The sequence below is a fragment of the Neltuma alba genome, unplaced genomic scaffold, assembly GCF_004799145.2.
Source record: "Neltuma alba isolate B1F8T4 unplaced genomic scaffold, ASM479914v2 tig00010505_pilon, whole genome shotgun sequence".
Taxonomy (NCBI): domain Eukaryota; kingdom Viridiplantae; phylum Streptophyta; class Magnoliopsida; order Fabales; family Fabaceae; genus Neltuma; species Neltuma alba.
This window is the reverse complement of record NW_021635382.1, coordinates 87,111-159,199: the sequence shown is the minus strand read 5'-3', so window position 1 is coordinate 159,199 and position 72,089 is coordinate 87,111.

The following is a 72,089-nucleotide window of genomic DNA, read 5'->3' as shown; positions in this document are numbered from 1 at the left end:
TGCCTTGCCTCGGCTGCTTCCCTTTCCCTGATTAGATAGGGCATTTTGCTCCATCTTGAGCAACATCAATTCTAACTTGGAGGACCAATTCCCATTTTCTCTAGGAAGATTCCTGGCCAAGAACTTATCCCTTGGAAAGGGTGCCTCTCGACCTAAACCCCACGTGACTAAGTATCTCTTAACATCATCGGGAACATGCCAATCTCATAATACTAGTTTCCCGCATGGCTATCTGTCTTATTCTCACATCTTTCTCTTCTTTTTAAACCCTAAGAATTCTACTAGGGTTATCTACCTTGACTTTACTATCTTCAAGTTCCTATTTATCTATTTAAGGACTTGAGATAGGTACTCTATCATAGTGCTCCAACTCTAACGAGGCTTTAAGAGTTTGTCCAGCTTAGGTGACCACTATACCCTCTTAGCGGTGTACAGACTCAACCCCTAATTATCTTGTTCAACTCATCATTACTCTTCCTCTTGAGGGGGAATCTGATAGCTTTTAAATAGTGGCTACTACTCTCTCTTTGAGCTCTATCAGTCTTACTCTCAGGGACCTCATAATCCATCAATTCGTGCCAAGATACCACCTCAGCATCTGAGAGTCACTATCTCTATTCGTCATGACCAGAATTCTTATTCGCCACCACTTTCTTTGGTTCATCATAACGAAACATACTTTCTCTTACTTCTGCTAGTTTTACTTAGCTTTGTTCATCGTAACCTCAACTGCTGCCTGAAGGACTTCCATGTCCTAGCCTCACTGTAATCCCCAACTAAGTCAACTACTTCCTTTCAAGCAATGAAGGAAGGGTCTGGCTCACAACTCTAGGCCATTAGCACCTTTGCTTTCCCTTATCCTCAGGGATTACCAGTGGCAGAAATTAATCTTTAGCTCTTCTGACCTTTTTATATCTATTTAGGAATCAAAGATAACTACTTTGATCGTGCTGCCTTAACCTTGTATCAAGGCTACAGTAATTGTATCTAACTTAGGTTGCCACTTGACCCTTTCTCTTCTAGGGTTTAGACTCATACCTCTATCTGACTTATGAGCCATTATCCCTTTCTCTTTAGAGGGAAGTCTCTTTATCTTTACACAGTGGCTACCTTCCTCTGCGTATAACTCCTTATCATTATTTTATCTGTACCTTTCTAACAGAGGACCCCAACTTCATTTAAAGATCCTTATTACTTATTTTCCCTAGAGCATTCACCTCCAATCCATAACCTTAGTTGGACCTTAGCTAGTATTCCACTACTAGCTCTAACCTGAACTGGGCTTTTCTAAATTCTTGTAGATAGTTCTCTTCTTCCTATGCCAGAACCTCTGCTCTGATACCAAAAATGTCACACCTTACTTATATAATACCTTAGCATTCATTTAGAACCATTCCAGACCACTTTGGATAGTCTTAAGCTTAAAAATTTCAATTTGGACGTTAATTTTCAGAAAATTACTGTTCACTGTCCAGTTTTCAGATTACAGGTCCAACTTTGAAAAACCATAACTAATTCTAGAAAAATCGTATGGAGGTGTTCCAAAATTCTACAGAAAGCTCTTTCAATGCTCTTTAAGGGAAAAATATTCAACTGAACTCATCCTCACTGAAAACGTACAGTTTATTGGATTAAGATTACTATTTGTTTGGAAAAATCTGGACTTTCCAGATTCTGCGCCTTAACTTTGAAAATTCATATCTCTTCGTATACACATCCAAATGAGGTGATTTACCACTCATTTTGAAGCTTGGGATGTGCACTATAGGTCTGCCAAATCTCATGATTTAACTCATTCATTTGATAGGTCAAACTGAAGCTCAAAACTAACTGCTTCAGGACCTACGTTTTATCCTTTAATATCTCCTTACTTTAATTCTTTTTATTTCTTTGACATACATAGCATGGGCTTAATCTTTCTCATTCATACTCATATACTTTCATTCATGCCACAAACATCCTAAGCATATACATTGAAGTAATGGCATTCATAACATAATTTACAGCATAGGAGAATTATACATTGAATAATAATATCAATCATTAGCATTAATAATTCTCCACTTCTTCTCCTTGCTTCTCATGCCATTAGTGCCCATCATTGATTGACCTAAATGGTTGGTTAGGGAGGGGGTGAGATTCGGGGGAATCTCAGTAGCAAACAATACCATATTAATCATGCTAAATGGATGCTCATGCACTACACGCAACTTGTTTATTCTCTTGTTAATTAGTGACATACTAGCATGCTCAAAGCTAACTTCTTGATGCATGGCCATGGAGACATAATCTACTCATCATGAATAGCAATTACAGCAGCTAAAACATGTCACAATAACATTCAATAACATGTACACGGCAACACACAAGCATACAACATCAAGCAATGACAATAGGTAAGTTCACTACCTTGCACCTCAAGCTTTCCTCTTACTTTTCCTTTGACTCCCTTGACTTTCCAACCATGTGGGCATTCGGTCAACATCATCAAACATCCTCTTGGATGTTCCAAAGGTCCTAAACATAGTCATAATGATCATACAATCTATTAGGACCACTAGATTATATAAAGTTCAAAGCTAGCTCTCTTGAACCTCAACCCTTTCTCTTAGTCTTAGGTTTTCTTTCTAGCTTTTCTAACATAAATCTCATCATTTCCCATCCTTATGATCCATTTCTTGTCAATTAGGACCACTTTAGATGGCTTTAGATTCAAGAATATCAAATCTGGAAATTTTGGTTCACGGGTACTGTTCACGCAATATCTCCAGAATTTTTGCTCAACTTTGAAAATTCATAATTAAATCTAGAAAAATCCAAGTCTCACTAAAAGCTAATTAAGTTAAATTTAAAATAAAAATAGTTTCAGGAACCAATTCTACGCATAACAGTACCATAATTGTACGGAACTCGACAATCTCCCAAAAGTTCAACACTGTTTCTAGATTTCAAACCCTAACTTTGAAAAATCACCATAAATCGTACACATATCCAAATGAAGTGTTCTACCCATGGATTTAAAGCTCACAGAGTGTAATTTAAGCATGAAAAATTTCAGAATTAGATACATATAGTAACTAATTCGAAATAGGTATCAAATCAGATGTTACAGCCACCACATACCTTGATCTTGAAGCTTGAACTTTGTTCCTTCTTCTTGGCCTTCACCCCTATGTTTTTCTCTCTAAATTTTGGCAGAGTTTCCCCTCTTAAACTTATGTTGGCTGAAAATATGAAGGGGAAGAGGCTCTATTTATAGCCAAAAAAGTTGGCATGAATGGACCAAAATGCCCTTGGTGGCTAATAGAAAGGATAAGGGTGATTTTGGAACTTCAAGTTGACTTTTACATCATCATTGCATCATCTTATTACATCATGCTTACCTCAACCTTCTAGAAGATGCCAAGTGTCATGAAAGTGGTGGAGGAGATGGGAGATTAGATCCTAGTCGTTGGATCAAACTTGTTTCATAAGCTTCCTCCGAATTTACTTGGCCCACGTTTCTCCGGCTTTCTTTATGGCCTTTCGGAGCTCAGAAAATTGTTCTGTCTGCTTTATAAATTCTCTTTAATTTTAGAGAATATCTATAATTTTCTTAGGCCATAACACTTCCTTTAAACCTTGCATAAAAATTCATTTACCAAAATGTCCTTTTATCGGCAAAACCGGCTCTTTAATTTATTAAAGCCACTCCACTGGCCTTTTGGTTGCGGGACTAATTTTATAAATTAGTACAACCTTTCAACCATTTAACCTCATTTTTGTATACATTTTTGAGGTCTCTTGCTATTTTAAATAATTACCTCACATGGTATACTTTTTACCGGTAATAACCTCATAAATTCCGTTGAAGCTGCCTCAGGGGTATTTTCATCTTTTCTCTTCATAGAAGAGTCTTAGAATATTATTTTCCATTTTCTAGGATTTTCTTGGAATTCTCTGCGTACTCTTCCATTTTTACCCCTGTTGGTCATAACTTTCTGAATTTACAGTTTAGTCCTTTCTTGGACTTAGCTTCATATAATCTTCTCTTTGAGGCTTCTAGCTTAACCTTTGGCCTGTACCTAGTCTCTTTTCTCGTTTTGGGCCTTCGAGACTTTACTGGAGCCTCTAACCTTAATTATACCCGAGCCCCTGAAAACTTTTACTTTGCAGTGTAGTCCCTGAAACTGCTTTAACTTCCTTTTTCATCTTTGGGACTTCTGCTCACAGGGGTCTGGTAACCTATTTAATTTAGGCTATTTCTGGAACTTCTAGGCCTAAAAGTCTAGATGTTACAAAAAAACCACTAAGCTTGGACATAGTCTTTATGATCACTCGGTCAAAAGTGACTTTTGACTAGGTCAAAGCTGAGTGTTTCTCATGTAGGAATCCATGATGATCTCAGGTCAAAGGGCACATTGACATGGTTTGTATATGAGAGAAGCTTATGACTTAACCTATGCAGCTCTCTCATAGCGGGTCGGTCCAACACCTTGTACTCTTACATGTGCCTATGACTTTAATTTATATCTCTATATATCTTCAAAGTCATACTGGTCTTATTTCATCTCTGCTCTCACATAGATGACCGACCAGGGACATTTAGGATAAATCATGAGTTATCGAAGGATAGTCATCACAGTAAACATGCAAATAATATGATAACATAATTAATAAATTCATAAATCAACAATGTTCATAACATAATGATTGGCCCCTAGGGCACAATTTCCAACAATTATCACAGATTTTAAAATTAATTCCGTCCCCAGAAAGTAACGAGGTTAGTTTTAATTAAATTTAAAGCTTATTTATACCCTATCCAAGGAAAGTCAAAACAGCCGTCTAAGGTTTGACTTTTGACTTAAGAAAAATTAGAGGAATTTCCTGTGACGAAAGGGAAAGAATGAAACCCAGAGACAGATCGACGGAGTTATGAGCCAGTAGAAAAGAATTCGGTAAAAATCGACTCCGATTAAATGTTATTTAATTAATTACGTCACTAGGGAGAGAGGGATGGGATATTCCTTTCTCTATAAGTATACCATGAGAAGATTAAGTTAGGAGTCAATGAAAGGTACATTGGCAATGCTTAGAAACCCAAAAGGAAGCCGGACTAACAATGTCGGGTCCCATAAGGGTCAAAACGGGAAATTTATGAAAAATTCTCAACAATTTCCTAAAAATGAAAAAAAGATAAATGAGGGGTTTTTGAGTCATATATAATGTTTTGGAAGTCAAAATAGCTCAAAATAAATTATTGTGACTTTTTCCAAAAATAGTGAAAATTGAGGAAATATAATTATTTTAATTATATAAGGGGCTCAATAATTCAAGGAAAAATATGGGTAAGTTACTTGGGAATATATGTGAATTTATAAAATTGTTCCCAAGTACTGGAAGTGAAGGAAATAATTTATGGGGAATTTACTTCTGAAATCCTATCGGTAAAAGCCTGATTTCGGAGAAAATGTGAAATAAATAGTTAGAGGTTATGAAAAATCTCCAAAATTTCTAGATCATACTTTTATATTAAATGTGGATATGTTATGGAAAGAAATGAATTGTTGGAGGCCCTGAGCTATTTTCCCTAATAAAGGCCTAAAAGGAGAAAATTGAGTAAAGGATTGTGGTTGGGATTGAACTAGATTAATCCCATTACTTCCTAACTAGATTTGGGGCACTTAGTTAGTCTAAAGAATCAGAGAATTCTGTGCTCCCTATGCCTATGCACATGGTCAAGTTGGTTGTATAAGGTTTAATCATGACTTTGCAAAATATCTTAAGTAAGCTTGTGAAATAAGCTTGCATATGTGGCTGATTGTTTCCCTTCCACTTGGTCTAAAATTTTGAAGATATTTTGGGCATAAAAATGCTGACTAAGAGGAGAGAGGAAGGGCAGCACATGTGGCAAATTTCTTGGCAAGAAAGAAAAGAAATCAAGGGCCAAGATTAAGCCACCCAAAACTGAAATCAATGGCCAAAATTCATCCAGGTTTTTAATAAATATCTCTTCTCCTCACACTTGCAACATTTTCGGCCAAGGGAGAGAAAGGGGAGAGGAGACTGAACAGTAATGAGGAAGAAGAAAAAGAAGAAGGACAAGAGGTCCCAAGTAAATCCAAGCTCTAATTCAAGGTATGTTTATGGATTTGAATGTAGTTTCCATCCCCCTTGCTATTTGTGAGCTTAGTAAGTGATTTGGTTAGATTTTCATGGTTGAAACCCTATGAGGGAGGTGTTGCACGAAATTGAAAGGTAGGGGAAAGATGAAATTGATGTTAGGAACATGTTTAAGAGCTTGAAAACAACAAGAATCAAGTGGTTCTGTGTTGATTTTGCAAGAAATCCAACTTTCCCTTAATTTATGATTTTGTTCGGCCTTGATTGTTCTAAATGGTTAGGATTGGATTTTAATTGTTTTGAGCTTGGAGATGGATTCTACATGTAAAATTATGTGGGAATTGCATGTGAAAATAATTTTAGGAAGGTTGGAATTGAAACTCAAAAGTTAGAGTTCAAGTATGTTCAAGAAAGAATCAAGTAGAGATAAGTTGATGACTTGATTCTAATAATTGTTTTGCATAATGTATTGATGTGTTTAGGACCTTGAAACATCTAAGAGGATGTTTAATGGTGTTGACCAAAATCCCATAGGGTTGGAAAGACAAGGGAATCAAAGGAAAAGCAAGAGGAAAGTTATGTTACAAGGTAGCAAACTTACCTATATTGTGTGCTTGATATGTATGCTTGCATGATGTGGTTGTGTTGCCATGATGTGACTAAGCCATGAGAAATGTTTGCAAGTTTATGGTATGCTTCACCTTGGCAATATGTTATGAAAGCATGAAATGCTTTAGCTTACTTTCCATGGTATTCATATGTTAATGTTTGGGACATTATAACATGTCATGCATTTGCATTATGTCTTGCATGCTTATGGGTAGTATTTGCTACTGAGATTCTCTCGAATCTCACCCTCCCTTAACAACCCTAATAGGTGCTACAAGCTTGAAGGAAAAATCAAGAAGTGGAAGTGCAAGATAAAGGGAAGAAACCAAGTGTGTCTTATGTTTCTATAACATGCTATGTTATGTAACTATTATGTTAGTTGATGTTATAATCATGTCACGTACATTTGATGATGTTTAAAATGTTTATGGTATGTAAGATGACATGAGATTATGTATGAAAATAGTATATGCAATGACAACATGGGAAATGCAAGAAATGAGTTTACTTGAAAATGTTGAATTAAGTTAGGGAGTTAGAGAGTCCCTAAATGAGATAGAGCGAATGAAAAAATTTTTCCATGAAATGTGGTGAGTATTTAGAGCACATCCTAAGATTTAAAACAAGTGGTAGGTCACATGAAATGGATGTGTATGCTAAGAGTTATGGCTGTTCAAAGTTGAGGCAGGACTTTTGGAAAACACTGTTTTGACCAAATGAACAGTAATCTTTGATGAATAAACTGTATGAATTGGAAAGGTATAAGTCCATATTGTTATTTTTCCTTGTAGAGAATTGAAAGAGCTTTCTTTGAAAATTGGAACCACTCTATTTCGATTTTTCTAAAATTAGTTATGATTTTTCAAATTTGGCCCCCAAATTCTAGAATGCACAATAAATCGTGACCGTACAAGTCAAACATTAAAACTTGATTTTCTAATCTTAAGGTCAATGAATGTGGTTCTGAATGCTTCCGTGTAATGCGCTAAAGTGTCTAAAAGTAAGGTGTGACATAGTCACATATATGTTTCCTTGTAACTCTCTTGATTCTCTCTTATCTTGCATGGTCATGTTTTGATATTGAGTTGATTTTGGGTTGCAATGAACCGATTGCATGATCATTCTTAAATTAAACATTAGGAGAGCTTAACAATGTTTTCATTAATGAAGTTCATTGATTTAAACATTGGACTCAATGAGTCATTGAGGTTGTTATTCTAGAAAACCTAATGATTTCATGAAACTCCCAATATCTTAAGTAAACTATGATTGCCATTAAAACCATTTTCAAGAGGTTTCCTATCATCTATTTTCATTCCATTATTACCTTATCAAAAATACCAAAAATACAGTAGCTTAGGTTTATTTCTATTGCATATAGTTTACATTTCAATTTAATCTTAAAACCCAAAACCCTATTTCATTCCATTACATGGCATTTAGTCTAGTTTAGGTCATTAATAAAGGCTCTGAAAAGTGAACACGACCCGGATTGCACTGCTATACTACATCTCTTGGATCTAGTTATAAATTTCTTGCATTTGACCCTAAGGCATAACGACACGGTCAAATCAATGGCATCATTGCCGGGGAGCCATTAAGTGGTTCCTTAGGCTAGTTAATTGTCAACTTTAGTTGATTAGGTTTTTTGAGTCTCTTAGGTTACATTTTTGCATTGCATAAAAATTTTGAGATATATAAACAAAGATCTTGATTTTTATTTTTATTTTTCCATACAGTTTCACACATTTCAGCATTCTTTGCATTTTTGAGTTTATGCTCCTTCGTGTTTTTACTGTATTGTTCTAGTTTTCTCGCTGTCTGTGACACTTCGCCATAGCCAACTCCTTGTTTTGCCATGGCCAACTTATCATATTTTAGTGAGAATCCCTCTCGGGACACCTTCACTGAGGCCAACTTTGTGTTTCACTGCGGCGTAACATGTTGTACCAGATCGCATTCTCCCCTACTGGACAGCTTTGTCGCAGCAAGCCCTTCCTTTCGCTGCAGTAAAGGGTCCTCTGTTTAAAAAAAAAAATTAGGCTTCTTGCCCCTTTTTCTTTTTAGGTTAGACTTAAAAACTCTTTGGCAATTGATTGTTTAGCTTTCTTATGGCTTGGTTTAATAATAATTTAGATCCATCTTATCACTATTCCTTTTTTGTAGGTGACAACATTGTGATGGGTGATGATTTCTCTCAAGGATTTAATGCTATACAACAAGAATTGGATCTTCTTCAGGCACACTTTGATTATGAAGAACATGGTAGGACTTATTAAGGATATGATAACCCCAGTCCTCATCATAACTATGTCTATGAGTGGATGAATGACCCTCCATATTCCTCTTGCCATACCTCTTTATTCTATTCACACCTAAATCAATATCCACCACCAGTGCCACACTAAGACTTATCACCTCTACCATACAATCCACACTTTGAACACTTTCCTTCACATCATCCATATCATGAGCCAAACATTCCATCACATGAACCCTACCACCAATACACTTCGTTATCTTACCAACCATTTCACGAGCCATTACTATTATTCCATCCACGTTCTGCTTCATACCTTGAACCATTCTCACTATATAATCCCTCCATTGAACGACCTTCTTTGCCAAATGAATGCTACTACCAACCTTCATCCCAATCCATGTACCAACCACTTCCCTAATTTCATGAACATCAATTCAGTGAACCTAACCCATTTCTCACTATTCTGAAGAATAACCAGATATGATTTTTAAAGGAGGCGTATGGTCGCTTGAATTCATACTACCATGGATTACTTGAAGTTGCACAAATATCTAGAATTTCTAAGGAATCAGAGGAAGAGTTAGAAGAATGTCAAAGTGCATTGGGAAATTTCTTAAGTGATATAGTGCAAATTGAGTCTGAGATTAGGAAAGATGAATCAAAGTGTCCAGATTCACTCGTACAAGAGGCCCAGATACAACAAGAACATCTACAAACTCACAAGGATTTGTGCCCTACATCAGGTAGTATTGCTTCTCTTATTGAGGATATTAACCCTTGTGCTATAACTACTATTCCTGTTGAAATTATTGATGATGTGAGTGATGATGAGGTGGATGAGGAAATTATAGTTGAATCCCCTCATATGTTTTAAAATGAAAATTCTCACTTAAACACTTCTAATAGTAGTTGTTTAGTTGATGATGTTACTTGCACTGTCACAGATTCTTTGTGTGAAGAACATGCTTCTCTTTCTAGTGCTAGATTAGATAGTGAAATTGATTTTCTCAATTGTTTGTCCTTTATATCAAGGATTCTTTCTAGTTCTGCCTGGTAGGTTAGATTTTCATGCAACTCCACCTCCTCAAGTTCTAGAATGTGAGACGGATCAGGGTGACACTTCTTTAGCTTGGACACATGGAACACATCATGCATATTGGACAAGTGTGGGGTAAGGTAATCCGATAGGCTACTTCTCTAACTTTCTCCAAAATTTCAAAGGGACCAAGGAATCTAGGAGATAACTTCTTTGCTTTAATAGACCTCCTAATGCTGGGATGACCCTTAAAAACACATGGTCACCCACACAAAACTCCAACAGTCGCCTCCTCCTATTGGCATAATTCTTCTACTGACTCTGAGCTGTCAGTAACTTCTGCTTAACAATCTTAATTTTCTCCATGGTCGAATCCACTAAGTCCGGTCCTAAAACCGTTCTTTCACTTAGTTCCGTCCAGTATAGAGGTGATCGACACTTCTGACCATAGAGTGCTTCATAAGGGGGCATCTGGATACTGGCATGGTAACTGTTATTGTAGGCAGACTCAACCAAGGGTAGGTGATCCATCCAACTTACCTTGAATTTGATGGCATAAGCCCTCAACATATCCTCTAGTGTTTGAATTGTTCACTCAATCTGTCCATCAGTTTACGGGTGATATCCTGTACTAAATTTCAACTTAGTACCCAAAGCCGCATTTACTACTTTTCAAAAGTTAGACGTAAAGCGTGGATCTTGGTCGAAGACTATACTCAATGAAACCCCATGAAGTCTAACAATTTCATTCATGTGCAACTTGGCTATCTTTTCCAAATCATAGTTAACCTTGTACAATGAAAAGTGAGCAGATTTCATTAATCTGTCCACCACCACCCAAATTGTAACACCTTATGTTTATACCAATTAACTTGCCTTGCGGAAGCATTTGGAATCACTTTTAAAGACTACAAGTTATGAAAAATCAAGTTTGAAAATTTTCTTTTACGGATTACTATTCATTGTAACCCAAAAGTGTGGCAAACTTCAAAAATTCATAACTAATTGTAGAAAAATCAAAATTGAGTGATTCTAAGTTCTATGGAAAGCTCTTTAGATAAAATATTGAGAGAAAATAGTTTTCAAACTGATTGCCTTAATATTCGAGCCCAATTTTTCTTGGAAAAGTTACTGTTCATATGGTCATTTTTCCATTTTTCACTTATTTTAGCCCAATTTTGGAAGGGCATAACTTCTTGTGTCTTTATCAGATTTAGGTGAACCAACTCTCATCTTAAAGAGAAAAATCCCATCTATTTGCTCACCAAATCTTATGGTTATACTCACTCAATTGCTTAATTTGACTTTGGTCAAAGTTTAGGTCCATAATATTGACTTTTATCCCCCTTGGAAGGATAAATTGTCTTTCTTGACCAAGTACTTGCATACTAATTCTCCTACCATATAATCATGCATATTGGACAACACTAGCATGCTTTCACATATTAACACATAAGCTAGCATATATTTATAACTTAAAACCTTAAAGCATACTCTTAATTACATTCATCCAACATAAGGTTTTTCTTCATTCTTCTTCTTCTTCTTGAGGCAAACTTAACTCTCCACTATAGCCACTTCTTTTCCTTTGCTCTTGGAGGTTGAAGGCCGTAGGGTTTGTTTAAATATTGGGGTAAGATTCTTGGGGAATCTTAGTAGCACATTGCATACATTACTATGGTTACACATCACAATGTAATTCAAGCTACATGCATACATACATACATACTTGAGTATTATGTACTTGTCATGAAAAAACATAACATCATAACATAACATATCATCTCAACCTTGCATAAACCAAGGTATACATGCATGGAGGCATCATGGCATAACATCATAACACATAGCAATGAACATACAATGTATAGTAACTCTAACAAGCAATGGAATGCAAAAACTACCTTGTTGGCTTTCCTTCCTCTTGAACTCTTTTCTCTTGACTAGATCTTTGCCCCTTTGTTGTGTATAGCCTATTAGGCAACCAATGACATAACATTAAGCATTACTTCAACTCCATAACATAACCCCTTAAACCCCTTTTTTCTTGACTTTTAGGGTTTATTTTTCTAGCTTTGATTCTTGAACTTTCTTGGGCCTTTCCTACATAATTTTCCATTTAGAATCCATTTATCATATTAGTTTTATGAAAATCCAATCCCTTCCTATTGAACTTGACTTGGCCGAACCATAGGGATAAATAGGTTCAAAATTTTCACTTCAATTTTTAATGCTTCCAATATCCCTTTCTTGGTATATACCTACACTAAATCATCATTTAAACTCATTGGAAGCATCAAATTGAATTGAAACATATTCCCTCCTACATTTCTCAATTTGGCCGAACTATATATATAATTATAGGGAAAAGGATTCTCAACAAAACTAACATGTAATCACTTAATCTTTAACCTTTAACCATGCTTAATCTTAACCATACTTCATCTAAACCATTCCCTATCATTTTGATAAAATTTGGGCAGCACTTCCCCTTAGGAAAATGACTTTCCATCATCATTAAAATAGCACAAAACCCACATATCATTATTATACTTGAAATAGGAGAGTTGTAGAAGCTTACCTTGCTTCCAAATGACTTTCTCTCACTAGAAATCTTCTCTTTCTCTCTCTAAACGAAAATTTCCAAGAGGTTTCCTACTTGAAAGGCTTCACACAAAATGAATATGTGGGAGGGGGTATTTATAGGTTTCCTTTTTCATTAATTCCACATTTGCCCTTCTTGTATAAGACTTAATCTTAGCCCTCCAATTTTTACCTCTTTTCACATGTACAAATCTTAGGCTATGTGGCTTAATATGTTGACACTTGGATGGTGAGTCATTAGGGCTTATGTCATCTTTCTTATCCATTAAGATTAATTAGGCTTTAACCAAGGTTAACTCTCTTAATTCCTTGATTAACTTGGCTAATTACCCTTCTAGAAACTTTTGACTTTTCAAAGATAGATGGTTAAATCCTAGCCATCCAATGAACCATGTTTTCCACATGTCATGATCCTACGGAAGATAACTTAACCATAATCATTTTACTTATCGCTAATTAAATTTTAATCTAACTTGATTTAGTATTTTCTTTTCCTTTTTCTTTTTATTTTCTTTTTCCCTTTCTTGGCCAATTTGGGCGTGACATGTGTTCTTGACATTCTGTCAGAAATTTTACCACCCTGGTTGTCCTGACAGTCTACTGAATCGTAATATAATATTGGTTTATTTTATTTGATAGCCGAAAAATTCTAGTATCTCAGAATTATTATATCAGATCACCATTAATTATATCTCAGTAAAGGAAACTTCGTTGATTAATTTCATAATTTTTCTGCCCATATAACTCTTTAAATTGTCGTTTCCGTAAAAACGGACAATCTATCGATATCAATTTAGCTTTAAATTCAATTAAAGCTAACCTCCTCATCATTTATGGTTGGAAATAATTTTATAAATCTCCATAATTCCTAAATGAATTTCCTTTAATTTTTCATAATTTTCTGAGATCTCTAGGTATTTTTAATAATTGATATTGGCCAATAAAATGTACATATATGGCGCCACCTTAAAGGAGCAGAGGGGAAAAAATAGTCAACACTATTGACCAATTAGTCAACCTTATTGAGTCACATAGGAGAAATTTTGCTCTACCGGGTAGATAGGGAACTGTCTAACACTTACCAGTATTGCATTCTAATTTTTCTACTGCCCATAAAATATCTTCTGGTGACTCATATGATGACTTATCATGAAACGTCTTGTCACATCCAATAATATGACAATTGGGAATAAGGGTATTCCTAAATATTTAAAGGCCAAAAATGATGAGGAGAAATAGAAGAGTTTTGGTGGAAAATAATTATTATAGTTTTCCAAGCCAATTATGAAAAGTTTAACTAATTAAGGAAAATTGGTCAAGAATAATTATGGAAAAATATTTCCAAGTCTTAGAAAATTAAGAAAAGATAAGGATAATGTTCCTTGAGAATTATATGGGATTATAAAATTGGTTTTATGACCAAACTGCCCCTAGAGAGATTACAAAGGAATTTAAGGGCAATTTAAGCCAATTTAAGGTCGTTATTTGGAAAATTCCAAATAAATATATTTAAGGGGAATAAAATTCTAAGAAAATTTCTATGATATCCCAAGGAATTATAAGAGATTATGAAATTAAAAGAAGGCCCTCAAGTATCCAAGATTTTTTCCAATTCCTCAGAAAAGTGGAAAAATCACTAAAGAGAAGGAAATTAGTTTTCCATTTTATTTAATTATTGGAAAATTTAATTTGAGATGAAGAGGGCAATTTGGAAAGATAAAAATGAGGAGAATAATTTATTGATATGAAAGAAGATAATTACAGGGGCCAAAGTACTGTAATTATAGAAAAGACGTTAAATCCAGAGTAAAGGTGCACCATAAAGCAAGACTAGAGTCTTGCAATTCAAACGGTTCACACTTAGCCATGTGTCAAGCCTCTAATGGATGGTAATTAAAGCTTTCCAAGCGTCAAGCTATCAATGGAGAGGATCTTGACTTTGGAATTTAATTACATTATGATTTAAGTTAATTAAGAGAGAAGATTAAGACTAAGTAGGCTCTTGACACTTGGCTCCTCATTAATGATGGTTGGTGGGATATTTTGGTGCATTGAATGAGCTTCTCCTCCCCCTAAATCTGATCCATATTTCGTGCAAGGCATGAAGACAGGGAAAAAGAGAGAGTTCAAAGGAAAACTAAGAGAAAGGCATCAACTTTAAGTATACAAGTGAGATACAAGGTAAGTTTTTGGTTCTAAGTTGTTCCTTGCCTTGTTTGTTTGAGTTGTATGGTTGAAATTTCTAGTTCTCTTCCTCTTTGAGTGCTGGCCAAAATGCTTCTTGTGTAGGGGAGGGAGTTTGGTTGTTAGATCTTACTAGAACACTTCAAAGCATGTTAGATCCTAGTGATTACAAGAGTTTGTAGGTTGATTTTGAAGTGTTTTCTTTGCTATGTTGCTTGAGATCTATTTCAGCCAAAGCAAGATCTGAATCCTAGGATGTGTTTTTCAAATTTTTGAGGCTTCCATTGTGTTCAAAATGAAAAATGGTGTAGGGTAAACCTAAAGAACAAAAGTTGGAAGCCATAGAATCAAAGTTGTAATTTTTGGAAAGCGAACCATAGTGGTTCGGCCAAGCTGAAACTAAAAGAGGGAATTTTCTTTTGCTAAATCCAAGTAGATATTTGGAATCTACATAAAAAATCATGTAGGATTGAGTCAAGAGGGAATTTTTAGGGTTTATGGAAACCAACTCTAAAAATTCAAGAACAAAGATGAAAGCTTTAAGGGGCTTAGGAGTTACTTGAGTTATGCAATTGATTTTATAAGGAATGGTTGATGATTCTTGCTACCCTTTTTGTGGATTGCCATGTTAGAGTTTGGTACTTGTGGAACCAAGAAGGAACAACAAGAAAAACAAAAAGCATTGGATCAAGGTAGTGGGATCTAATTAGCCGTTAATGTTAACTTTGCATTGTTATTTATGGCATGTATGCTTGCTATTATATTGTTGAACTATGATGTTGTGATATGGTTGCTCCTTGCATTTGTTGCCATGGCCTTGCATGTTGAGGTTGCCTATTTATAAAAGATTAGTTCTCCTATGATAGCTAATGTTGAAATGCTTTATAATGATGCATGTTAATGTTTGGTTGATTGATCTTGCTACTGGGATTTCTTAAAATCTCATCCTCCAAATATAATCTAACATTTTAGGGCTTGAAACTCCTATGAGCAAGCTGCAGATTGGAGACTAAAGTATGGTGTCTTGCCATAAAATTTCGTGGACCCTTTTTGGTTATGTATATATTAAGCTAACAGTGCTGTAAGCACACTGACACTGCCATGTTCGTGGAACTTTTTGATTATACTCTCGAATGCATTTAATCACAAACTTTGGTATGATGAAAGATAACATCCTGAGCTTCAATTTGATAGCTAATACATTAAAAATGGCTAAGTATACGAATTTTAATGATTTTTCAAAGTTAAAGGACAGAATCTGGAAAAAAGGGTTCTTGGCAAATGAACAGTGTTTCATTTCACAAAAACCTGATGCTTTTTCATAAGGAATCGGATTATGAGATTATTTTTCTTTGAAAGAGGACTTAAAGAGCTTTAAATAGAATTTTAAACCACCCCATTTGGATTTTTATGAAATAAATTATGAATTTTTAAATTTGGGCTAGAAAAAATAGATTTTTACCCGATGAACAGTAAAAATCCGAAATTTAGCGTTTTTAAGGTGAAAATTGAGCCCAAGACCATCCAATGTGGTCTAAAGTGGTTTTAAATGAAACCTAAGTTGATATAATAGTAAGGTGTGACACATCTTACCTTTAATCCCTCAGAGTACGCATTTGTAAGCGTTATGGTTCAAGCAAATCATGACACAAGCCCGCGGATTTAAAATTTCAATATAATTACTTAGGTTACTATTTACTGTTTAACTTCCAGATTACAGGTCCAGCTTTAAAAATTCATAACTAATTCTATAAAAATTGTATTAGGGTTTTCTAAAATTCTACAGAAAGCTATTTCGATTCTCTTTAAGTGAAAAATATTCAATTGAACTTATCTTTTCCTAATTCATACAGTTTAATCTATAAATATTACTGTTCATTTCATAAAATCTGGAACTTCCAGATTCTATGGCTCAACTTTGGAAATTCGTATCTCCTTGTGTACACATCCAATTAAGGTGATCTACCTCTTATTTTAAAGTCTGGGATGTGTACTATGAGCTTTCCAAATCTTGTAACTTAACTCATTCGTTTGATAGGTCAAACTAGAGCTACAAGTCCACTGCTCCAAGACCTTTGTTTTATCCCTTAACATCTCTTTACTTTAATTTTTTTATTTATTTGGCATACATAACATGGACTTACTCTTTCCCATTCATGCTCATACACTTTCATTCATGCCATAAATATTATTATTAAATACATGGCATCATAGGCATCCATAACATAAATTACATAATAGGAGAATTACACATTGAATAATAATATGATTCATTAACATGAACAATTCTCCACGTTCTTCTCCTTGCTTCTCATGCCATTATTGCCCATTAATGATTGACCTAAATGGTTGGTTAGGGAGGGGTGAGATTCGGAGAAATCTCAATAGCAAACAATACCATATTAATCATGCTAGATGGATGTTAATGCACTACATGTAACTCGTTTATTCTTTTATTAATTAGTGACATATTAGCATGCTCAAAGCTAACTTCTTGATGCATGGCCATGGAGACATAATCTACTCATCATGAATAGCAATTACACAGCTAAAACATGTCACAATAACATTCAATAACATGTACACGACAACACACAAGCATACAACATCAAGCAATGACAATAGGTAAGTTCACTACCTTGCATCTCAAGCTTTCCTCTTTTCCTTTGACTCCCTTGACTTTCCAACCATGTGGGCATTCGGTCAACATCACCAAACATCCTCTTGGATGTTCCAAGGTCCTAAACATAGTCATAATGATCATATAATCTATTAGAACCACTAGATTACATAAAGTTCAAGATTAGCTTTCTTGAACCTCAATCCTTTCTCTTGCCTTTAGGGTTTTCTTTCTAACTTCTCTAAGATAAATCTTATCATTTTCCATCCTTAAAATCCATTTATTGTCAATTAGGACCACTTTAGATGGCCTTAGATTCAAGAAGATCAAATATGAAAATTTTGCTTCGCGGGTACTGTTCACGCAAAAATTCCAGAATTTTTGCTCAACTTTAAAAATTCATAATTAATTCTATAAAAATAAAAATTGAGTGGTTCCAAGTCTCACTGAAAGCTCCCTAAGTTAAATTTAAATGAAAAATAGTTTTAGAAGCCAATTCCATGTTGAACAATACCGAAATTGTATGGAACTCGACACTCTTCCAAAGGTTAAACACTGTTTCCAGATTTCAAATCCTAAATTTGAAAAATCACCATAAATCGTACACATATCCAAATAAAGTGTTCTATCCATGGATTTAAAGCTCACATAGTTTACTTTAATCATGCCAAATTTTAGAATCAGATACAAAGATTAACTTATTCGAAATAGGCATCAAATCAGATGCTATAACCATCACATACCTTGATCTTGAAGCTTGAACCTTGTTCCTTCTTCTTGGCCTTCACCCCTACGTTTTTCTCTAAATTTTGGCAGAGTTTTCTCTCTACAAATAGCTTCCAAAATGCTCTTCCAAGGTAGGGAGCCAAAACTTTGGCTTGAATGGGCCAAAATGCCCTTGGTGGCTAATAGAATGGGTAATGGCAATTTTGGAACTTTAAGTTGACTTTTACATCATCATTGCATCATGTTCTTGCATCATCCTTACCTCATTCTTCTAGAAGATGCCAAGTGTCACAAATATGGTGGAGGAGAAGGGAGATTAAATCCAAGCCATTGGATCAAAACTTGTTCCCTAAGTCTCCTCTTATTTTACTTGGCCAATGTTTCTCTAACTTTCTTTACGGCCTTCCGAAGCTCAGAAAATTCTTCTGTCTACTCCATAATTTCTCTTTTATTCTAGATAATATCTATGAATTTTCTTAGGCCATAACACTTCCTTTAAGCCTTGCATAAAATTCATTTACTAAAATACCCTTTTATCGGCATAATCGACTTTTTAATTTATTAAAGCCACTCCACTGGTCTTTTGGTTACGGGACTAATTTTATAAATTAGTACAACCTTTCAACCATTTAATCTCATTTTTCTATACATTTTTGAGGTATTTTTCTATTTGAAATAATTACCTCAAACGATATACTTTTTACTGGCCATAACCTCATAAATTCTATTTAAGCTTCCTCAGGGGTATTTTTGTCTTTTCTCTTTACAGGAGAGCCTTAGAATATTATTTTCCATTTTTTGGGATTTTCTCAGAATTCTTTATATACTCTTCCATTTTTACCCCTGTTGGTCATAACTTTCTGAATTTACGGTTTAGTCCTTGCTTGGACTTAGCTTCATATAATCCTCTCTTTGAGGTTTCTAACTTAACCTTTGGCCTGTATCTAGTCTCTTTTCTCTCTCTAGGCCTTTGAGACTTTACTGGAGCCTCTAACTTGATTATACTTGAGCCCCTGAAAACTTTTACTTTGCAGTTTAGTCCCTAAAACTGCTTTAACTTCCTTTCTCATTTTTGGGACTTCTGCTTAAAAGGGGTCTAGTAGCCTATCCAATTCAGGCTATTTCTGGTACTTCTAGGCCCAAAAGTTGAGATGTTACACATCACCCTCATAAATAAAGCACATGGGAAAGAAGAAGAGAATTCAAGTTGAACTTGTTTTCCTCAAAATATCTGAGATATTTTCTAACTTTGTCTCATAATTAAGGGATATTAATTATTTAACATTTGACTAGAGCATTTTATCCAATCCTGAACTCCAAAAATTCATCTATTTATACCATAAAATTCATTTAATTCTGTAGAAAATCTATGAATTTTCTCATATTATAACTCAGACCATAAGTATTTCTTTTTAAATTTCCCATCACAAACCCATAAACTACAGTTCTTGCCTAAAAAAATATTAAAGCCATTCTGCTGGCCTTCAAGGGTTGAGACTAATTTTATAAATTCTATAGCCTCTTAGATCATACATCCCCATTTTATCATAACTTTCTGAGGTTTCCTTATGACTCAAACAATTAAATCTACCTCTACATCTCAAACTGAGCCATAAACTTATAAATTCCTTTTAACTCAACTCAAGGGCATTTTGTAACATCCAAACTTTTGGGCCTAGAAGTACCAGAAATAGCCTCGATTGAATAGGCTACTAGACCCCTTTTAAGCAGAAGTCCCAAAGATGAGAAAGGAAGGCAAAACAGTTTCAGGGACTAAACTGCAAAGTAAAAGTTTTATGGGGCTAAAGTGTAATCAAAGTTAGAGGCTCCAGTAAAGTGTCGAAGGCCCAGAGAGAGAAAAGAGATTAGATATAGGCCAAAGGTCAAGCTAGAAGCCTCAAAGAGAGGATTATATGAAGCTAAGTCCAAGCAGGGACTAAATCATAAATTCAGAAAATTATGACCAATAGGGATAAAAAAGGGAAGAGTACACAGAGAATTCCAAGAAAATCTCAAAAAATGGGAAATAATATTATAAGGCTCTTCTATGAAGAGAAAAGACGAAAATACCCCTAAGGTAGCTTCAATGGAATTTATGTGGTTATTACCGGTAAAAAGTATACCATTTGAGGTAATTATTTAAAATAGCAAGAGACCTCAAAAATGTATACAAAAATGAGGTTAAATGGTTGAAAGGTTGTACTAATTTATAAAATTAGTCCCACAACCAAAACGCCAGTGGAGTGGCTTTAATAAATTAAAGAGTCGGTTTTGCTAATAAAAGGGTATTTTGGTAAATGAATTTTTATGCAAGGCTTAAAGGAAGTGTTATGGCCTAAGAAAATTTATAGATATTCTCTAGAATTAAAGGGAATTTATGGAGCAGACAGAAGAATTTTCTGAGTTCTGAAAGGCCATAAAGGAAGCCGGAGAAACATGGGCCAAGTAAATTCGGAAGAATTAAGTTTGATCCAACGGCTAGGATCTAATTGTTGGAAATTGTGCCCTAGGGGCCAATCATTGTGTTATGAACATTGTTGATTTATGAATTTATTAATTATGTTATCATATTATTTACATGTTTACTGTGATGACTATCCTTGGATAACTCATGATTTATCCTAAATGTCCCTGGTCGGTCATCTATGTGGGAGCAGAGATGAAATAAGACTAGTATGACCTTAAAGATATATAGAGATATAAATTAAAGTCATAGGCACATGTAAGAGTACAAGGTGTTGAACCGATCTGCTATGAGAGAGCTGCATGGGTTAAGTCATAAGCTTTTCTCATATACAAACCATGTCACTGTGCCCTTTGACCTGAGATCATCATGGATTCCTACATGAGAAATGCTCAGCTTTGACCTAGTCAAAAGTCACTTTTGACCGAGTGATCATAAAGACTATGTTCAGGCTTAGTGGTTTTTCATGTGGAGGAATGTGAATGGTCAAGATGGAATTTGTCCCTCACATTCGTAGAGAGATATTACTGGGCCTCTCGATGAGTGAGTCTGAGAAATGTATGGCCATACTATAATGGAAAGGTAGTTCCATTTCTATACTCAGACTACTCAGGGATTGAGAAAGTAACGGTCATGAATAGGAGGATGACGTTTTCCATGCCTCATCCATGACCAAAATGTCGTGTGACAAAAGGGACGTGATATGGTTGTATGAAAGGTTACATCGTTCAACGATCCTCATATGATTTGGGTGGTCGTGATGTCTTGCTAGAGATCACTTACGACTTGTGAGTCATTATAGTTAATGGCCCACTGCCAACTTCATATGGGCCTACTGGGTCACACACAAAATAGCCCAACACGAGTTATGATGTCCATATTCATTGAATCTAAGATATGTCCAGATTTAATGAATAATATAGGGTGGACGTGTATATATATATAAATTTGTATATATATATACACACATATTATATAAATATAAGAGATATTAATTGTTAGATTTAATTTATAAGGATAAATTAGATCTATATATAAATTAATTCCGTCATATCTTTATTTTGAATTAAATAAATAGGTGAATTAAATCTGTGAGATGGATTTAATATAAACCATATTTATTTAATTGTTCTCTTATCTGATTAGGCAATATTTGATATTGTATTAATTTCTGAATTAATTTAGGATTAATTTCGAAATTAAATATCATTCATAATACCTATAGCATCCTATATATTTGATATTAGGAGTTAGGGTTTTGGGTGTGAGAGTGAAAAGCACTTGCAGATAAGAGACGGCCAAAAATAGAGAAGGGAGGACGGATTCTTCGAAAAACCCTAGACGGACAAAGGCGCTAGCACGTCGTTCGTGGTTGGAAAGCTGTTCGTGTGGATACCGGTAGAGGAAGCCGACCAGAGTTGTCGACTTCGAGTGATAAAAGAGACGAGCAGAGGGATCCTGAACGGCGGAATCCCCGAGCCGCCAAGAAACCGAACATCGAAGGTAATGCTTCTTACTACTTGACTTAAACACAATCAGTAGATCCGAGCAAGGGATTGAAAATATTAAAATTTATCTTTCGTTGCGCGTCTTTCAATTCCCTTCACTAATCTCCCATCTCCTCCACCACTTTCATGACACTTGGCATCTTCTAGAAGGTTGAGATAAGCATGATGCAAGAAGATGATGTAATGATGATGTAAAAGTCAACTTGAATTTCCAAAATTGCCCTTACCCTTTCTATTAGCCACCAAGGGTATTTTGGTCCATTCAAGCCAAATTTTTGGCTATAAATAGGCACTCCCTCCCCTTCATATTTCAGCCAAGCAAGGATCTATAGGGGAAACTATGCCGCTCTTGCATCTAGAGAGAGAAAGAGCTACTTCTAGTGAGAGAAAGTCCACCTAAGTTCAAGCTTTAAGATCAAGGTATGCGATGGTTATAGCATCTGATTTGATGCCTGTTTCGAATTAGTTACTGTGTGTATCTGATTGTGAAATTTTTCATGCTTAAAGTACACTCTGTGATCTTTAAATCCATAGGTAGAACACTTCATTTGGATATGTGTACGATTTATGGTGATTTTTCAAAGTTAGGGTTTGAAATCTGGAAATAGTGTTGAACCTTTGAAAGAATGTTGAGTTCCGTACAATTTCGGTACTGTTCAGAATAGAATTGGTTCCTAAAAATATTTTTCGTGTAAATTCAACTTAAGGAGCTTTCAGTGAGATTTGGAACCACTCAATTTTCATTTTTTTAGAATTAATTATGAATTTTCAAATTTGAGCAAAAATTCTGGAATTTCTGCGTGAACAGTACCCGCGAAGCATAATTTCCAGATTTGATCTTCTTGAATCTAAGGCCATCTAAAGTGGTCCTAATTGACCAAAAATGGATCTTAAGGATAGAAAATGATGAGATTTATGTTAGAGAAGCTAGAAAGAAAACCCTAAAAGCAAGAGAAAGGATTGAGGTTCAAGAGAGCTAGTCTTGAACTTTATGTAATTTAGTGGTCCTAATGGATTGTATGATCATTATGGTTATATTTAGGACCTTTGGAACATCCAAGAGGATGTTTGGTGATGTTGACTGAATGCCCACATGGTTGGAAAGTCAAGGGAGTCAAAGGAAATGTAAGAGGAAAGCTTGAGGTGCAAGGTAGTGAACTTACCTATTGTTATTGCTTGATGTTGTATGCTTGTGTGTTGCCGTGTACACATTATTGAATGTTATTGTAACATGTTTTAGTTGCTGTAATTGCTATTCATGATGAGTAGATTATGTCTCTATGGCCATGCATCAAGAAGTTAGCTTTGAGCATGCTAATATGTCACTAATTAACAAGAGAATAAACAAGTTACGTGTAGTGCATTAGCATCCATCTAGCATGATTATGTGGTATTGTTTGCTACTGAGATTCTCCCAAATCTCACCCCCTCCCTAATCAACCATTTAGGTCAATCATCAATGGACAATAATGGCATGAGAGCAAGGAGAAGAAAGTGGAGAATTGTTGATGTTAATGAATGATATTATCATTTAATATGTAATTCTCCTATTATGTAATTATTGTTATAGATGTCAATGATGCCATGTATTTAATTATAATGCATATGGCATGTATAGAAATGTATGATCATGAATTGGAAAGAGAAATCCCATGTTATGTATGCCAAAGAAATAAAAAGAATTAAAGTAAAGAGATGTTAAGGGATAAAACGTATGTTCTAGAGCAGTGACTTTGTAACTCTAGTTTGACCTACCAAACGAAAGAGTCAAATCACATGATTTGGCAAACTCATAATACACATCCCAAGCTTTAAAATGAGAAGTAGATCACCTTAATTGGATGTGTACACAAGGAGATACAAATTTCCAAAGTTGAAACACAGAATCTGGAAGTTCCAGATTTTTGAAATGAATAGTAATATCTATTGATTTAACTGTAGAAATTGGGAAAGGATAAGTTCAATTGGATATTTTTCCCTTAAAACGGATCGAAATAGCTTTCAGTAGAATTTTAGATCACCTCAATACAATTTGTATGGAATTAGTTATGAATTTTTGAAGTTGGACCTATAATCTGAAAATTTAACAGTGAATAGTAACCCGAGTAATTATGTTAAAATTTTAAATCCGCGGGCTTGTGCCATGATCTGCTTGAACCGTAACGCTTACGAATATGTGCTCTAAGGGGTTAAAGGTAGGACGTTTTACATTTTCATCATTTCTCCTCATATACAGGCCTTAAAATGTCATTTTCCATTTTCTAGAATTTTCTAGAATTTTTGGGTATTACTTCTATTTTTACCTATTCCTGGCCCGAAACTTTCCAAAAATTACGGTTTTGTCCCTGATCAAGTAAACCTCATAAATCACCCTATTATGGCCTCTATCATAACCTTTGGTTTGAACTAACCTCTTTTCCCATTTCTGGGCCTTGAGACTTCATTGGAGCCTCTAACTTTCTTTACATTTTAGTCCCTAGAACTTTCTTTATTTACAGTTTAGTCCCTGAAACCCTTCAACATTCCTTTTACATTTCTGGAACTCCTACTCATAGGGATTTAGTAGCTTACCTATCTTAGGCTAATCTGTGTATTCTTAGGCCTAAAACTTAGGGTGTGACACAAATGGTGTTATAACCTTTAGGTATCCTCAGTAAACCCACAATGAAGTCTGTGGAGATGCTGTTTCACTTCCATTAAGGGATCTCTAACCCTTGCAATAGACCTCCAGGCCTTTGATGCTCTATCTTGACTTTTTAACAAGTCAAACATCAGAGTACAAAATAAGTCACCTACTTCTTCATGTTTGGCCACCAATACTACTGCTTCAAGTTATGGTACATCTTGGTTGCACCAAGCTGGATGGCGTGATGGCTTCGGTGAGCCTTCTCTAGGATAGTTCTCTTAATCTCCTCATGATGGGGAACACAAATCATGTTCTTATACTTTAGGATGCCAATATCTCCAAGTTCATAGTCCTGCATGTTGCACCTTACTTCTAGGATGGCTTAAATTCATTTTACTGTTTGAAAAATTACTGTTCATGTGTTAAGTTCCAGATTTCTGTTCCAACTTCAAAAAATCATAACTTAATCTAGAAAATTTCAAATAGAGTGGTTTAAAATTTTGTGGAAAGCTCTTTGAAAGCTCTTTCATAGAAAAATAATCTTATAAACCAATTCCTTTTGAGAAAGTGCCAGATTTTTATGGAAGTCACCACTGTTACTTTGGTAAAAATCCTTTTTCTAGATGTTGAACCTTAATTTTGAAAAATCACACAATTATCTATTTTCAACTTGCTACCTATTAAATTGAAGCTCAGGATGTGATCTTTAAGCATACCAAATTTTGTGATAAAATTCATTTAAGAACTTAATCAAAACATAGCTCTAATTTGACAACCTACGTAGGGTTACAACATCCATATGACATAATTATTCATAACCAAAAGTCAAATGATTTTTATGGTTTAACACCATAATCAACCTTGAATCTACAGCTTCCCTTTGGATGATTTAGGCCCTAAAATGTTGGATTATGTTTGGGAGGGTGAGATTTCAATGAAATCCCTGTAGCAAGAATAATCAACCATAACATCAACATGCATCATCATTGAAGCATTACAACATTAGCTATTTTTGATGCAGCCCTGTCGTTAGGCTCTCAAAACAATAACTAAGCTAACTGTATTATAGGGCAACTAACCTAGGTGTCGATGTCTTTGAGGAGCCGGTTGCCAACTACTAACTAACTAGGTGTTAATTACAAATTAACCAAGCAAAATGATAGAATTGAATTAACCATTCTAAACTAAAGAAAGATAACTATTATTTATGATTTTTGATTTAATTGTGGAGTGGATGATGGATGTAGTGAATCTCCTTGATAACTGACTTAGCTACACTACCTTGTTTCACTTGTGTTAAGTTCAATTGCATCTCACTAAGCTAACACTCTTAGTACCTAATTAACATTGTTAAACCTAACTTGTTAATTAGATAAGGTGCTTTAAGGCTTAGCTTATATTGGATTCACAGAGGCTCTTCAACTCTTAATCAAACCTAGACACCTAGCACATTCAATTGAAAGTTTCAAGAACATGAACAATCAATCACAGTAGACAGAAGGACTATAAGGCAATTGAATATTTATTGAAGGTAAATCCAATACAAGTAATCAGAATCCAAATTAGGCATACCAGCACCAATTCTCAATATATACATCAATTGAACCACAATTAAGATACATATAGAGTAGAAACTGAAATTAAACACAATTAAGCTTTCCTTAGGCTCTAAAAGCTCAGAATAGCTTTATCAATCATCAAGGAGTAGACGAATTCAGCTTCTCATGACTGGAAAACAGCTATACTGAGCTCCTGGATCTCTATTGGTCATTGATTGCTGAACTGATGGTAGAAATGGCTCAGATCAGGGAAGAGGAGAAGATTAATCAGTGAGATAGGATGGAATGGGGTTAGAAATGGTGTGGAATGGTGGATGGGATGAAGATAGAGGTGGAGAGGACGGAGAGAACGAGATCTGGACGAAACTGGAGTGAAAAATGGATCTGAAACTCCCCCTCTGCTAAATATGCATGATCTAGTTTAAATATGGAAATTTCACGTTTTCGTTGCAACGAATGAATATGTTAGTCATGATGAAGGATAAAACGACACTATATGAATAAGTGACTCTGTTTCCTTCATAACGATAGTTTGTTGCAGTGAATTCCATATTTGGTTGCGACTAAATGAGGCAGAATGGTCCTTGGATGTTGATAAAGCTACCTGCAATGCATGTTAACCAAGGGATCAAAAGCACACACACAAGATCACACAAAACATACAAAAACACATATAAAATCTCATAATTCCAATCATCAACTCCTATGCAAAATGAAGACCAATTATACCCAAAATATGCAATTATGAACTGCAAAAGCATAGGTTTAGGACTAGAGATGTATGCAAATAATGGGACTTATCAACTCCCCCACACTTAGCTTTTGCACTCCTGGGCAAAATCGAATCTAAACATAATGCAAAAGAGAAAGATGAAAGAGAAGGAATAAGCAAGCTCAAGAATTCAAGTAGCACTGCAATCGATAGTGACTCTTCAATTAGAACCAATCCATGGAACATTCTAATACAAAGAAGTCAATTACTGATATGCAATTTAATACAAGTGAATATATATAGAAGACCACACAAGGGGGTTAATGTATCACTCAACTCACAAGTGTTTAGGGTTCTTTCACTCAATCCACTTGTTCAAATGCTCTACTATATGCTTGAAAAAGTTCTACCTCTCCACCACTCAAATACATAAGCACTCAAGAATTAAGAGGACTTTTGTGGCTTGTAATGTAAAGGGTAGGAAGGTAATGCACAAGAATGCATATGAAGTGAAGGATAAAGTGTGGATCAATGGCTAGAATTTAAAAGCATTAACAATGCTCAATTGAGGGTTTAATTTCTTAATTTTGAACTCTAGAGTTGCAAGGGTAGTTTTATTCCTTCTTTCTTTTCTTTATTTGCTTTCTTCATTTCTTTTCTCTTTTTCTATATATTTTTTTTCTTTCTTTCTTTTCATATTTCCTTTTTCTTTTCTTTATTTTTCTTTCTTTTCTTTTCTCTTTGCAACCATGCTCAAGTATGCACTTTCTCATACCAATATATCAATTGAATCCATCATAATGCTAGTGAATTCTAAAGGAATGAATGAAATGACGTATGCATCCTTATAGGAAAGAGGTTATATAAATGGAAATGAAATGAATGGAAGATTGAACTAAAAGGGCTTAAATGGGTAGCAAAGGGTAAATCATGTAAGGGTTGGCCATTTGGTCTAAGTAGCTAATTTGAATGAATGCCTCAATCATGTTCAACAGATGCAAATGTTACATATAATTTTGATTAAGAACTAGGACAAGTTCTAGAGAGAGAAAGAGACAAGCGAATACACACAAGAAATAAAAATAAAGGCCCAAAGAGTCCTTCCAACTAGGATTTGTCTTCCATATTCACTCACTTAGGCTAAAAAGCACACCATGCTTAATCTTAATGCACTAAAACATTTCACTTCATGATATCAATTTCCAAATCAAAATCAATCACAAATGCAATATTAAACTCTTAAAACACACTTTAAACCTTCAAAAAGTTTTTAAAAACTGAGGTTTTTACAAAAGACATAGAAAACACACAAAGCAAACAAAACACAACATTCACCCCCCACACTTAATCCTTGCATTGTCCTCAATGCAAATCCAAAAAAAAAAAGATAAGCAAGGGAAAAGGGAAAGGAAAGGATGGACAAAACTAGTACAACACACAAACCAAGAAATTTAAACACATAAACTACTTTTTACTACTAGTTATGCCCCTCCCCTCACACTTGTTCTACAACATTCAATTAAATAAGGACGAGAACAAGGTAATGAAAGCGACAACCTTACTATCATGGTGGTTTATAACTAGAGATGAAAATTAGGAGGAAATCCAACTTTTTCCTCCTTTGCAGTGGTTCAGGCTTAATTGGAAGAGAATCCAATAAGTATGAAACCTGGTAAACATAAGGACTCAACCAATTGTCCTGTAAAAAGTTAACCAAACAAACAGCAGTACCTACTCCAAGTATGCCATATGAATCAAAGTATTTAAATCCATGGAAAGAATTAGTACAAGTGCAGTGACTAAATGAAGCATGCAATATGAGAAGACTAGAGTCGAGCACTTTCGATAACAGGTGCTTCTCACACAACCAATAAAATCAATTAAATGATTTATCGGCTCATAGCATGCAACAGTAGGTATATCATAATGGACTTGGTTATCATCAATGATGTCTTCAAGATCAAATATTACTTTATCATTTAAAACACCAACCAATTCGACATAATCACCATCTACATCAGATCCAACTATATCTAAAGATAGGTCACATGATAGGAGTTGAGAGTGAGAATCATGAATATGCTTGACATCACTTAGCAAATGCACATGTTCATCAAAAGATACAAAATCATGTTGAAGCAATTCAAAAGAATCCAAGTGTATATGGCTAGCAACATGAAATGCATTGTCAATAGAAGGCATGTTCATGGGATCATCAATAAGCGGTACATCAAACTTAGGAAAGCATGAATTAATCTCAAGACTAGTGACCAGTTTCAAAGCATTATCTTCATCTTTACTCTTATGTGAAGTAGAAGATGCAGAATCCAATCTAAAATTAGAGTGCAACACATCACTTTCACATGTAGGAGGGAGATAAGAAAATAAAGATGAAGAAATTACCTTGTGATCATGTATGTCATGCAAAGCATTAGATCTTTGAGCTTGAAGTCTTGCTATGTTGCTTACAAGTCTACCCATGGCCTCTTTGTAACCTTCTAACTCCTCTTCTAATTCCTTTGAATGTCCACATACTTTAATTTCTTCAAGAAGTTTCAGGTAATATGGCTTCAATCTTTCAATAGCCTCTCTTAGCATTTGAATTTGTTCATCCTTAGAAATTAAAAAAGCTGAGATATAATCCAAATCACAAGAATGATCTTCACAATTCATGATGAGATAAGGAATGGATATATCTCAATAAAGATGTGCAACCAAAGAATTCATAACAGAATCAAATGAAGTTAAGTGCAAAGGAAAAAAATTTCAATAGAAACATGATTACGTCGCGACGAAAATCATAGGTGCCGCGGTGAAAAACTTCACAGAATCAAAATTTTTGTACCAGAATGATGTTCATTGTGATGAACTATGATAGAATCACAATTCTCATTACTGGAAATAGGTTTTCCATGATGGATATAGTAGTTTGCCATGACAAAGTATGACAGATTTGACGATAGCAGAAACAGAACAATGCAATTCCAAGGAGTTGAGATGCCAAAATGCACAAATGGATGTTTGAACTCTCAAAACACCTTCCAACACTCTTTTACACTAAAAATAACTTGTGTAGATGGGAAACCAATTCAAAATCTTAGTATATGCAATGAATGACAGTCCAAAAGCTCAAGATCTTCTAAAACAGTTTTGAAGTTCAGGATCAAGTTCAGAATTGGCAAGTGAAGTTCACAGTAGACCAAACTTCACTTTTGACGCCCCAATGCCAAAATGCACTAGGAATAACAGTAACAAACAGCAACACAATGCAACAATAAAACTTTTATTTGGTTTTTTTTATTGAAAATTTTGATAAAAGGAAACAAAAACAAAACAACCCTGGTCAAAAGCACTGGACACCTAATTACCTAGGAGCTTTTGGCTTAGCTTCCCGGCAATGGTGCCATTTTTGATGTGGCCCTATTGTTAGGCTCTCAAAACAATAACTAAGCTAACTGCATTATAGGGCAACTAACCTATGTGTCGATTGTAACATCCAAAGTTTTAGGCCTAGAAGTACCAGTAATAGCCTGAATTAGATAGGCTATCAGACCCCTGTGAGCAGAAGTCCCAAAGACGAGAAAGGAAGTTAAAGCAGTTTCAGGGACTAAACTGCAAAGAAAAAGTTTTCAGGGGCTCGAGTATAATTAAGGTTAGAGGCTCCAGTAAAGTCTCGAAGGCCCAAAAAGAGAAAAGAGGCTAGATACCGGCCAATGGGTAAGTTAGAAACCTCAAAGAGATGGTTCTATGAGGTTAGGCTTAAGCAGGGGTAAAACCGTAAATTCAAAAAGTTATGACCAACAGGGGTAAAAATGGAAGAGTACGAAGAGAATTCCAAGAAAATCCTAGAAAATGGGAAATAATATTCTAAGGCTCTTCTATGAAGAGAAAAGATGAAAATACCCCTGAGGCAGTTTCAATAGAATTTATAAGGTTATTACCAGTAAAAAGTATACCATGTGAGGTAATTATTTAAAATAGCAAGAGACCTCAAAAATGTATACAAAAATGAGGTTAAATGGTTGAAAGGTTGTACTAATTTATAAAATTAGTCCCGCAACCAAAAGGCCAGTAGAGTGGCTTTAAGAAATTAAAGAGCCGATTTTGCCGATAAAAGGGTATTTTAGTAAATGCATTTTATGCAAGGCCATAAAGAAAGCCGGAGTAAAAGTGCACCGATAAAGTATTAATCAGAGTCTTGCACTTTACTTGGGCCACAAGTCGCCACTTGTCAAGCCTTTAATGGATGGTAATTAAAGCTTTCCAAGTGTCAAGCTACCAATGGAGAGGATCTTGACTTTGGAATTTAATTACATTATGATTTAAGTTAATTAAGAGAGAGGATTAAGATTAAGTAGGCTAATGACACTTGGCATAACATTAATGATGGTTGGTGGGATATTTTGAACACATTAATGAGCTCATCTCTCCCCTAAATCAGATGGCAATTTCGTGCAAGGCATGAAGAGAGGGAAAAAGAGAGAGTTTTGAGGGAAAACCAAGAGAAAGGCATCAACTTTGGTCATACAATCAAGGTTCAAGGTGAGTTCTTGGCTCTAGATGTGTTCTTGCCTTGGTTTCTTTCTCTTTTATGGTTGAAAATATGTCTTCTCTCCCTCTTGATGGCTGGTCGAAATGGTTGATGAGTGGGGAAGGGAGTTTGGTTGTTAGATCTTGCTAGAACACCTCAAAGTATGGTAGATCCAAGTGGATCCATGTGAAAATTGGAAGAATTACGTGCTGATTTGATGGCTTTTTCGAATTAGTTACTGTTCATATCTGGTTCTGAAATTTGGCATGCTTAAAGTACACTCTATGAGCTTTAAATCCATGGGTAGAACACTTTATTTGGATATGTGTACGATTTATGGTGATTTTTCAAAGTTAGGGTTTGAAATCTGGAAACAGTGTTGAACTTTTGGGAGATTGTCGAGTTCCGTACAATTCTGGTACTGTTTTGAGTAGAATTGGTTCCTGAAAATATTTTTCCTTTAAATTTAACTTAATTAGATTTCAGTGAGACTTGGAAGCACTCAATTTGGAGTTTTCTAGATTTAATTATGAATTTTCAAAGTTGAGCAAAAATTCTGGAGATTCTGCGTGAACAGTACCCGCGAACCAAAATTTCCAGATTTGATATTCTTGAATCTAAAGCCATCTAAAGTGGTCCTAATTGATAGGAAATAGATCATAAGGATGGGAAATGATGAGATTTAGGTTAGAAAAGCTAGAAAGAAAACCCTAAGACTAAGTGAAAGGGTTGAGGTTCAAGAAAGCTAGTCTTGAACTTTATGTAATCTAATGGTCCTAATGGATTGTGTCATCATTATGGTTATGTTTAGGATCTTTGGAACATCCAAGAGGATGTTTAGTGATGTTGACCGAATGCCCACATGGTTGGAAAGTCAAGGGAGTCAAAGGAAAAGTGAGAGGAAAGCTTGAGGTGCAAGGTAGTGAACTTACCCTTGATGTGCTTGACATGGTATGCTTATGTGTTGGTTTGTATTTGTTGTTTGAATGATGTTGTGACATGATGGTTGTTGCTGAAAATGCTGTTTTTAAGATATTCCCATGGCCATGCATTTTTATACCAAGCATAAAGCATGATGGCATGTCACTAGTTAACTTAAGTTTATGAAAAATTATATACCATACACTAGCATCCATCTTGTGCATGTATGTGGTAATGTTTAGTACTGAGATTCCCCCGAATCTCACCCCCTCCCTAACCAACCATTTAGGTCAAATCAATGATGGGCACTAAGGGCATGAGAAGCAAGGAGAAGAAGTGGAGAATTATTAATGCTAATGATTGATGTTATTATTCAATGTATAATTCTCCTATATTGTAAGTTATGTTATGAATGCCATCAATTCAATGTATATGCTTAGGATGTTTATGGCATGAATGAAAGTATATGAGTATGAATGAGAAAGATTAAGCCCATGTTATGTATGTCAAAGAAATAAAAAGAATTAAAGTAAGGAGATATTAAAGGATAAAACGTAGGTCCTGAAGCAGTTAGTTTTGAGCTTCAGTTTGACCTATCAAATGAATGAGTTAAATCACGAGATTTGGTACACTTATAGTGCACATCCCAAGATTTAAAATGAGTGGTAAATCACATCATTTGGATGTGTATACAATGAGATATGAATTTTCGAAGTTAAGGCGCAGAATCTGGAAAGTCCAGATTTTACCAAATGAATAGTAATTTTAATCCAATAAACTGTACGTTTTCAGTGAGGATGAGTTCAGTTGAATATTTTTCCCTTAAAGAGCATTGAAAGAGCTTTCCGTAGAATTTTGAAACACCTCCATACGATATTTCTAGAATTAGTTATGATTTTTCAAAGTTGGGCCTGTAATCTGAAAACTGGACAGTGAACAGTAATTTTCCGAAAATTAACGTCCAAATTGAAATTTTTAAGTTTAAGACCATCCAAAGTGGTCTGGAATGGTTCTAAATGACTGCTAAGGTACTATATAAGAAAGGTGTGACATCGATCTCTTTGAAGAGCTGGTTGCCAACTTCTAACCAACTAGGTGTTAATTACAAATTAACCAAGGAGAATGACAGAATTGAATTAACCATTCTAAACTAAAGAAAGATAACTATTATTTATGATTTCTGATTTAATTGTGGAATGGATGATGGATGTAGTGAATCTCCTTGATAATTGACTTAGCGACACTTCCTTGTTTCACTTGTGTTAAGTTCAAATGCATCTTACTAAGCCAACACTCTTAGTACCTAATTAACATTTTTAAACCTACCTAGTTAATTAGATAAAGTGCTTTAGGCCTTAGCTTATATTGGATTCACAGAGGCTCTTTAACTCTAAATCAAACCTAGACACCTAGCACATTCAATTGAAAGCTTCCAGAACATGAACAATCAATCACAGTAGATAGAAGGACTATAAGGAAATTGAATATTCATTGAAGGTAATTATGGAATTAAATGAAGACCCTCAAGTATCCAAGATTTTTCCCAATACCTTTGGAAAGTGGAAAAACCCTAAAGAAAAGGAAATTAGTTTTCCTTTTTATTTAATTATTGGGAAATTAATTTTGAGACAAATAGGGCAATTTGGGAAGATAAAAATAAGGAGAATAAATTAGGAATATGACGAAAAATAATTACAGAGGCCAAAATACTGTAATTATAGAAACGAAGTTAAACCCGGAGTTGAAGTGCACCGGCAAAGCAAGAATAGAGTCTTGCAATTCAAATGGTTCACAATTAGCCATGTGTCAAGCCCCTAATGGGGAGGATTTGAACTTGCCAAGTGTCATTCCTCAAGTGGAGAGGATTTTAACTTTTGGTAATTAATTTCATTTGGATTTAGTTAATTATGAAAGAGAAAGTAAGATTAAAGAGGGTAATGACACTTGGAATTTCATTTATGATGGTGGTTGGGATATCTTGGCTCATTAAACAAGCTCATCTTCCCTAATATTCAGATGTTATTTTGTGCAAGAGGGAACCAAGAGAGAAAAGAGGGAGTTTAAAGGGAAATCAAGGGAAAAGCTACCAACTTGATCATACAACCAAGGATTCAAGGTTAGTTCTTGGTTCTAAATGGATCCTTGCCTTGTTTTCTTTCTTTGTAAGATAAGTGACCACCACTTGCACCATGAGTAGGGAAAGACAAGGAATGGTAGTAAAAATAGTCTCCAATCGCTCGATCTATTTTTTGGTATCAGATGGTTCCAAACTTTCGTTGAATTATGGAGGATCATGATGATGCATCTCTCTCTAAACTTTGGTGATGTCATTCAGTAGTAGAGGGTAGATCACTCCCCCTGAAGTATCTCCTCCCTGACTAACTTCTCAGTACTCCTCCCTAGACAATACATCTCTACCTCGATCACCACCTCTGAGTCCCCATTCACCTTCTCTTAGTCCTCCTTCACCTTGTGCCTCTAAAGTCACATCATTCCCTTGATTCTCTTGATTGACTGACTCTTATTGCTTTCTCGTGAAATCCTCTTCAAACTTCCTTAATCTCTCATCTACCACTAACGTCATCATCTTCCTCATTTGCCTTAAAAAGGCCTCATTTTCTTGAGACAGCCTGCTACTACCTGGCTTCATCTGACGTGTCTGTACCATCCTTCCTCTCCCCAACTAAGGATGAAAGCCCTCATTAGCAAAGAAAAGAAAGAAAATACAAAATAAAAAGAGAAGGTATGTATGAAGTATGTATATTGCCATTAGAAGGAAAAGTGATTGTAAAAAGTTAATATGAGTAAAAGTAGAAAAGACTGGTTCTGAGTACCAATTTGTAAAACTCCTTCTTCTTTACACAAATAAAACTCATCATTTAGCCACTATGGTAGGAAAGGAAAACTGACATAATAAACTATGGTAGAAAGAGAAGTTAGCAAGCATTTAAAATTGACATTGAACACTATGGGCCGAAACCCAAATTTTTGTTGTGTGCAACTGAAAATCATTCATTCAATCTATTAGGCCTTTGAGCTTTGGCCCGGGTGATAAAAGATATCAAACATAAACCCATCCTATTTTCCATTAAATAGAGACTAAAGTCTCATAAACCAATATGAATGGCCTCCGGCCAATTAAATAAGGAGTTAAAAGTATCTCCAGTTTACACTACTACTATATCACACAAAACATTTCCAAAATGACCCTATGGTTAGCAATATACAATTTAGCAATACATAGTGAATAGGCCAGAGACATTACAGCTAACGTAGCTTAAGCCTCTACATCCCTCCTTGGCGGCACATGCCTAGTACCTTTACCTAAAAACATTTAACCCACAGGGTGAGACTAAAGTCTTAGTAGCTAAAGCTCCAATTCAAAGTACAAACTAAAAGGTGCTTGTGAGGTGTCAAGTGGGGAAAAATAACAGTAAATCCATAAATATTAGCCATAAAATTCATGCAAATGCAATGATACCACCTAACAACCAGGTCTCTCACTATGGGGGAATTTCAAGAGCCAAACTCGGCCTATCCCTCACTATGAGAGACGTAAGGAGCCAAATGGCCTATCCCTCACTATAGGAGATGTAAAGAACCAATTATCATGCATTAATAGAGGCCTCACCACGTGGTAGTATCAATTATGTCTCTCACTAAGTCCCAAACATGAATCATGCTAAAGCAATTTATGAAAGGGTAAGTCCACATTCCAAGAATAACTTCAATAGGTGGCATATCTTCCCAAAAAACATTCAGTATAATACAAACCCCACAAGACAAATCTTCCTTTTCAATATACAAAATAAATTTAGATCACCATTCATTACTCAGAGTGAGAAAACCATAAATCTACTCACAATACCATAGTAACATGTACAAAGAATTGGAAAGTAGTTACCTCCTACATAAGCAAGGATTTAGAAACCACCAATAATGCCCTATGCATCAACAAGACTCACAACCAGTGTACATAAGCACACAACCAAACAACCACTATGTATTAGTTTTTAACTACTAAAGTGGCCAAAACAACACTTGGGGACTCAAAATTCATAACCTTAACTCAAACTCTACCCAATTTCAAAGGGACAAACCACCTTATTAACACTTCAAAGCCACAAGAGTCCATTGTAACCTTAACTCCCATCCAAAACATCAATTAAGATTCAAAACTTCAAAGACCCACTCTAAGAATTCAACATTCAAACACCTACAGAGAACAATTCAAGTCCTATTAACATTCTAAACCGATTAGACAATCAATTTAGCCCACAATAACATAACCCAAAGCATAGAACTCAATTTCAACCTCTATATTATCATTCTCAATCATAAACCTCTATTTTCCACACATTCTAGCTCCAAAACTTCAAAATCTCTAAATCCAAGAAAACTACACTGATTAAACACTTAATCTGACCCACAATAATTATTTAAACTGAAAATAATTGGTTAAAAACCTCAACTTCAACAGAACCTAAAAACTCTAAGGTTTCTCTATAAAATCCTTAAAAATTCTAAGAGAAAGGGTAGATTAGAGGTTAAAACCACTTACTTGAGGCAATAAACCCTTAAAAACACTTTTTTTAAGCCAAAATTGTGAAGCCTTAGTGGAGCTCCAACTCCCACCTTTAGAAACTCTAATTTTCACACATCAGACTGTTCCTTCAGATTTAAAGATGAGAACATTTTGTCACAATGAATTGAAGACTTTGTCGTGACTAACTAACCCCAAGAGGGATTTAATGACCTGGAAACTCGACTTCGCCATGGCTAAATCCCATTTCAACGCGGTGAGAAATTTTTCCTAAGAGGGAACTCTCACTCACTTGAGCAAGTTTTATTGCGGTGAAAACCTATTCCCGAGAGGGAACTCTCCCTATACTCCCCAGTTCATCATGGCAAACTTCTACTTTGTCGTGGCGAACTAATCCTGAAAGGGATTGTTCACCTGCTCCTTCACACTTACTTAAATTCCAAACCAAAACCAAGACTTAAGCCTAAACACTAAACTATCCCCAAAAATCAAGCTTAAGGCCTACTAAAACTCAAAGTAACACTTAGGATGTTACACCTTAAAGGTTGGAAAAAAAGAAAGCAAGAAAAAGAAGGTAAAGGTTTAAGGTAGCAAACTTTCCCTTACTCTAATATGCTTGGCTGTTGTTTGAATGAGTTGACATGTTTGTATGCTTATGCGACTATGCAAAATCATGCGTTTATGTATGTGATCATGTTGAGGATATGTCATAGGCCCATATGTTTTGTAAATAATGCATACTAGTTTTAAACATGTCATTATATGATGATGTTAAGCTGCAAGCATGTTATAATGCCTAGCTATGCCATGTATGTTTAAGTGGTGGCAATTTGCTACTGAGATTCTCCCAAATCTTGCCTTCCCTTTATCCAACCATAATAGGTATTATGGGGGGAAGAAGAATGCATAATGTGGTTTAAAGAGAATGAATTGGAGAATTGGAGAATTGTACTTGATATTATGTTATGCATCAATTCTCCTATTATGTCAATATTTGCATGAACATGCCAATGATGTTGTGTAATTATGTATGACATCTATGGCATTTAAACATGAGTATAAGAAAACATAGGTATAGCTTATATATTTTGGAATTGTTATATGTGTGAAAAGAACTCATGTTATCAAGTTGTGATCAAGCATGAGAATGAATATTCCAACATATATGGTACACAATTGAGGCAACTTAAATATAAAGTAAATGGTTGAATCTGCTTGTGACATTTTGAGTCAATAGTACACATCCTAAGGTTTATAATGAATGGTAGACCACTTTCAAAGGATATTTGTGCTAAAAGATATGATCTTTTAAATATAGGGCAGAAAATCTAGAAGTTACAGTTTCTACCAAATGAATAGTAAATTTTTTATGGAAATAGGAAAGGTATGACTAAGTTAATGTGCTAACAGTATTTTTTTTCCTTGTAGGGAATTAAAAGAGTTTTAAATGGAGATCTAAATCACCTTCATATGATTTTTATAAAATTAGTTATGAATTTTAAAAATTGAACTATCAAATTAGAATTACTAAGTGAATAGTAACTTGATAACTAAAGTGCAAATTTTAATCTATGGGCTTTAATTAATGATTCACTTGAATCATAGCACTTCTAAATGCATATAATGGTGTAAAAATGATGAACACGACAAGTAGGAAGTTAAAAGATAAATCTTGGTTATTTGAATTGATAAAAAACTTATATGGAAGAACTTAAAAAATTAAAATTATATAAATAATAGCTTAAGAAAACTAAGGCCAGGTTGGATTTGACTAACTAGTCTAAGGAGATAATGTTCCATGTCTGGTCTAGCTTAATGAGACTAGTTCGGTTTATTGTGGTCTTGCCTTGCTTTAAGCTAATTTTTTCTTAACCAAATTGGGTCTGGTTAGACTAGGTCATGCGGACCCATCAAAATTTTGCATACCCTAGTTGGAGGGAAGGGAAAGGAACGGAAGGTTTCTTGTTTGGTTTGAAAGGGGGGAAAAGCCAATTATAAGTTGATCAATATAATCGTCCAATTTTTTTGTGATATTTATATCAGAACTATTACTTTTCCAATGTTTGAATTAAAAAAATTTGTTACCCAACTTAAGTATGATGAAATATTTTTATACACAATTTAAAGGACGACTTAATTAGTTATAATATACTTTTTTAAAATCTTTTATCTCTATAAAATTAAATTAAAAAAAGTGATACAACATACTTATTAGTATTAATGTCTTGATGATGACGAATGTGTTCTTAAGATTTTAGGTTATATGTTGAGTGAATAATGTTTCTTGATAATCTTACCTAGTCTTGCTAAAACTATTTTAGAAGACTTTTTCTAGATAAGATTATCGATAATCAATCTTCTTGATAACCTTCTCTAGTTTTGAAGCTTATTTTTCGAAGTCTCTAATATAAAGTTCAAGTCTTTTGTTTCACAACAAACTTATTGAGTACTTGCTTTATCAGAGCTCAAACTCATGTTTCTGCTTTTAATTTTAAAGAAAGCTTTTTTTTTTCCTGATCTTACTTAATTTATCGAGAATGTTATCAAGTTTTCACCTTATTGAGTATCTCAGTTGATCTGTAGCAAAAAGAGATTTTACTCTGTCAAACTTGCAAATGTTGTTGAGTTCTCATTTTCTCAATAGTTTTATTGAGTTTTAGCTTAATAGGAATTTGTTTTCAAACATTCTTTCTCTAGAACATACTCAAGTATTTGTTTTTATCAAACATTAACTCAGGTTTTATAATTTCATCTCTTCAAATTCTTTTTTTAACTCAACAAGCTTCTTTAGAACTCTATTTGAACTTCTATTTCTCAATCAAAGTTTCTGTATATTTCATGATAATATTATCAAGAAAACCTATTTCTCAATAATATGCTCAAGCTTTAACCTTCATATCTAAAACTTTCTTTGTTTATCTATAAACTTCTCGAGAACTATGTTTTTAAAACTCTCTTCTTTAAAATGCGTTTTATTAGTGGCTTTGGATAAACTTTACAAGAAATTAGTTTCTCACATATGATTTTGAGTTTTTGAGTTCTCACTTCTTGAAGTTAGTAAAAGTTCTATTTTATCCTTTCTTAAGACCTTTATCAGTTACTCACCTTCATGAAAATTTTATCGAGTAAGGATATTTAGTCTGATTGTTTAATCTCTTGGATTAATTAAAGAACTTGTGTTTTAATTCAAAGTTATAATTGTTCTTTAATGTTATGATTTGATAAACTACTAATGACATGTCTTGAGCAAGATCATCTTAGGATTAAGGGCTCAATAAAAAAATGACACTAGTCAACTACTTTATGTCAGAAGCATCAAATTTGCAATACAACTATTACAAGCTACCAACATTCTCAATCATCTTTATAACAGATACAATGCTCTGTGTCTAACGGACAATTAGTAAGGATTAATTATATAGACGGAGGATTAACAAACATGAACTACTACTCTGCTATTTTTACTTCATTCATTCATTGCTCTATTCTTCCAAGATAATTCTCTTATGCTTTAATGTTTATCATTTACACTATGTAAAAACGAGCAATATAAAATCATTTATTATTGTTGAGAGAAACTGAACATTTTGGGAACCTTGAGTGGGTTATATTGTTATGAGAAGTAAGGGGAAGCGATTTAAAAAAAAATCATTTGCTATATTGAGGCACGAAGAGGCCGTTAAATCTTAGAGATTATAGTAGAATCTTTAGAGGTGTTTTGGGATCTAGGCGTAGGTCAAGTAGTTGGACCAAACTAGTATAAATCACTTGTGTCTTTCCTCAAATTAACTACTGTTCCCTCAGTGAAATCTTTCTAACTCCTACTTGTTTTTTTAATATTGTTTATTTTTAGTCAAATTTTTTTAACATCACCCAATTCACCCCCCTCTTGGGTGAAACTGCTATTCTAACATTTGGTATTAGAACAGGTCTCTTGAAAGGGTTTTAATAGTCTTAAGAGAAGACTAAATGGCAGGTTTTGGTGATAGTGTGACACTCAAAGAAAGGTCTACAACAAAGCCATTAGGGTTCAATAGAGAGAAGTTCATGTTCTAAAAGATGATGATGAGGTTTTAAAATTGTCTGCAACCTTCTAGAGATAAAGATGTTATCTTTAAATTATTTAAAACTGAGAATTATATTGGTAAAAGGCCGATTTCGGGAAAAATTTATTTAGAGGAGTTATAGGCCAAAATAAAATTTGAGAAAATTAGGGAAACCTTTTCTCATCAAAAGAAAGTTATTGGCATAAAGAAATAAATTTTTAGAGATAGTGAATTTAATAGGATTCGAGAAAAATTTAACCGATTATGTGAAGTTACACAGTGTGATAGCCATAAGCTTGGTGGGGCCAAATTTCCCCCTATTTTTCTGACTCATATGGCACTATATATGGAGGGTAAAGACCTAGAAGGAATAATATAATTTGTTGAAGGATAGAGTTGGAATATTGGAATTTTGAATAAAATATGTGAATTTTTACACATGGGAGCTTATGTGTCCCATGTGGTGGCATCTAAAACATCCTTACTTTTACTCCTTATAGTACGCGTTTGGAAGTGAAATGGATATGCAGAATCATTACTTAAGCCCAAAAATTTTAGAACTTTTCATCAAGGTCCTCAAGTACTGGTCATGCAGAAATTCTAGATTACATATCCAACTTTGAAAATTCATAACTAATTCTATAAAAATCATGTGGGGTTGCTCCAAATTTCTAATCAAAGCTCTTTCAATGCTCTACTAGGAAACAATATGAAGCTAAACTTATCCTTGACCAATTCATACAGTTTATTCATTAAACTTTACTATTCACTTGGTCAATTCTGGAACTTCTAAATTCTCTGTCTCAACTTGTAAAATTTGTATCTCCTAATGTACATATTTAATTAAGGAAAACTTCCCATGCTTTTAAAGCTTGGGATGTGTACTATATGATCACCAAATTTTATGATCAGATCCAACCATTTGCTTGGTCAATCTAGAGTTGGAATCTCATTGCTCTAGGATCTATGCTTTATCTTTCATTAGCTTATTACTTTTAATTCTTCCTTAATTCAAGCATACATAAACTAGCCTTATGGTTTCCCATTTATTCTTATACTTTAAATTACATGCCATTAAGATCATACATCACCACCTTACATCAACATTCCATGTTAGGCATGTCTACAAAATAATTAAAATACTAGCAAATTCAAGCATCGCATTGTAACACATAGAAATTCTTCACCTTCTTTGCTTCCATCTTCTTTCCCTTCTTCATGCGTGCTTTCTCCTCAATATTTGACCTTTTATGGTTGATTAAGGGAGGGGTGAGATTTGAAAAAACCTCAGTAGCAAACAATATTATCAATATATGCAAAATAAATGCAAGTGTATGATGTGCTTCCTTGATTATCTTTATGCCAATTTAGTGATCTAACCTTATGCTCAGTGTCTCCTACTACATGCATGGCCACAAAATCATCAAGAAACAGAATATACATCATTCATACATAGCTCATATCATCACAATTAGTGAAACATCCTTTCTTTAGCCCCTCAGAGTACACGCTTGGAAGTGTTTCGGTTCAAGTAGATCACGAAACAAGCCTGTAGATTTAAAATTTGCAATTAGTTCTCGGGTTACTGTTCACTGGTTAAATTCTAGATTTTTTATCCAACTTCCAAAAATCATAACGAATTCTATTAAAATCATATTAATATGTTCCTAAATTCTACTCAAAGCTCTTTTAATTATCTATAGGAGAAAAATATGAAACTGAACTTATCCTTGCCCAATTCGTATAGTTTATTCCTCAAGCTTTACTGTTCATTTAGTCAAAACTATACGTTTTAGTTTCTCTGCCCTAACTTTGACCAAGCATAACTCTTAGCACACACATCCATTTTAGGTGATCTATCACTTATTTTAAAGATTAAGATGTTTACTTTAACCATACCAAATTTCATGGCTTAACTCATACATGTGATATGTCAAACTGAAGTTGAAAGTTGACTGCTTTGAGACCTACGTTTTATCCATTGGACAATTCTTGCTTTAATTCTTTTTATTACTTTGGCATGCATAACTTGGGTTTTCTCTTTCCCATTCATTCTTATACATTTCTATTCATGCCATAAATGTTCTAAACCAATACATCACATCATTGGCATTCTTATACATAATTTTCACAATAGGAGAATCATACATTAACCAATAGCTTCATTTATTAACATGAATAATTCTCCACTTTCTCCTCCTTCATTCTCATACTCTCCTTCATACAATCATTGTTCATCATACTTGACCTAAATAGTTGGTTAGGGAGGGGTGAGATTCGGGAGAATCTTAGTAGCAAACAATAACCACCCAAACATACATGGCAAGCTTAGCATTCATAACATGCTTGCAACTTAACATTTCTATAACATAGTGACATGTTTGGTAATCATCATGCATTAACCATAAAACACATAGGCCTATGACACATTTCAAACATATTCATAATGACAATGTATGAGTTCATAAAACCATATAAACACAGAACATGTCATACATGCAAGCAAATACCAAGCATATAAGAGTAGGGTAAAGTTTGCTACCTTGTATCCTTAAGCTTTCTTTTTACTCTCTTTTGCTTCCAACCATTAAGGTTGCTTGTTCAACCACATCCAAACTTTCTCTTAGATACATCAAGGTCCTAATCACAGCCACAAGGTCACATTACTCATTAGGACCAAGAATTACACAACATGGAAGACTTATGTCCTTAAACTTAATCCCTTTTTCCTTAATTTATAATGTAGTGTTCTAGCTTTGTAAAAATTGTTCCCTTAGGCCAATCCTACACAATTTTGCCTAAGGAATCCAAATATGAGCTTAGATTTATCAAAATCCAGCTCCTTCCCCAGGAACTAGCCTTGACTGAAATATAACTCAAGGTACATAGTCATGAAATTCAACCAATTTCAACATAAAACCACTTGATTCTTTTCCTTTCAAGCCTTTAAATATCATTCTAACATCAATTTCATCTTCTTCTATTCTTAATAATTTGGTGCAGCATGTCTCCCTAGAGTTTCAAGCTCCCAAAAATCATTAAAATCCATAGCGAAGCTCAACAACAACAAGGGTAGTGAAAACTACATCAAAATCCATGAACATACCTTGTTTTAGAGCTTAATCTTTGTCACACCTTCACTTTAAACCCCATTATATGTCATTTGGAACCATTCAGAATTGTTACACGATGCTCAAAGTAGGTAAAAACCAAGATTTAAAATTTTGATTTCGGTTACTATTCATGTAACCCCTAAAAATCAGGTCAACTTTGAAAAATCATAACTAAATGTAGAAAAATCAAAACGAAGTGGTTCCAAGTCTTACACGAAGCTTATGAAATGATATACATAGGAAAAATATTCATAGGTATAATTTCTCATAGATCAATACCAGTTTCCATGAAATTATGTACTGTTCATTTGGTAAATTCTGAAATCTCCAGTATTTTTGCCCAACTTTGGAAGGGCATAGCTCTTTGCATAAAATTCCAAATGTAATGATCTAGCACTTGATCTAAAGCTAAAAATGTGATCTATAAGTCTATCAAATTTCAAGTCTAGATTCAAACATTTGCTATTTCTTTTGTATGTACCAAGTCTGGTCCTTTTTAGGGAAAGTTCATCCCCTAACTACACTTGTTTTGGTTCTTTCTTAACCTTTTGCGCATCCTTAATCATTTGGGACTTAATGTAAAGCCCTTTAACCTCAAAACAATATAACTCGTCATAAACCCACTACTATGGTAGAAAAGGAAAGCTGTTAAAATGAGCTACCATAGTAGAAGGAAAATTTCATACTTTTAGAAATTGACTTTCAAACTCGGGTCAACCCATAATCTGTTGCATGCAACTGAAATCATTCATTCATATACACTGGGCCTCCGAGCCTTGGCCCAGGTAACAAAACACATCTACATCAGCCCATATAAAATAGTTTCCAACAACATAAATCGAAGTTCTACAAACAATGGAAAAAGGCCTCCGGCCAATTACAAGTGAGAAGATACTCTTCCTCCGGTTTACCATAAAGCCGGGCAATCAAAATATTTCCAAAAGCAGTCCTAATTGTGGCAATATATACTAGCCATACATATACCAGTGCTAAAGGCCTAAAGCTAACCAAGCTCAAGCCTCTGCGTCTCTTCCCAATGGCCCACGCCCGGAACCTTCACCTGAAAACATTGTAAACCACGGGGTGAGACAAAGTCCCAGTAACCAACCTTTTCAATACTAGGTGCTACTAAATAGGTGCTCGTGAGGTGTCAAGTGGGGCAGTTCACAAATAATATATATCGATAGCCACAACAATTCATGCAAGTGCAATGATGCAATCCCATCAACCAAATCCCTCACTTTGGGGGATTTTCAGGAGCCGAAGCCGGCCTATCCCTCACTATGGGGGACGTAAGGAGCCATAAAAGGCCTATCCCTCACTCTGGGGGACCTAGGGAGCCAAAAGGCCTATCCCTCACTATGGGGGATGTACTAAGCCAACCATGATGCATTAATGGAGGCCTTACCACGTGGTAGTAACTATCAAAAACTCTCACCAATTCCCAAATCATGCATCATGCTCAAATCATAATCAAATAGTAATTGAACATTTTATAAGTAACTTCATTCAGTGGCATATCCTTCACAATTTCAAGATTCATTATCAATCAAAACCCCACAAGACGATTTTCCTTTTTATACACAACATACTCTTTAAACATAATTACTACTTCGAGCACAAAACATAAATCTACTCACAATACCACAGAAGCAAGTACTAAGGATTGGAAAGTGGTTACCTCTCGCCTGAGCAAGGAACAACAAACCAACGATGTGGCCCCGTGCACCACCAAGACTCACAACCGGTCTACACAAGCACACAAACACACAACCAACATATATTAGCTTTCAAACTAATAATGTGGCCAACACAACACTTGGGGACACAAAATTCCTATCTCCCATCAAAACTCTACTCAACTCAAAGGGTATAACTATCAAGGCAACACTCCAAAGTCATATCAATCCATTAAAACCTTAATTCCTTTCCAAACATCAATTAAAATTCACAACCTCAAGGACCCACTATGGAATTCTACACCCAAACATCCCATTTGAGCAATTAAGGTTCCAACAACAAATCTAAATCGATTAAACATCCAATTTAACCCTCCTTAACATAACCTAATTCACAAAACTCATAATCAACCTCTACACTGTCATCCTCAATCCCAAATCACCTATTTCCATAAACCCTAACTCCAAAAATCCAAGATTCTTTAAATCCAAGAAAACTACACCGATTAAATACTTAAACTAACCCAATGCAATCAATTAAACTCAAAACAATCGGTCAAAAACCTCAATTCCATCACAACTTAGAAAATCCTAGGGTTCCACCAAAAATCCTCAGAAATTCCAAGAAAGAAAGTAGATTAGAGGTTAAAATCACTTACTTGAGATAATAGATCCTTAGAAATGCCCCCTCCAAGCCAGAAATTCGAAACCCTAGCAGAGCTCCTCTCTCCTCTTTCAGATTTTCTAATTTTCGCACCCCACGACTCTCCCGCGATTATATAGATTCGGCACCCTTCGCCGCGGCGAAACCATATCTTCGCCGCGGCGAACTAATCCCGAGAGGGATTACTCGCCTGAAAACCCAACTTCGCCGCGGCGAAAGCTTCCCGAGAGGAAACTCTCGCTCGCCCAGAAAACATTCGCCGCGGCATACCCCTACCTTCGCCGCGGCGAAACATTCCCGAAAGGGAAGCCTCGCTCATCTGAACAACTTCGCCGTGGCATGCCCTCACCTTCGCCGCGGCCAAACCTTCCCGAGGGGACACTCCCCTCTAAAACTCCCCGTGTTCACTTCGTCGCGGCGAACATACCCTGAGAGGGGTACATTCACCTATTCCTCCAACATACCTCAAATCCAACCCAACACCAAGATCAAGATTAAATCACTAATCTATCCTCAAAATTGACCCAAAAGAGGCTATTAAAACCCGATAAAACTCAGGATGTTACACTTAACACATACTTGAACATACATTCTACTATACTTTCACATGTTTAAACATAGGCATACATGCTTGGCTCCCATTAGGAGCTATTATCCAACAAATATTTCCAAAGTCATAATATTACATAACAAGTTCCAAAATTTACACTAGGGTACATTAATTGTTCATTAGGCCTCCGGGACAATTTCCTTGCCTTTGCCATTGCTTGAACTTTCTCCTAGATGGTGTTAAACATAAGGGTGAGATTTCAAAGAAATCCCAGTAGCACAGGATCACAATTATCATTCATTCATGCAAATACTACGTGCAATGCTTTTGTGCATTTATCTTGTTTATGTGTTCATGCTTTTATGCCATGGAGAGTAAGCTATCATACACATATTCAGTGGACATAATTATAAGGCAACATAATTCAAACATTGCAATCAATATTTGCAATAAAGCTTAGTCACATCATGGCACACATTGCACACATACACATTAACACATCAATGTAAGCAAGAAAGCAATCAAAGTGTAATTCAATGCTACCTTTTGACACTTGGTTCTTGATTTCCTTTAGGTTCAAGATGTTCTCTTGAGGATTTGGCAAGGTAGTTATCAAACCAACACCAATGCCAATCATTCAACAATTATTTAAATACATTACACATTACTTAAACATTAAACCCTCTTTCTTTGGATTTTTGGCCTAATTGTTTTCCCTTTGATTTAAGAAACCTTCTTGACCATTCCTACGTGATTTTTCATGTAGAATTCAAATATCAAATCAAATTTTACAAAATTAGATCCCTTCCTTAAGTTCTGGTCAAAACAGAAACGAATTTTTACAAGGGAAGATGTCAAAATTTTCAACTTTGATTTTTAATGCTTCCAAATTCAATTCCTCCACATAACACTACACAAAAACTGTTGGAAATTGTGCCCTAGCGGCCAATCATTGGGTTATGAACATTGTTGATTTATGAATTTTTTAATTATGTTATCATATTATTTGCATATTTACTGTGATGACTATCCTTGGATAACTCATGACTTATCCTAAATGTCCCTGGTCAATCATCTATGTGGGAGCAGAGATGAAATAAGACCAGTATGACTTTGAAGATATATAGAGATATAAATTAAAGTCATAGGCACATGTAAGAGTACAAGGTGTTGGACCGACCCGCTATGAGAGAGCTGCATGGGTTAAGTCATAAGCCTCTCTCATATACAAGCCATGTCACTGTGCCCTTTGACCTGAGATCATCATGGATTCCTACATGAGAAACGCTCAGCTTTGACCTAGTCAAAAGTCACTTTTGACCGAGTGATCATAAAGACTATGTTCAAGTTTAGTGGTTTTTCATGCGGAGGAATGTGAATGGTCAAGATGGAATTTATCCCTCACATTCATAGAGAGATATTACAGGGCCCCTCGATGAGTGAGTTTGAGAAATGTATGGCCATACTATAATAGAAAGGTAGTTCCATTTCTATATTCAGACTACTCAAGGATCGAGAAAGTAATGGTCATGAATAGGAAGATGACGTTCTCCATGCCTCATCCATGACCAAAATGTCGTGTGACAAAAGGGATGTGATATGGTTGTATGAAAGGTTACATCGTTCAACGATCCTCATATGATTTGGGTAGTTGTGATGTCTTGCTAGAGACCGCTTACGACTTGTGAGTCATTATAGTTAATGACCCACTGCCAACTTCATATGGGCCTACATGGTCGCACACAAAATAGCCCAACACGAGCTATGATGTCCAAATTCATTGAATCTAAGATATGTCCAGATTCAATGAATAATATAGGGTGGACGTATATATATATATATATATAAATTTGTATATATATACACATATTATATATGAGAAATATATATATCTTAGATTTAATTTATTAGGATAAATTAAGTCTATATATCAATTTTAAATTGATAAGATATAATATAATATTTCAAATTTGATTTATGAGAATAAATCAAATATAATTCCGTCATAACTTTATTATGAATTAAATAAATAGGTGAATTAAATCTGTAGGACAGATTTAATATAAACTACATTTATTTAATTGTTTTCTTATCTGATTATGTAATATTTGATATTGTATTAATTTCAGAATTAATTTAAGATTAATTTCGAAATTAAATATCCTTCATAAAACCTATAGCATCCTATATATTTGATATTAAGAGCTAGGGTTTTGTGTGTGAGAGTGCAAAAGCTTACAGATAAGAGACGGCCAGTAAATAGAGAAGGAAGGACGGATTCTTCGAAAAAAAACCCTAGACGGACAAAAGGCGCTAACACGTTGTTCGTGGTTGGAAAGCTGTTCGTGTGGATACCGGTAGAGGAAGTTGACCTGAGTTGTCGACTTCGAGCGATAAAAGAGGCGAGCAGAGGCATCCTGAACGGCGGAATCCCCGAGCCACCAAGAAACCGAACATCGAAGGTAATGCTTCTTACTACTTGACTTAAACACAATCGGTAGATCCGGGCAAGGGAATGAAAATTTTAAAGTTTATTCCGTTGCGCGTCTTTCAATCCCCTACAAAAACACCCAAGGAATTCAATGGAAGCATCAAAACCATCAAAATCCAATCATAAGTCCATGAATTCAAGATGGTCGAACACCTCCCCTTAGGTTCATAAATTTCCACATTTGATTCCAATGAATTTAAACATACTTTCACAGCATAATCCTACACAAAATCACATTTTAAATCCATTGGAACCATTAAAACTCATTGAAAAAAGTCCTACCCTTGAGTTCTTGAGTTGGATGAATTGAATAGTCATAGGTCCTGGGGTAATTTCTTCCATAACCCATTCGAAACAACACCAAACATCAACAACACAAGCTCATAACTCAATTTGCTATCCTCTCCTAGAACTTCCAGCAAAACAGAAATGGAACAGCACTTCCCCCTCAATTTAAGTCATGATTTGGCCATTGAAAATGCATCAAATTAAAGCCTAAACATACCTTAAGGAGTCTTGGATTAAAGTTTGATGATTAGCCTTGGATTGGAAGTGGTTTGAAGGGTGTTTGGAAGTCAAGAAAAATTTGTGCAGAACCTCCCCTATTTTTCCAGATTTTTGCACGAATTTTAGGTAAATTATGGGGGTATTTATAGCCCTCATTTGCTGCCCCAAAACCTGCCCTTGGACAGCTATTTTTTTCCCAAAATTAAGTGCATAAGTCAGCCAAAATGAGGGGGCAATCCTAGCCACACATGCTTTCACTCAAATTTCAAGAGAGTTGATCCAATGGTTGAAAATTTGCCCAGCACACAAGCCAACTGTTCTGGTCATGATGGGTATGAATTTGGGCTTTTTTGGATACTAACTAAATGGCAAAAACTGATTAGAAAGCAATGGAATTGGTTAGGGTAATTTTAAAAATCATTTGGTCACATAATACCCAATTTCTTGCCCCCTATTAGGAAAAAATAGCTAAGGGCTTCAAAAATTCCATTTTGTTTCATGATAAATCCCTATTTATTCCAAAAGTATGATCTGGAAGTTTTGGGAATTTTTCAACACCTCTAGGTATTTATTTCATATTTTCTTCGAAATCGGGTCTTTACTAATAAGAATTCGGAAGTAAATTCCCCATAAATTATTTCCTGCATTTTCAATGCTTGGAAACAATTTTATAAATTCATATATATTCCTAGGGAGTGTATCCATATATTTTCTTGAATTTTTGGAGTCCTTAGGTAATTAAAATAATTATATCACTTTAATTCCCCTTTATTTTTCCCTATTTTCTCAAAAATAATTATTTTTTTGGGAATTTTCACCAAAATTTACTTTGGGTCATTCTCACTCCCAAAACATCATATGTGACTCAAAAAACCCCTCAAGAACTTTCCTCAAAATTACTGTTTTGCCCCTAAGGACCCGATAAAGTCAGTTTCATCCTATTTTGGGTTTTCATGCCTTACTCATACCTTATACTTATCAATCATGTCTCATTTCTCACATTCTCATTACTAGGGTTTCAAATTTTGGGATGTTATAATCTTGCATGGGACCATTTAGCCTTTCTTTCTCCCTCTTCTTTCTCTCTCTAGAAACCATTTTGCTAGAGCTTCCCCAAGGTTTCCTCTAGGTTGGACGAAAATGAGGGAGGGGAGGGGGTATTTATAGAAAACAAGACTGAATCTGGGCCGTTGATCTTAAAAATATGTGGCTTGATTTGGACCGTCTATTTTCTCTTTTAATCTTATAGTGACAAGTGTCCTATGACATCATGTTTACCTCATCTTGATGACATCATACTTACTTCATCAATCCATGTTCCTTTAATCTAGCCGTACACGTGTCCTGCATCCAACCGTACACATAATACCTTCTTTTCCCATCTAACCATACACTTGTCTCTTTCATATTCCTTCATCATTGTGGCATTAAAATAGGGAGGAAATTAATATAAAATTCGTGCAAAATAAAACCCTTAGGTATTCCTCCACCTATCTTACCATTCGGCACCGTATGAGGTACTTTTTTGGGTCCTGACTTTCCTGGGACCACTAGGACATGTTATGGCACCATTTTCTCACCTCAAATAAATCCACATGGCATTATATAACATGCCTAAAGAGAGAGAGAGCGATGCTCTTCCCTTGTCCTTCCATTAAAATTATTAAAATAATTAATAATATTTATTTCGGAATGATCTTGATCGAATTCTTTCTACCAGTCCACAACTCTGAGAATCTATCTTCGGGTACCAATACTATTTATTCATCACAGGAATTTCTCTAATTTTTCTTAAGTCAAAAGTCAACCTCTAGATAGTTGACTTTGACTTTCCCCGGATTGTGTATAAATAGGCTTTAAATTCTATCAAAACCAACCTCTTCGCTTTTTGGGGACATAATTATTTTTAAAACCTGTGATAATTCCTCAAGTATTTTTTTTCCATTTTCTTCCAATTATCTGAGGCCTCCCAATACCTTAAATAATTTATTTTTGAAAATATTCCAAATCAGTCAAAACCCTAGGAATTCCATAATTTCCTTCTAGGGACATTTTCGTCATTTTTAGCCTCATACAGGCCTTTAAACCTTATTCCCATTTTTCTGGATTTTTTCTGAAGTATTCAGGTCTTAACCTACCATTTCTCATTTTTTTTGGATTTTTTTAGGATTTTCATTTTTGCTCTTATTAGCCCAAAACTTTATAAAATTACAATTTTGTCCCTGGTTTGGCTTAACCTTAAAATTCACCTCATTAAGGCCTCTAACATAACTTTTGGCCTACATTTATTTCTATTTCCTATTCTTGGGTCCTGAGACTTCTTCTAAGTCTCTAACTTCCTATTTTCTTAGTTCCAGAAAACTTTTCCTTTGCAATTTAATCCTGAGAATCTCCCTGTCCTTCTAGGAAATCTCAGGGACCTCTGCCAAAAAGGGGTCTAGTAGCCTATCCAATTCAGGCTAATTTTGGTACTTCTAGGCCCGAAATTCAGGATATGACAAATAGCATCATGCTAATTGATAGAACCCAATCCATATATGGTTTTCTCAAATATTTTCTAATGTTTTGCAACAATTTTACCCTCATTGTGTGTGCATTTATATCCATTTGATTACATTGAGTCATGTATTGCACTTTGTTGTTTAAGGTGTAAAAAGGGTCATTTTTCTCTTCTCAAATTTTAATTGCCTTGATTTGTAATTAGTTACGAAACTCTTTTTTGTGATTTTTAGGCAATTAGAGAAGGACCCAAGAACCATGATGGAGCATGGATGGAGCTAAAATGTTATAAGGACCAAAATACAAGAGTTGGGAGTGCTTTGCTTCCCAAGGTCGCGACATGGACCCCTGAGGTTGCGACCTGGATGCCTCTTAGTGAAATTATGCGTTTTAGACACAAGTCAAGATGAGAGCTCTCTGTCTTCCCGGGTCGCGACATGGAACTTATCAGGTCGGGACCTGACCCCCCTGAGTTAAGACCTTACATTCCTGGGGTCACAACCTGAGTGTGTTAGGTGAAGCTGTGCATTTTATAATAGGTTTCTGAGCTTCTATACCTAAGGGGGGCAGCCACCACGAAAAGACACTCTTCCATTCTGCAGATTTGCACAAGGTTGAGCCATCATTATTCCCTCTCAAGTCTCCATTGATCCTACACCCAAAACTTACATTTTTCTTCATCTCTTCATCATTTTCTGCATTACTGGACCGATCAAACCACTCCAACACCCTTCTTCTCCTTTTTCCAACTTCATTTTTAGCTTTAACCATAGTTGTTCATTCCTAGAGCGATTGTAATTGGTTTGAAGGCATGAAAGGCTAAACCCCTTAGCCTCTTGGTGATAGAGAACGAAGCTTGAGCTCAATGATCTAATCAGGGAGTTTTTCTATAGTCTAAACCTTTGTTTAATGCTGTGTTGAATATTTCTATATTTAGGAACTTTTTGCACTTGTATCAAACTTGGTTTATGATTGTAAATCTGGTGTTTAGACTATTCTATTGTATTTGGATTGGATGATGTTAATGTTGATTAATCTATATAATATTTCAGTTTGAATCCTTGTGTTTAGTTTGATTTTCAGTGATTATTGTGATTAATCTACATGCTTGGTATTCTGTGTTTGTCGATTGACATTCAGACGACATTTGCATCATCCGTTCATCTACACTCTAAGTGGTTTTCAGCAGTGTCTTAAAGAGATGTTAATTAACTTTGATTAAAGTGAGTTTTCATTAATTAAGACATTGGACCCAAGTTATTACTTAGGGTTTTCTTCAGACTTAGAGGTTTTCTAAAACTCCCAATCATTCTAAAGAGCAATGATAGCTGAGTTTTCATCATCAAGAGACTATTTAACCATAATTCCCTTTTAATCCAAAACATTTCTTCATTCATTTAAAGTACCAAAAATAGTTAACTTTCTACAATTTACATTTGTTACACCACCTTTAAAACAACTAAAAACCCCCCCGTTTTTACTTACTCAAATTTACAATGTTTTTGAAAATTGATTTGGACTAGGATTTCCAATAACAAACTCTTCAAGAAGAATGACTGGTCGCATCCTATACTGCATTTTATCTGGTACAACTCGCTTTCTTGACGATTTGGAAGGCGACAGTTCAGCCTTCGATCAAGCCATTGAATTAGTTCCCTAGTAATTGGTTTTTCTCACCATTGTGATTTGGGTCGATTCTTGTAGAGTTTTAGTTTTTGAACTTAAATCTTGGATTCCATTGTAAGAATGGTTGATCACCCAAGAGGGGGGTGAATTAGGTGTTAATTAAAATTAAAAACCTTTTCGCAATGTAATAAAATTCATAAGAAATTCTGAGTATAAAAACAATGAATTGACATAAGCATGATCACAGTAGTAAAATGGTTTAGCTGGAAATAAAAAAAGGTAAGGGAAGAGAAGATGCAAACTGTGATTTATCCTGGTTCGGTCCTCACTGACCTACGTCCAGTCCCCAGGCTCCCCCTGAGATTTTCAATCGCCTATCTCCCTCAAGTTTAACATGGGTACTTGAGAACCACTACAACCACAACTTTGATCCGGGCACTTGTGACGCCACTTACAATTCTTAAACTAACCAATCTATTTAACAGCAACCTCACATCGAGGTAAATACTCCTCCTTACTCACCGTAAGGATACAATCTAATGAAGATTGAATATTTCTTCTCTCAAAGAAGTGATAGATGAATCTTAAGCATGTTTAGAAAACTCTCCTCTCTATCTTACGAATACATATGTTTTACTCTATGAAGTACAGAGACAAGGAGTTTTCTCTTGGAGCTCTAAATGAGAATATGTTGATTCGGCATTTTAGCATTTGATGTTGTAAGCTCAGACTCTTCTTCTTCTTCTTGTTTTGAATGCTCTTCTATTTATAGATGATGTTGGGTACTTGACCGTTGAGCATTTTCTTCCCGTTTGGCTTGAAGAATATGACCGTTGAAACTAGCTGTTGGAAGCTTCTGATAAAAGTTGATTCTTCACATCATAAATTCGTTGTGGCTCTTTAGCTGAAATAATCTTCCTCAGATTAAGTGATAAGTATCTGATAGTCTTAGAAACAATAAGTTGGAAAATATGGAATCAATCATCAGATATTCAGATATTCAGAAAGTAAGATGAACTTACTTAATCGATGCCTTGATCGTTAAAGCTTTGATTGATCATATTATCGATTAATTACATGAAGAAAAGATATAGTAGATATATGCAATTATCGAATAGATTATGGATCATATGATGATCGAACATGTGATCGATAATTGATGAAACATGAATGCAGTGAGTTTTAAATGATTTATGCAAGAATAAACTTTTTCAAGTTATGTTTGCCTTCGTATCCTTTTAATAGAGAGTTATGTGCAAAAGGAAGGCTGAGAAAAGCTTAAAGATAAAAAGATAAAATATTTCGAAATCAACGTGAAATGTTGTTATGGAATGAACTTGTACAATGATCAAATAGGTGATCGATAAAAGGTTGATCTATAAAGTTATCGATAAAGAGATCTATTCTTGTAAAACCAAAGAGCTGATTTATCGATCATGTTATGTGAAAACAAGGTAAACATGAATTGTGGTTATCAATAATCAGATTATCGATCCGGTGATCGAAGAGCCACAATGTAACAAAGATATGTTGATTATCGATCATGTGATCAATAATTTTCTTATCAATCAGGTGATCGATAAGCCACTGAAATAAATTCCTGCACGAAAAGTTATGAGGCAATGTTCGATCATATTATCGATAAATGGCTGATCGATAATGTGATCGATAAATGGTGAAAAAAGAAAAACATAAAATGAGTAAAGTGCATTACCATTTATCTGTCTTCTCATCGATAATCGGTTTATCTATCATGTTATCGATAAATGCCTATTTATCCATAATGTTAACCTTGTTTATCGATCAAGTGATGGATAAATACATTTATCCATAATGTTATCCGAAAACCATTTATCCAACAGGTTATAAAACCTCAATAATGCATATGAAGATAAAAGAGAAGAATTGAAGAGATAGTACCAGGAACTCGATAAAGTGATCGAGTATGTAGTTGCTTGATCAGGCTCGAGTAACATCTGATAATGGCTTTTCATTTCCTCATTTCTTTTAGTGCCTTTACTCAATATCATGTTTGAGTAGCATATCGCTCGAGAGCTTAATCAATCAATATAGAACTTCTGGTCTTTGCCTCAATAAATTCGAATTCTAATTCAAGCAGAACGAAGGTCAACTTTGAGTGATCATAACTCTTCCAATTCAACTCCAAATTTTCCAAATGATGTATCCCCAGAAACTCTTTGAGTCTACTTTCTAATGCAGAAACAATCACACCAAAATTCATTGTAATTACAAACTTATCTTCATCTCAGTGACTGAAGGTTGTAATCAAGGCATTAATCCTTACTTTAATGTTTTGAAGAACATATCTCCCTCATATGAAACTCTTTGAAGTTGATTTTAGTGTTTATGAACCTTGTTCTGAGTCTAGTTTCATATGAATCAATTTTCACCTCAAACGGGTTTGTGGTGTAAGAGATATTAGAGAAATACCGAACCTATATCAGAGCTGAACGAAGAACAGAGCATAACAGAGTATGTGTTTTATCAATAACTTGATCGATAAGTGGATGATTGATTGAACCCATTTATTCTATGTTATTTCATATCATTTTAAGGGTTTTTATCATAGGTTTTGGCTCCTTTTAATGATAATTGTGCTTAATTCAGATTAAGAGTCCTTACTTTGAGTTAGTGTCTTTTTGAGGGTAAAATTGTCATAATTGGTTATTAATTGTATTCAATTGATTTCTAGGACAATTGATACTTCAAATTGTTGCTTTTTATTGTAGGACACTTGAGAATTAGAGCCAAGATTGAAGACCAAAGCATTACACAACATGAGAGTTTCCAAGAAAATGCTGTGCTGTGGCAAAAAGTCTGAAAATGTGCATCAGTGGCTATTCTGGAATAGTTCGCCGGGGCCAACTTTTGAGTTCGCCGGGGCCAACTTTCAAAATCTCACTAGAATACCTCTCTGGAATAGTTCGCCGCGGCGAACCTCTTCGTATCAGTAACGTCAGATTCAGATCCAGAACGCAAAAATGGACCCTCTACTCATATGATCCGACCCAAATTGACCCTAAAAGCCCTTAGAAACCCTATTTTCGACCTATCACTCCATTCTATCATTCCCAACACCTCTATTCTCCCATCCTCTTGCCTCTCCATCTCCATCTTCTTCCCCATCCATTTCCTTCATCTTTCATTCACTCCATCTCAATTCCTTCCACTCCCAGCTACCATGGCTGACGGATTCACTTCAGTTGGAGCTTTTCTTAAAGCTATGGAGGGCTAGGGTTTGTCAACTCTTGAAGAATGGTGGTGTGGCTTGAGTTCCTAAGCTTCAAAGGGGAGTTTAGTTTCAGTTTGCAATTTTTAGCTATGATTTATGGCTTCCTAGGTCTAGGAGTTGTAATTTCTTAGTTAGGAACTTGGGACTGATACTGTAATTATTGGTTAATGATTACATTTGTAATTTGGATTGATTGATGTTGAACTTTGTGCTTAAATATATGTGGTTGCATATATGCTTATTGTAACTCTTATTATTCTCTCCTATCTTGCATGGTTGTGTTTGGGTACTGAGTTGATTGTGTGTTACATTATGCCAATTACATGATCATTCCAAATTTACACATTAGGGAAGCTAAACAAAGCTTTCATTAATGAGTTCATTAATGAAAGCTTTGGACTCATTGAGTTAATGAGGTTCTTATTAAGAAAACCTAATGATTTGTGAAACTCCCAATATTTTAAGTGAACTATGATTGCCATCAAAGCCATTTTCAAGAGATTTCCTATCATTCATTTCCATTCCATCATTATTATCTTAAAACACCAAAAATATAGTATCTTAGGTTTGTTTTCATTGCATTTAGTTTAGGCACCATTCATTTAAGTCTTAAAAACCCAAAACCCCATTTCATTGCATTGCATGGCATTTAGTCTAGTTTAGGTAATTAATAAAGGCTCCCAAAAGTGAAACGACCCGAGTTTGCACTATACTGCATAGCTTGGATTAAATTTTGATTGAGAACCCCAAGGCGAACGACAATTAAGGCTCTCTTTCAAGTGGCGCCGTTGCCGGGGAGCCATTAAGTTGGTTCCTTAGGCTAGTTAAGTGTCAACTTTGGTTGATTGGGGTTTTGTGAGCCTGTTAGGTTACATTTTTACATTGTGCATAATAGGTTTTGCATTGCATAAAAATTTTGAGATATACAAACAAAGATCTTGATTTTCTTCCCTTTTCATACTTTACATTGTGCATTAAATCACTGTTTATGAGTTGTCTGTGAACTTTCGCCGCGGCCATCTTGCAGGATTTTTGCGAGAATCCCTCTCGGGACACCTTCGCCGCGGCCAACTCGCTGATTCGCCGCGGCGTAACCTGCATTTTAAATTAAGAACTCTTGGGGATTTGATTGTTTAGCTTTCTTATGGCTTGGTTTAATAATAATTTAGGTCCATTTGATCACCCTTCCTTTTTTGTAGGTGACAATACTCTGATGGGTGATAATTCTTCTCAAAGGCTTGATGCCATACAAGAGGAATTGGATCTGCTTCAGGCACATTTTGATCATGAAGAACATGGTGGGACTTATCAAGGGCATGGTCCCTATCCTCACCATAACCATGGCTATGATTGGATGAATGACCCTCCACATTCCCCTTACCATACCTCTTCATTCCATTCATACATAAACCAACATCCACCATTAGGACAACATTATGACTTATCACCTCCACCATACAATCCACACTTTGAACACTTTCCTTCACATCATCCATATCATGAGCCAAACATTCCATCACATGAACCATACTACCAATACCCTTCCTCATCTCACCAACCATTTCATGAACCATCACCGTCATTCCATCCATGTCCCACTTCATATCTTGAACCATTCTCACCATATAATTCCCTTTTTGAACCATCTCCTTCGCCAAATGACTACCACCACCAACCCTTGTCCCAATCCATGTACCAACCCTTTCCCCAATCTCATGACCATGAATTCAGTGAACCTGACCCATTTCTCACTATTCCTAAGAATGACCAAATACGATTTTTAAGAGAAGCTTATGACCGCTTGAATTCATACTACCATGGATTACTTGAAGAGGTAGAAATGTTTGGAATTTCTAAGGAATCAGAGGAAGAGTTAGAAGAATGTCAAAGTGCATTGGGAAAGTTCTTGAGTGATATAGCACAAATTGAATCTGGGATGGGGAAGGATGAATCAAAGTGTCCAAATTCACTGATGCAAGAGGTTGAGATGAAGCAAGAACATCCACAAACTCACAAGGACTCGTGCCTTACATCAGGTAATATTGCTCCTCTTCTTGAGGAGATTGACCCTTGTGCTAGAACTACTATTCCTGTTGAAGTTATTGATGATGTGAGTGATGATGAGGTGGATGAGGAAATCGTAGTTGAATCCCCTCAAATACTTAACAATAAAAATTCTCACTTAAACACTTCTAATAGTAGTTGTTTAGTTGATGATGTTGCTTGTACTGTCACTGCTTCTTTATGTGAAGAACATGCTTCTCTTTCTAGTGCTAGATTGGATGGTGAAACTGATTCTGATTTGAATGAACCTTTATCTTGTTCTTGCAATGCTCACACTATATGCATGGATTGCATTGATAACAAAAATGATATACTTGTTAAGTGGCAAAAGCAGAACTTTGGTAAAGTGTGTGCATTACCTTCTAGTATTGAAAGTGCTGAAAATATAAAGCATGATGTTGATGTGAATTGCCTAGAAGATGATTCTGTGAAAAAATGTGAACCAAACCATTGCCTTAAGAATCAAATTCATGATAATTCCAATGAGTTCATAGTTTTTAATAATGTTGAGAAAGGCTTTAAAGTTTCAATTGATAAAATCATGAATATCAATAAGTCTTTCCAACAAGTTTTATCTTGTGATTTACCTCCTGATTTATCTTGCATTGTAAATAGTAGTTTGCATAAATCTTTTTATTCCTTCTTTTCTTCCCCTGCAAACATTACCTCTTGTGAATGTGATAGTGATGTACTGTACTCCAACAACTGTCAGTTGGATTCTTCAACTTCCACTTCACATGAGCTTGAGTGTTTCAAAAATTTAAATAAAAATTTGACTCCTACTGATGGGAGTACTATTGATTTCCTTGGTTGTGATAGTTACTTGGAGAGATTAACTTCTAAGCTGTCTTTATTTCATTTTTATCCTCTTCATGTTTCTATTTCTGGATGTGGTACTGCTGTTAGTTCTACTTGCTTGCAGGACTCCACACCACCTCTACTAAGGAAGATCAATAAAGGAGAAGTGAGCATATGGAAGAAATGCATGTTTCTCATCCGAGATGAGAACTTCTCATACAAGAGTTTGAAGAGATTTCGTTCTAAAGGTTGTCCCTTTCCTTCCTTAACTCTTATCTTTTGAATTATTTGCTTGTTTTGTGAGATAAGTGTGGGGGAGGGACTTATCCAGTAGCAAAAGTAGTTTGTTTTCTTTTCTTTTCTTTTGCTCCCTTTTTGGTTTTGGTTTCTCTTATTTAGGGTTGTACTTGAGTTTTGCATTGGGGACAATACAAAGTTCAAGTGTGGGGGAGGGATTGATCTTCAGTGATTATGTTGTGTTTTTCTGTGCTTAATGAAAAATCTGGTTTTCTAAAAATTTTCAAAATTTTGATTGATTTTTTTTGAACTTAATTTGAAGATTTTGAGTCAAAATTTTTGAAAATTTTTGCTTCAAGTAACTTACACTTGAATTTGTGTATTCTTGGACTTTGGTAGATATTTTTGAACTTGTATTGATACTCATGAGAATTGCTATTTGTTCAAAGTTGATTGTTTTAGTTTCATTGGTCACAATTCTTCAAGCTTGCTTTTATATTGATTGAGTTAATGCATTGTGACTAATATGGAGTACAATTAATCTTTGTGCATGAGCATTTGAGATTTAGCCTTGTTGGAAGATTCTTTGAGCCTAATTTTCATTCATAGTGAGTTGCATCCACTTACATCTTCTACTTTCTAGAACTTGTTCTAATTCTTAATCAAGACTTAGTTGCATTAATGTGATGAGCATGATAGAGGCATTCTTTTCTAAACCCTTATATTCCAAACACAAACCCACATGATTTTATCTATTGCTAACCATTTGAGCCTTCATCTTTTCTTAAGTGCCAAGAGATGCATTATACATTCAAGTTTCCAACATTTTTACCATTCTATTCATGATGTGTTAAACTTTGTCTTCTTGGGTTTTGAATTGCAAAAAAAAAAAAAACAGAGAAAAAGAAATAGAAAAAGGCAAAGAAATAGAAGAAAATGCTTGAGAAAAGCCAAAGAAAGAAAGATCAAAATAAAATGGTACCAATAGAATAAAATGTTGAAATAAGGCAATTCATTGGTGGTTTGAAGAACAAAGTTGTGCTTTAAGAGATTAGAGTAAATGTTAGTTGGAAACCTTTTCTAAAATGCTTGGTGCTTAATCATTTCATATCTTTTCACCTCATCTTATTTCATTTAACCCTTCCCATTATCATAACCTTAAAAGTCCTCTTGATCATTACATTCATGCATTAGAAGTGGAGAGGTAGGATTTTAACAAGCTTATGGTAAAGTGTTGATTAAGTGGATTTGAGAGAGAATTACCCCAACTTGGTGAGTAAAGTGAAACAATTTATATCTTGAGTGTTTTCTCTTTTGTTCATTCCCATTGCATTGACTGTACTCTACTTTAATCCCTTCTCATTAAATTAGATCACTATGATTGCTTGTTTAAAGAGTTGGTTTAATGGCACTACCGCTTTCTTACTTTGAATTCATAGGGATTCCCATTTGTATCAATACTATTCTCTTGCTCTAGCTTTGTATTGCCTTTGTCCAGGAGTACAAAGGTTTAAGTGTGGGGGATTTGATTGAACCCATTTATTCTATGTTATTTCATATCATTTTAAGGGTTTTTATCATAGGTTTTAGCTCCTTTTAATGATAATTGTGCTTAATTTATATTAAGAGTCCTTACTTTGAGTTAGTGTCTTTTTGAGGGTAAAATTGTCATAATTGGTTATTAATTGTATTCAATTGATTTCTAGGACAATTGATACTTCAAATTGTTGCTTTTTATTGTAGGACACTTGAGAATTAGAGCCAAGATTGAAGACCAAAGCATTACACAACATGAGAGTTTCCAAGAAAATGTTGTGCTGTGGCAAAAAGTCTGAAAATGTGCATCAGTGGCTATTCTGGAATAGTTCGCCGGGCCAACTTTTGAGTTCGCCGGGGCCAACTTTCAAAATCTCACTAGAATACCTCTCTGGAATAGTTCGCCGCGGCCAACTTTTGAGTTTGCCGCGGTGAACCTCTTCGTATCAGTAACGTCAGATTCGGATCCAGAACGCAAAAATGGACCCTCTACTCATATGATCCGACCCAAATTGACCCTAAAAGCCCTTAGAAACCCTATTTTCGACCTATCACTCCATTCTATCATTCCCAACACCTCTATTCTCCCATCCTCTTGCCTCTCCATCTCCATCTTCTTCCCCATCCATTTCCTTCATCTTTCATTCACTCCATCTCAATTCCTTCCACTCCCAGCTACCATGGCCGACGGATTCACTTCAGTTGGAGCTTTTCTTAAAGCTATGGAGGGCTAGGGTTTGTCAACTCTTGAAGAATAGTGGTGTGGCTTGAGTTCCTAAGCTTCAAAGGGGAGTTTAGTTTCAGTTTGCAATTTTTAGCTATGATTTATGGCTTCCTAGGTCTAGGAGTTGTAATTTCTTAGTTAGGAACTTGGGACTGATACTGTAATTATTGGTTAATGATTACATTTGTAATTTGGATTGATTGATGTTAAACTTTGTGCTTAAATATATGTGGCTGCATATATGCTTATTGTAACTCTTATTATTCTCTCCTATCTTGCATGGTTGTGTTTGGGTACTGAGTTGATTGTGTGTTACATTAAGCCAATTACATGATCATTCCAAATTTACACATTAGGGAAGCTAAACAAAGCTTTCATTAATGAGTTCATTAATGAAAGCTTTGGACTCATTGAGTTAATGAGGTTCTTATTAAGAAAACCTAATGATTTGTGAAACTCCCAATATTTTAAGTGAACTATGATTGCCATCAAAGCCATTTTCAAGAGATTTCCTATCATTCATTTCCATTCCATCATTATTATCTTAAAACACCAAAAATATAGTATCTTAGGTTTGTTTTCATTGCATTTAGTTTAGGCACCATTCATTTAAGTCTTAAAAACCCAAAACCCCATTTCATTGCATTGCATGGCATTTAGTCTAGTTTAGGTAATTAATAAAGGCTCCCAAAAGTGAAACGACCCGAGTTTGCACTATACTGCATAGCTTGGATTAAATTTTGATTGAGAACCCCAAGGCGAACGACAATTAAGGCTCTCTTTCAATGATCGATCAAGTGATCGATAAATGCCCATGAAAATCACCTCTGAAGCTTATTTTCCATGTTTATATGAAGGGTGACTCAATATATGATTATATAACTTCCAGTTTGTGCATTTTAGCTTCCGATTGAGCCATTCAAACTTCTGATTGAGCATAACAACCTTTAACATCAAATCTATGAACTTGAATCTTGATATTTCCATTTGGTCTTGCAAGTTCTTCTTTTCCCAATCTCTCTTCCTCTTCTTCCTCTTGATCATTCTTCACAACTCAAAGTTCAACATAATAACTCCTTTCTTTTCTTAAGGAAACTACATAGGATATTAAGTATGATAGTTAGTCAAAATATGAGGTAAATAATTTATGCAAACTTTTTGCTCTATTATTTGACATCATCAAAACTAATCATATCTAACATTCTCCCCCTTTTTGATGATGGCAAATCCTTTGTGAAAAATATGGATGATGCCTATCTCTCCCCCTATTTGACATCAGCAAAAAGTTTAAAGGACATAGCTCCTGCGTGAGGGGTAATCTCTCCCCCTATATCGTTCTTGTCTCTTAGTACATGCAAACCATGTAATGCATCAATGTTCATAAATTATAAAAGAGAGGGTTTAGAAATGCTTATTTGAATTCGGCAAGTTGATAAATTGATCCATGAAGTCTATTGCCAAGCTTAATGCTCATTCATATTGGCATTGGTGATTATGCTTTGAAGGTTGATGCCAGTAATCTTTCTATTTTTGATCACTTTCTCTTTTCTCCATATCTTGATTGCGCATTAAATTATCAATCCTCAAATTTGATAATTTATCCTTGTAGTCTAGTGAGGAGTTTCTTTCATAGCATAACTTCTCCTGTTATGAATTCAACAACTTCTTCCAAGGAGAATAGTTAGTACAATCAAATATCAAATGTATACATAATCCTTTCTATAAATTGTTTTCAAATTGGATCATGAAAGGAAAATGTTAAAGCAACTCATCATCAAAACTAATCAATTGACAGTTAATCTAGATGAGTATACTATTTTGACAAAGGAGATGAGCTTTTAAGATATAAGACACATGTGAATGTGAAGTTCCCCTTTAATTAGAAAATTGATGGGGTAGAGACTAAGGAAGATCGAATAAGAATACTAGAAACACAATGCATAATTATAGATCACGTTATCAAAAAAGCAATTGATCGAATATATTATGAATAATTTTTTGCAGTAAGAAGTCATACCTGTCTAAGTTAATCGATCATGTGATCGATTAATCAATGTTCGATTAATAGATTGATAAACCTTACCCATTTGACTGACTGACCAAAGAGTCTCTTTCTGCTGTTGATCGATGATTTGTTCGATAATTGAGTGATCAATCAGGTTATCCATAATTCTGCTCCCTATCATTTCTAGTCAGTTCCATATATCTTGATGATCAATGAGTTGATCGATAAATTGGATTTATCGATCAAGTGATCAATAAATTGAGTCTTCTTTGAGACATGATTATCGATGCTTTTATCGATCAATCCCTACTCTGTTCACCTCTGTTTTTCAACGTCAAAATAGAGCTTCCTGCAAAATAAATTTCTATCTACTATGATACTTAAGTTAGTTTCCTAATCATCAAAATTTTAAATCTAAATACTCAAAACAAAGAAGTAATGCAGAATTTCTTACAGCTCATTGGGATTTACCATTCCCAATTCTCTTATGAAGTATTTGAACTTTTGTTGTCGAGAGGCTTTGTGAAAATGTCTGCTATTCGATATTCGGTGGGAATGAGTTCTACTTTTACATCTTTCTTTTGAACATGGTCTCGAATGAAGTGATGCTGAACATCAATATGCTTGGTTCAGGAATGATGAACTGGATTCTTAAACAGACTGATTGTGCTTGTGTTGTCACACAGGATTGGGATTTCCTTCAACTTGATTCCTAAATCTTGTAATTATTGTTTTAACCATAAAATCTGAGCACAGCAGCTAGTAGTGGCAATGTATTCTGATTCTGTAGAAGATATGGCCATAGTGTTTTGTTTCTCATTAGACCATGAATAAGACAGCCTCCTAGGAATTAACATTGTCCACTGGTGCTTTTTCTGTCTGTTTTGTATCCTCTATGATCAGCATCTGAGTATCCCATTAGATATCCTGCTCCTTTCTTTGGATACCATATTCCCAGATTTGGTGTTCCGACAATATATCTGAGGATTCTCTTGACGGCTTCTTCATATGATTGCTTGGGAGCTAATTAATCTTTGACACACATTCCTATGCTAAACTGAATGTCTAGTCTGCTTGTGGTGAGGTAGAGTAGTGATCCAATCATCCCTCTATATTTAGTCAAGTTCACATCCTTGCCATTCTCATCCTCATCCAACGATATGGTTGAGCTCATAGGTGTATTTGCACTCTTGGCTTACTCCAGACCACATTTCTTTAGAAGTTCTCTGAGATACTTTGTTTGAGATATGAAGATCCCATTCTTCTTCTGTTTGATTTACAACCCAAGGAAGAAATTCAATTCTCCCATCATTGACATCTCTATCAATAGAATTTTTTCTTATAATTCTTTAGGATACCTACAACACAAATATTAGTTCTTTGGTACCCAACCTCTCTTGGGTCCACACCATGTTAGCTACAATGACTCTCATGCTCTTATATGGATTAAACCATATGATTTCTGAGCAAAGAAGGTATCAAAAGATTTTTATAACTAAAAGATCATCAATCATAAGTTCTTTTGAAATCAGATTTGATCAGATCAACTTTATGAAAAACTAATAGCTTGCGTGAAAACATGTTAGCCATGAATGATCATGAATTTGAAAATGATGATTTATTCAAATCATGAGCGTTATGTAAAAATATGCACATGAAGCTAGAAGATAAATAATGCTTCCTTTGAAATAAGGTTTTTAACACGCTTGTTTAAAACATGAATGTTAAAAACAAAGTTTTAAAAAACTTGTTAAAAGTAAATACTTGTGTTCAAAAAAAATATGGAAGTCAACAAATTGAGGGAAAATATCATATAGCTTTAATTTGTAAGATCAGATCGGATAACATGTCAACCAACAATATTAACACATTAGAGAGTTTTTCTGAGAGTAAAAGTCATATGGATAAGATGTTAGCTGAAAGGCTTTTCACAATGGAGGTTCAAAGACTTTGCTCACACTCAAATACTAGATTTTTGAATGATGAAGTACATTAACTCATTAGTCCAGATGACTAGTAGGTTAAATAGATTCTAGAAGCTATATAAGTCATTCCATTGAAATGGTTAATCGCATAATCGTGCTTGAAATAACTCAGTCAATAATGATAAACACATTAAGCATAAGACTTTGACGTATTGGAATCTTTCTGTAAAGATAGACTTGAAACTCACATGGATGGTTAACTTGTTAGACTGAAGGTCTAACTCATTAAAAAATAGGATTTAGGAGTTCAAGTATAGGATAGCACATTAAGATCAGGAATTACCACGTTAGAGATGGAGAAAACTCTATTAGAAGGATTTGAAGCATTTTTGACTTTTAGTACTCAAAATATTAACTTCCAATTTTGAAAATCATTTGAATGCGAAACAAAAATGAATATCTTTCAAATCATTTGTATGCACTTTCACAATGAGTTTTAAAAAAAAATTTGGATTGTGCATTTGAAAATACAAACACATAGAAAACTATGCACAATTCTATTTTCGGTCCATTTAGCAATCAGAAAATAATTTGAAGATCATAAAAGATTGATTGCTAATGGAATGCAACAAGAAACAAGCATTCATTACCCAAATATGGATTTCATATCAACACAGTAAAAGGTAAAGATTAGATATCACCATATTTCCTCTTGTCCTTGTGACAACTTGCTTGATTTTGATGGATTAGTGTTGATTTTTCTTCTTTCCACATTCGGCACCAAAATCCATACCAGATCAGCTTTCTCAAGATTTGGTCATCAATTCCTTTGTGGTCACAATCTTGAGGAAAGGCTTTCTACCTTCTTCCTTAAGTACTTGGAGAATTGCTTTTGCATACCCAATGCATCTTTATGCGAGGTTGAGACTTTTGATTCCTCACTTTAGGTGCTTGCAATGTTCTCTCTTAAAATATAGACTCAAAGAGTTTTCTTCTTAATGCTTGAGAGATCCTCCTTTTCTTGTTCTCCTCAAGGTAATCAAATTTTATACTGTAGTAGTCCATGCTTGAGGTGTAACGTACTCCTTTGGCTTGTATCCATTGCTTTCTATGATTGGACTTTGTAGTTCCAGTAATGGGTGCTCTAAGAGTTCTCTTATTGATCATGTGAGTAGCTCTCTTAGGCACTTTCTTCTTCTTTGGGCCAAAATGTCCGTTCTTAGAAATATCCTGCAAAATTGAAATACTAGAAGAATATTTTGGTACCCATTTTGCTTTGGGTCCTTGAGTGTTAGCATTGGACCTTACTTGTCCTTCAGGAACCCAAACAAATTTATTTCTCACATTAGGATTCCTTCTAAAATAGCATGCGTGAGAAATGTGACCTAATTTACCACAATAATTGCAAATAACAGAATGGTATCCATTATGAGATTTTATGCAAATATTGCATTGATCAAAAGAATGCAATCTTAAATGATTTCTCTTTGTAAGTTCTTTCTTCCCAGTAAATTTTCTAGCATGATTAAAAACGTTTTTACTTTTGAAAACATAATCAATGACTGGTTGATCAACAGTTTTATGCAAACTTTCAAAATCATTTTTCACAAGTAATGTACGAGAAGAATTGGGACCGTTTACCTTAAGTGCATCTTGAGCTCTAAATAATGATTCATCATATTCGTCCATACTGAGCTCTTCTTGATGCTCATCTTCCTCTTGTTTTTCTGTGTTGACAGACTTATGGAAGTATTGTGTGATTTCACCTTCTTCCATCTAGACTTCCATTTGTTCACTGAGAGTGGATGATTGTGTATCCTTTTTTTTATCGGTCTCAAGTGAACTGTCTTCACATTTAGCTTCAACACAAGTGTTAGAAGTATAACAAGAGTCAAGAGTATCTAAAATATTCTTGGCAGTAGAGCAAGATTTGATTTTCTCATAATCAGTTTCAGTTAAAGCACTATACAGAATTTTCATTGCTTGAATGTTCAAAGAAAACATTTTCTTTTCTTTTTCGGTCCAATCCTTTCTTCGTTTAAAAACAAAATCATTTGTAAAAACATATCTCATATCAAAATCAATAGTTTTCAAAAACCGTATCATAGAAGCTTTCCAAAACCAAAAATCAATATCTTTGAGAAATGGTGGAATTGTATAATCAAAACCTTCAAAATCAGCCATGATCTTTGCACTTGAGATCATTGGATCCTTTAAACAAGTGACCTACTCTCATACTAAATGTAAGAATGGCTGATCACCAAGAGAGGGTGAATTGGGTGTTAATTAAAATTAAAAATCTTTTCGCAATGTAATAAAATTCATAAGAAATTCTGAGTATAAAAACAATGAATCGGCATAAGCATAATCACAGTAGTAAAATGGTCTAGCTGGAAATATAAAAAGGTAAGGGACAAGAAGATGCAAACTGTGATTTATCCTGGTTCGATCCTCACTGACCTACGTCCAATCCCCAGGCTCCCCTTGAGATTTTCAATTGACTATCTCCCTCAAGTTTAACACGGGTACTTGAGAACCACTACAACCACAACTTTGATCTGGGCACTTGTGACGCCACTTACAATTCTAAGACTAACCAGTCTATTCAACAGCAACCTCACACCCAGGTAAATACTCCCCCTATAACATCCAAACTTTTGGGCCGAGAAGTACCAGAAATATCCTAGATTGAATAGGCTACTAGACCCCTTTTGAGCAGAAGTCCCAAAGATGAGAAAGGAAGGCAAAACAGTTACAGGGACTAAACTACAAAGTAAAAGTTTTAAGGGACTAAAGTGTAATCAAAGTTAGAGGTTTTAGTAAAGTCTCGAAGGCTCAGAGAGAGAAAAGAGACTAGATATAGGCCAAAGGTTAAGCTAGAAGCCTTAAAGAGAGGATTTTAAGGGGCTAGGATCTAATCTCCCATCTCCTCCACCACTTTTATGACACTTGGCATCTTCTAGAAGGTTGAGGTAAGCATGATGTAAGGGGATGATGCAATGATGATGTAAAAGTCAACTTGAAATTCCAAAATTACCCTTACCCTTTCTATTAGCCACCAAGGGCATTTTGGTCCATTCAAGCCAAATTTTTGGCTATAAATAGGCATTCCCTCCCCTTCATATTTTGGTCAGGCAAGGATTTATAGGGAAAACTCTGCCGCTCTTGCATCTAGAGAGAGAAAGAGCTATTTCTAGTGAGAGAAAGTCCACCTAAGTTCAAGCTTCAAGATCAAGGTATGTGATGGTTATAGCATCTTATTTGATGTCTATTTCGAATTAGTTACTGTGTATATCTAGTTCTGATATTTTTCATGATTAAAGTACACTCTATAAGCTTTAAATCCATGGATAGAACACTTCATTTGGATATGTATACGATTTATGGTGATTTTTCAAAGTTAGGGTTTGAAATCTGGAAACAATGTTGAACTTTTGGAAGAGTTTCGAGTTCCGTACAATTCCGGTGCTGTTCGGCATAGAATTGGTTCCTGAAACTATTTTTCCTGTAAATTTAACTTAAGGAGATTTCATTGAGACTTGGAACCACTGAATTTTAATTTGTATAGAATTAATTATGAATTTTCAAAGTTGAGCAAAAATTCAGGAATTCCTGCATGAACAGTACCCGCGAAGCATAAATTCCAGATTTGATCTTCTTGACTCCAAGGCCATCTAAAATGGTCCTAATTGACAAGAAATAGATCTTAAGGATGGGAAATGATAAGATTTATGTTAGAGAAGTTAGAAAGAAAACCCTAAGAGCAAGAGAAAGGGTTGAGGTTCAAGAAAGCTAGTCTTGAACTTTATGTAATCTAGTGGTCCTAATAGATTGTATGATCATTATGACTATGTTTAGGACCTTTGGAACATCCAAGAGGACATTTGGTGATGTTAAGCAAATGCCCACATGGTTGGAAAGTCAAGGGAGTCAAAGGAAAAGTAAGAGGAAAGCTTGAGGTGCAAGGTATTGAACTTACCTATTGTCATTGCTTGATGTTGTATGCTTGTGTATTGCCGTGTACATGTTATTGAATGTTATTGTGACATGTTTTAGCTACTGTAATTGCTATTCATGATGAGTAGATTATGTCTCCATGGCCATGCATCAAGAAGTTAGCTTTGAGCATGCTAATATGTCACTAATTAACAAGAGAATAAACAAGTTGCGTGTAGTGCATTAGCATCCATCTAGCATGATTAATATGGTATTGTTTGCTACTAAGATTCTCTCAAATCTTACCCCTCCCTAACCAACCATATAGGTCAATTAATGATGGGTAATAATGGCATGAGAAACAAGGAGAAGAAAGTGGAGAATTATTGACGTTAATGAATAATATTATTATTCATTGTGTAATTCTCTTACGATGTAATTTATGTTATGGATACCTATGATGCCATATATTTAATTATAATACTTATGGAATGTGTTGAAATATATAAGCATTAATAGAAAAGAGTAAGCCCATGTTATGTATGCCAAAGAAATAAAAAGAATTTAAGTAAAGAGATGCTAAGAGATAAAACGTAGGTCTTGGAGCAGTGAGTTTGTAGCTCCAATTTGGCCTATCAGACGAATGAGTTAAGTGATGATATTTGGTAGACTTATAGTACATGTCCCAAGATTTAAAATGAAAGGTAGATCATCTCAATTGGATGTGTACACAAGGAGATACAAATTTTCAAAATTGAAGCACAGAATCTGAAAGTTCCAGATTTTTGAAATGAATAGTAATATCTATTGATTTAACTGTACGAATTGGGCAAGGATAAGTCCAATTGGATTTTTTTCCCTTAAAGATCATTGAAATAGATTTCAGTAGAATTTTAGATCACCTCAATACGATTTGTATGAAATTAGTTATGAATTTTTGAAGTTGGACCTGTAATCTGAAAATTTAATAGTGAATAGTAACCCGAGTAATTATGTTGAAATTTTAAATCCACGGGCTTGTGTCATGATCTGCTTGAACCATAATACTTACGAATGCATGCTCTGAGGGGTTAAAGATAGGACATTTCACCCCCTTACTCACCATAAGGATACAATCTAATGAAGATTGAATATTTCTTCTCTCAAAGAAGTGATAGATGAATCTTAAGCACGTTTGGGAAACTCTCTTCTTTATCTTACGAATACATATGTTTTACTCTATGAAGTACAGAGACAGGGAGTTTTCTATTGGAGCTCTAAATGAGAATATGTTGATTCAGCATTTTAGCATTTGATGTTGTAAGCTCAGACTCTTCTTCTTCTTCTTGTTTTGAATGCTCTTCTATTTATAGATGATATTGGGTACTTGACCGTTGAGCATTTTCTTCTCGTTTGGTTTGAAGAATATGACCGTTGAAACTAGCT